This window comes from Pyrus communis, chromosome 4 (assembly GCF_963583255.1).
Source record: "Pyrus communis chromosome 4, drPyrComm1.1, whole genome shotgun sequence".
Classification (NCBI taxonomy): Eukaryota; Viridiplantae; Streptophyta; class Magnoliopsida; order Rosales; family Rosaceae; genus Pyrus; species Pyrus communis.
Genome location: NC_084806.1, coordinates 8,300,145 through 8,367,681, shown reverse-complemented (window position 1 = coordinate 8,367,681; position 67,537 = coordinate 8,300,145). Strand labels below are relative to the sequence as shown.

The following is a 67,537-nucleotide window of genomic DNA, read 5'->3' as shown; positions in this document are numbered from 1 at the left end:
TTCTTCTTCTATTGTGGTCTTTAAGGCAAACATTGATTTGCCTGCTTTAATTTTCCACTTCCGCAAGACGCCGTTAGCATCTTCCGCTGCCGGTTGTGTAACTTCACTACCACCGACAACCTCCCACAAGTCTTGACCTTGAAGGTAAGACTCTATACACGTTGCCCACGTGTTATAGTTTTGGTTGTTGAGCTTCTTGATTCCTCCAACAACTTGAAGATCACCCATCGTATCAGCAAGACTTTGACTACACCGAACAAGCTTGAGTGACTACCGTGCAGAGTAATACACTACTCTCGACACAAAGAAGCTCATTCTCAAGGTTTGTGATAACCCCAGCAATAATCTCAAGAAATCTTTTCTGATGTGGAAGATCAGTCAAAACTGCAACCACAGAGCATACTCGGAATTTCAAGAGACTTTACAACCAATGCTCTACCAAGAACGATCCCTGACTGACTTGGCTCTGATACCAATTGTTGAATAAGAAGAGTATCTAAGATAACTCTAATGATCTCAAGAAGAAGAAAATAGAGCACACTCTTAAAGAAAGCTCACAAAACAAACTAATTAGCAAAGCTTTTCTTATTTAGCTCTAGGCTTTGTTTTTCCTTGGATGATTTACAATGCTTGGGGACTTGGGTATTTATAGCAAACCAAATGAAAGCTACACTACACACTTAATTAAACTAAGTTTATTTGCTACCACACAAAACACATTAATTGCACCTAATTATGTTGTCTTCCACACAACCTTACCTAACTTTGCAATTGTAAGCAATTACATCATCAAACTAGATATGGACTTGGACTTTAGATTGCGTTGTGGATTACTTATTGTTTTGGGTTGACATTGATTCTCAACATTCTATGTGTCAGAGGTATCTTGCTGGATGATTACGGGTGAAAGACAAGCTGCACGAATAAGAAGTTTATACTTGAAAACGATATTGAGGCAAGAGGTCGGCTTCTTCGATACAGAAACGAACACTGGGGAAATTGTTGGGAGGATGTCGGGTGATACTGTGCTCATTCAAGACGCCATGGGCGAAAAGGTATTTACATGCCACACAAAACCCTCAAGTTATTGCCATTTTCTCTTGTAACCTATTAACTTTTATTTTTATTTTTCCTTTTCTTCTGTCAGGTAGGAACTGTTATTCAGTTAATTGCAACATTTATGGGAGGCTTTGTTATAGCATTTATTAAGGGATGGCTTCTCGCCCTTGTCATGCTATCTTCTATTCCCCTTCTTGTCCTCGCTGGTGCGGTCGTGAGCATCCTTACATCGAAGTTGGTAACCCGTGGACAAGCTGCTTATTCAGTGGCAGCAACTGTGGTGGAGCAGACAATTAGTTCAATTAGAACTGTACGCCTACTTGTCCCTAACATGAATAAAAATGTCTTCGATAAAACTAAAACTGATGGGAATTCGTAATGCAGGTTGCATCATTTTCAGGAGAAAAACAAGCTATAGACAATTACAACTCCTCCTTAACTGAAGCTTACAATTCTTCTGTGCAAGAAGGTTTGGCATCGGGTTTTGGATTTGGCTTGGTTATGCTTATTATGATGTCTAGTTATGCTTTGGCTATATGGTTTGGCGGAAAGATGATTCTTGAAAGAGGATATACAGGAGGAGAAGTAATAAATGTACTTTTCGCTGTATTGACTGGCTCCATGTAAGTTGCAGTTCAATAGAATTTGATGACTATCATTGGTAATATGTCCGTGTTTAATTTTACGTGCACTGCAAGAATGCAACTTTTATTTACTACTACCCCAAAATTAAATATTTGATGCTTGAGTATCAAGATATGAACATGTCTATGTATCTTCAGGGCTCTTGGGCACACATCTCCATGCGTGAGTGCATTTGCTGCTGGACAAGCTGCAGCTTATAAGATGTTTGAGACAATTAACAGAAAGCCGGAGATAGATTCTTATGACACTAATGGACAGCAGTGCCCAGACATCCATGGAGACATAGAACTGAGGGATGTATATTTTAGCTATCCTGCAAGACCTGAGGAAAAAATATTCCGTGGATTTTCTCTCTCAATACCTATAGGTGCAACTGCTGCTTTGGTTGGAGAGAGCGGAAGTGGAAAATCAACTGTAATCAGTTTGATTGAGAGATTTTATGATCCCCAATCTGGGGAAGTTGTTATTGATGGTATTAATCTCAAAGATTACCAGCTCAAATGGATCCGACAGAAAATAGGTCTTGTCAGCCAGGAACCCATTTTGTTTACTTGTAGCATAAGAGATAACATTGCCTATGGGAAGGATGGTGCAACTACAGAAGAAATAAGGGCCGCTGCAGAGCTCGCCAATGCTGCTAACTTCATAGACAAATTGCCTCAGGTTAAATTCTCTATTTTGCTTTGAAAGTTTTCAATGAATTTTTCCTAAACGATGAAAGCTTGTTGAGACATCGGTGATCTTACAGATTTTTATTTTCCTCTATTGGTTTTGTAACACGCTGTTAGGGACTAGACACGATGGTTGGTGAGCATGGGAGTCAGCTATCCGGGGGCCAAAAGCAGAGAGTAGCTATAGCTAGAGCAATCTTGAAAGACCCAAGAATTCTACTTTTAGATGAAGCCACGAGCGCTCTTGATGCAGAATCTGAGAGGGTTGTGCAGGAGGCATTAGACAGAATTATGATTAACCGCACTACGGTCATTGTAGCCCACCGTTTGAGCACAGTAAGGAATGCTGACACCATTGCTGTTATACAAAGAGGGACAATCGTTGAAAAAGGTAATGTATTTGTTCATTGGTATGACAGTTGTTACTCTTATCATATTCATTAATTACCTCACATACCCTTTTTTTATTTTAAACTGAGCAGGTCCACATTCTGAGCTAGTTAAGGACCCTGAAGGAGCATATAGCCAGCTTATAAGGTTGCAAGAAATGAGCAGTGCTTCAGAACAGACTGATGTGAATGATCACGAAAGGCGTAGTAGTGTGGAATTGGATTCCCAGAATAGCAGCCATCATTCCCTCTCAATCTCATTTGATGTGGCCCCTGCACTAGGTGTCCTTGAAGTAGCACCTAAAGAATCCGATATTCCTGCTTCAGAATCATCAATAGTACCTCCAGAAGTCTCACTTCGCCGCCTTGCTTACCTGAACAAGCCAGAGATCCCAGTTTTAATTTTTGCTACTATAGCTGCAATAGCCAATGGGTTAATCTTTCCTTTTTTTGGGCTATTGATTGCTAGTGTAGTCAAGACCTTCTTTGAGCCGCCGCATCTACTCCTCAACAATTCTAAGTTTTGGGCATTAATTGCCATTGTTCTTGGAGTGGGGTCTTGCATAACACTTCCATCAAGACAATACCTTTTTGCTGTGGTGGGTAGTAGGTTAATAAAACGAGTCCGATCAATGTGTTTTGAGAAGGTGGTTCACATGGAAGTAAGTTGGTTTGACGATCCTGAGCACTCAAGTGGTGCAATTGGTGCAAGGCTTTCTACAGATATCGCTTATCTCCGAGGGTTGGTTGGAGATGCTTTTGGTTTGCATGTTCAGAACTCATCAACCGCAATTGCTGGCTTGGTTATTGCTTTCGTGGCAAATTGGCCACTCGCTCTTATAACCCTTGTTCTGTTGCCTCTTCTAGCAGTAAATGGTTATTTTCAAGTGAAGTTCATGAAAGGATTTAGTGCCGATGCAAAGGTATATTTCCGAAATCCAAATTTGGAAAAATCTACAACATACAACTTTGTAGCATGTGCAGTTCAAAACATGATCCAATCTCACATGCGGAATATGTATAAGACTAATTTTTAATTAACAATGAAAATTCTAAATGTTTGCAGAAAATGTACGAGGAGGCAAGTCAAGTAGCGAATGATGCTGTAGGGAGTATTAGAACAATTGCTTCCTTTTGTGCTGAAGACAAGGTGATGCAATTATACCAGAGAAAATGTGAAGGCCCTATTAAGACAGGGATAAAACGAGGGTTAATTAGTGGGATCGGATTTGGTCTATCATTCTTTTTGCAATTTTCTGTTTTTGCCTGTATTTTTTATGCTGGATCGCGACTTGTTGCAGCAGGCAAGACAACATTCTCTGATGTTTTCCGGGTATGTTTTCTGCCTTGCACTACAAGTCTTTAAGAAGAAAATAGTACAGAAATCTTCGGCTTATATCCAAACTCTGCTAGATTAGTAGTTGTTACTAAAGATTTAAATCTTCATAGCCCATTCAATACGTTACTTAAATTTGCTCGTCTGGTTTGTAGGTTTTCTTTGCTCTCACTATGGCAACTGTTGGAGTGTCTCAATCGGGTTCCCTTGCCCCCGATTTAAGTAAAGGAAAGAGCTCTCTTGCGTCCATATTTGCAATCCTTGACCGGAAATCAAAAATAGATTCTAGTGACAACTTTGGAACAACTATAGAGAATGTGAAGGGAGAAATTGAGCTACACCATGTGAGTTTCAAGTATCCAACTAGGCCTGATGTACCAATCTTCCAGGACCTTTGCTTGACCATCCATCATGGCAAGGTAACTTACTATCGTGCATCGTTCATTTACTCATTTTCACTCAATAATAAGATTTGGACCTCATAATCAGATTTAAGCTACCGGAACTTACAACTTGATTTTATATTATTCAGACGGTTGCTCTGGTTGGAGAAAGTGGAAGTGGGAAATCGACAGTAGTCTCATTGTTGCAGAGATTTTATGACCCTGATTCGGGTCATATTACACTGGATGGAATCGAAATCCAAAAGCTACAGCTCAAGTGGTTGAGACAGCAAATGGGACTGGTGAGCCAGGAGCCTGTGTTGTTTAATGAAACTATCCGAGCCAACATTGCATATGGAAAGGAAGGGGATGCAACAGAAGCTGAAATTATAGCTGCAGCAGAATTGGCAAATGCTCACAAGTTCATTAGTAGTTTACAACAGGTAGGCACTAAATTACTTTGTCACTTTGTGCACAAATACGACCAGTTCAAACTTATAATAAAAAATAGAACTGGAAAGACATTAAAATTACAATGGAGGTGGACAAAAACAATTGTTTACATACGGCTTTTATCAAAGTTTTATTAAGAATATGCGTAAAACACAATTTTGGTCACTGTTTTAGACCTAATAACACATTCGGCACCAACGTTTTAATTTTACCATTCTGGTGATTGTGTTTAACTGTGTTCGCTATCAAGTCCAATATTTAACTACCGTTGTGTAGTTACCAGCATTGGTGACCAAAGCATATAACCGCTCTATTTGTTTATATTTCGCTTTTTGGTGTTGCATAAACGAGGATTAATTGATTAAAACTTGCAAAAATATTGAGAACGTTGAAGATTAATGCATGTTAAGTTTGGAAACAATGCAGGGTTATAACACAATCGTAGGAGAGCGGGGTATTCAATTGTCCGGCGGACAGAAGCAAAGGGTGGCAATTGCAAGAGCTATAATGAAGGCACCAAAGATTTTACTACTAGATGAAGCCACAAGTGCGCTTGACGCTGAATCAGAAAGAGTGGTTCAAGATGCGTTGGACCGAGTCATGGTGGATCGAACCACGGTGGTGGTTGCTCATCGGTTATCCACGATTAAGACTGCAGATTTAATCGCGGTGGTGAAAAATGGAGTGATTGCAGAGAAAGGAAAGCATGAAACGTTGCTCAATATCCAGGATGGCAGTTATGCTTCTTTGGTTGCAGTGCATGCAAGTGCCTCATCTTAGAGAGCCTTTCTATTCTTCTTCCGAACTACTGCAAGTAAAAAAATAAAATAAAAAACCCAAGGAAGAACAGTATGTAATATCTTTTATGCAGTAGAACAATGCAACCTCCTGTATGTAAAGTTTGTTTGATTTCCATAAATTTCCTGCTCTTATAACCCTTAAGTGTAAGAGAAATCTACCTGCACCTGGAATGCTACAACGACGGTGTTTGGACCCAATTGCGTATTGTATGGAAAAAAATTAATAAAATAAAGTTAAAAAGCAGTGCATGATTGACATAGTATACCATCAGCATTTCAACCCAAATGAGTTTTTCTCTTGAAGTGCCCCCTCAACAACCCAATATTTTCATTCACAAAACAGCAAAAGTGGCTCAAGCATTGCTCCAAAAATCATAGAAAACAAAGTCAAGCCCAGTTTCTTGCTTTGCAAGCTCATACAAAATCCATAATAGTAGGTATTTCATTTCTTATCAAATCCTTTCTTAAAATTTCTTTTTCCATCAATGAACTCATCATGCAAACATGATTAGCTTGGTGACTGAGACTTCCATTGACGTCACAAAACCCTTCCACCTACCTCTGATCTGACCCAGCACCTATTTCAAACTGCCATTTCCACTGAACAAAAATCTGAGCTTATCTTTTAGGAAAGAGACTTCTCTACATCTTTGGTAACATGACATCTCAGACCAATAATACGATACCTTATGAGAAAAGTAAAACACATAATATTACAGCATTTGTTCAGAAAGTCACGATGGCTTACCAAGGTGTAGATAAACCTTCACTTACATGGATCAGATTCACTGTTACAGTAGCCCCCGTTCTGATAAAATAATGACATGTGCAGTTTCTTAAAACATAACATTGTATTATTGAATCAAAATATTACGTGACGATAAACGTGTTCTAAATAAGTTGCTCTCCGCTTTTAGGCCACAAGTGGGGCCAATTCCTACTGTTTTTATAGACACTCTGCAGATGGAAAAGTTCAGCTAGGACAAGAAAAAAGAGAGAGGGATGAGGCAATCAAATTAGACCTTTTATTATTGCGATATATATCTAAAGTCCCACAACTACTACCTTCCACCACCTCTCAACTACTTTATGGATTCGTTTTAAAGATCCGACCGAGAGATTTTGTGTTTGGTATCATTGGATAAAAATCGAGTATAACTTGCTCTTTACACACCATCATGCAAGATTATGAATGGGGGTAATAATATTTGGTAGAGTCAAATGGCTTTCCATGTTTGACAAAAAAAAAAAAAAAAAGGGCTTTCCCATGAACATGACAAAACCCTTACCTTTTTCACAAATTTTATGATTTAAAACCCACGAGTACTGTTCGCTTAATGAACTTACGTCAGAAATAAGACTATAAATCTAGATCAGGCACTAAAATAAATACCCGCCTGTTGAGCAAACTTTTAGAAGAAAAAAATGGTCGGTTTTTGCTTGGTTCTCAAGCGACAAGCATGATATCATGATAAAGCACGTACTCTAGAAAACATCATAATGCAATATCTGAAGAAGAACCAATGTCTCTAACCACAAACATGAATTTGGTGAAACTATTAAGCACTAATCAATATGCTGCAAACTTACGTATTTTCTCGGGGAGTAATTAAATTAGAAAGGGATGTTTGTCAGTCAACCTCTCCAGTGTAAATGCAACGTTAAGCACTAATCAAGGATCGAATTTAATTAGTCACGTGGAATAGAGAAAGTCTTAATCAACTTAACTGAAACAATGCATCGATCAGCATCTCATCATATGTATGTCACATTCAAAAACAACAAATATGACACATCCTGTGATGTGAGGTTGCAACTGACCAACCACTTAATTATATATCTTATTAACTTTGCATATATTTTTCAAGTATTAATCCCTTCAAGGGGAATCCCATTCCCCAGTTCTCTCTCTGCTGAAATCTCCACCTAGCTCTCTATAATCTTAGTTCTTCAATTTCCATCAACTTAGCTCATATTATTCGTTTCCAACTTTAATGTTTAATTGGGACCTGCTTAATAATTTGCTGAAATGTGATTTTTATGGCGGTTTGGGTCCATGGATATGCGATCTTCAGCTTTCAGGTACACTGGTTATTCTGCAATCTGCAATTCATGTACTATCTCTATAGACTTGCTATTCACACTACTCCTTTGCATTATGTGAGCCCGTTTGTTTGGTAGTATTTTTGTGCTTCGTTTGGTGTCTAGAACTAGATCGGATTTCACACTAGAGACCAAGGTGGATGGGATACGTATCTTTCATAACTAATTCATCTTCTACCTTTAACTTGAACAAAATTTGAAAGTTGACATTCATTTCTTCTTTTGACATGCATTGAATGATTGAATCTAATTAATTATACATCAAATTCAATTCAATCTTGGACACCAAGCAAGCCCTTAGAATCACTAAAAGCGCTTTTTTAGATAATCAAAACTTTAACAACATTAGTTACCTCTACAAAATTAACAACATCAATCATGCTACTATAATTCGAATTGCTAAAACCACTTTCAGATAACTTTATCAGGTTCCTAATGCAAAATTGAAACCGAAGGTATAAGGGCCATCAGCCCGTTAATTAAGGTGGTCCATAATTTGTTCAAAAGGAGACAAAACATGAGCTCATTAAGGCAATTGAGCAATAAGTATAACGTCTTTGTAGTAAATGGAGGGCATGCAACATACATTTTCAATTTCTCTTAGCTTTGAGTCTCTTCGGTGGCTTTCAAATCAAGCGCATGCAGAAGCACAAGTCACATTCTTCACGGACTCACCAGTCACAATTACTCACTCTCACATGCACTGTTGCATGTATCGTTCCATTCCAAAAGGCTTCACGGGTCCGCTATGTATTTATTGCAGCATACAGGCGCTAGATATCTCTTGTAATTTTGTACGGGCATGTTTTGATGCACATCAATCTAATATGTATTAACAAAATTTCAAGCCTATATGTTCACTTTGATTACCATTAATATTCTTTTGATACCCTTTTTCGGTCGGAGCGTTAAGAGTATACCACATTAAATGATAGACGTCTAACTAGTATAACTGCTTAAAAGATGAGCTTTTTCATTCACCGTCAATTGGTCTTGAATTAGATACTTATTTTTTTAATAATATGATATGAGAATAAAGTATTCACGTATCCACATGCTCCCATTTCATCCGATAAGGATTGCAAAGTTTGGCCAAAAGACCTGATAAATCTTAGGTCTTGTAGCACGATCACATAATTTTACTTAGTTATGCATACGTGGTACTTGGTACATATGCAATCTTAAGAGCCAGCTAGCCAGACCTAGTTAGCATCACATGAATTCACATTGGAACTTGAAACCACTGTTTGTTATATATGCATACATGAATTGCAGTGATTCAGAAGAATCAGATGATGAACATATCAATATCATGCATGCTCCAAACTGAAAGTGCTTTTCATTTCATTCAGCTACAGGGCCGGCAGAAACAGAGAAACGTTTCGCAATTCATATGCAGATGAAGGCCACGTTTCGTCTATGCATGATGGAAAAGCACAAAGAGAAAGAGTAGAAGTTTGATTTCATTTGATTTGAGGGTTAAGTAAGGTACGGTGCTTATGGCTTTTGACTCCTGCAATCAACAAATGCTTTTGCTTTTTCTGTCTTTTCATGCACTATATATATTTAAATTAATCCATAGCTTGATCTTTAGCCTATAGCTATGGTGGGATTTAGTTGGAACATGGAACCATGCTTTTTTGGATTTGCATATTGCATTGAGAATAATTAACAATAATCTTTAGATCACTCATCACATATAAACGAAACAAAACCCCCACCCCCACCTCCTCATTCTCATATTTCTCTGTATCTCGTAGTTTTACGCTACGAAATAAAAAAATAAACAAACACATAATATTAGAGAAAAGCAAGGACAAAAATCAAATCAGATACGAACTTTTAGTCAGAAATCCATGAGGTTCGACATAAGTAACTTATATTGGTACTTCTAAATTGTTTGATAAATAATCCTTTGATCAAATCATAATGCTAGTGTAGTTTTGCCAATACCAAAATATCTACTTGATAATTCCAAGTTTAATTTCTACTCAAATCCTTGCCAAAAATATCTAAATCCCACTCATCTTTTCTTATCTTTTTTGTGAACGATTTTTTCTTATCTTTTCATCCTCAATGGTAGAGCAGGTTTTAGCGAGTCCATGTCCAAAATCTTAACATTTTGTCTGGTAATATATTCTGTGTTTTCCTTGGGAGATAAGACAGGGCATGTATTAATTTTAGCCGTCCCCAATATTGATTTGGACATTGAGGAATAAAAAGAAGGATATATGGACCCCCAACATTTCCTTTTCTTGCACAAACAAATGGAAATATGACTATACAAAGCCAATATTGGTTTCTTTTCAATTTCTTTGAGAGGACAAAACACAACTTCAATGGTACTACAAAAAGAGGTTAACACAACTCATTTGAAAAGCTATATGTTTGGAGGACAACACTTAACAAAATAGAAGTGTTTGTATATAATTTGCAGTTAAATTTCAATTTGACACGTTTGCACAATAAGTTGTTTCAATATAAGTGTCAGTTTGTAATTTGCAACAAGCAGCGACCATACGAAATTGTCTCTAGAAAACAAGTTTAGAAAGCCAAACATGCACCAAACCTAATATTATAATTATAATTAATCCAATGGGATTATTTTTTGTGTGAAAACTAATCCAATGGCCCATAATTGTGACATCGCAACCAACCATTTGGAGAGGGACCAGTTTGAGCTTTGAAGACAACATGAATGTTCATCAAAATCTTGTAGTTTGAGCTTAGGATGATTGGTCTTTAAGCATAAAGAATTCACCGTTGGATTATTATCCGGCAGTGATCCTCATCATCCAATCATTTTCTCATGAGCCATGAGTAAATTTAAGACTCCAGTACGACGACCTGAGCATGATGGGCACATCATTCTATTTAAAAGTACGATGGCAAATATTATATGATGCTAAATTCACGTTTCTCAGAGTTGTTTTCTGTATTTAAATGCAGATAAAATGAATGACAAATTAATTGCAAATAAATACACAATAAATAATAAAAACTAAGAGGGCCACTTTCAAAGACATTTTTCTTTGTTCGAATCTTGTGCAGCAGCACCACCTTTACTTGTTTGTTGTGCGAATTTTAGCTCTATAAGAATTTGTGGTTTCTATTGATAATCTTTGGTTTAAGCGGGAGTTCAGTATTGATTTTCTATGATTATTTATTAGGAGACTTTGTAAATTTGATTTCGACAAAATAAGACATGAATTTCAACATCACTATAAAAAATAGAGTTATAGAGCTCACTTGGATGTGCTTTTAAAATGGCTAAAAGCGCTTTTAAAGAAAATATTTTTGGGTTCCAAAAGCACTTTAAGTGTTTTCTGCAAGAAGCACCAGTTATGTGCTTCTTCTGATAAGCACTTTAAGTGATTTTCTAGGACTTAGTTACGTTTTTACTAAGGATTCGTTCCAAAAACATTTTCACCAAAAGTGTTTTCAGTCATTTTAAAAGCACATCCAAATAAGCTCATATACATTTTACGAGAGTTATACTAAAAGGGATAATGTGCACCTGAATTATGCATGAATTGATAAAAAGATTAATCTCTAATTTGTGCTATTGTCATTTAGTATTACGATATAATGGTATTCCTTTTCACTTGTAAGTGAGAGTTCTTAAGTTCGATTCTCACCAGTAGCGAGCTAGCCTATTGTGAGGCTAAGCCCACCCCTACCCTTAGTGTAGATAATATTGCTTGTTCAAAAAAATAAAAAAAATTGTAGCTATTATCATAGAAAATTAAAAGGTGAATATTATGAACAATTAAAGCCCTCATAATTAGATTTAATTCTCACCAAAGCGAATTTGAACCATATTACTGCTAGGTGCTAGCTTATTGTGAGGCTTAGCCAACCATCCCACCCTTTAGTATTGATAATATTGTTTGTTAAAAAATATATATATATATATTCCCTCATAAGTTCGTAACACCCCAAAGTAGTACGTTTGTTGCTCACCAAATTTAAGATTCTAAAATTAGAATTAAAATACGCATTAAACAGACAATTCTAACAGAAAATTCATTTATGCGCACAGAAACTGATAAAACACAATAACACCAAAGCAAACACATATGGAATGTTACATTCTCATCATCCCAAGATTCTCCACAGCCTCAACTCAAAGGTTGTCTGCAGATTTTCTTGACACTGAGAATTTGAGTAGTGGCCAAGAAAAAGTGGCTTGATTCGGTGCGGTGTGGTCCGCATGTCAGCAATCCACTGAGAATCTGAGATTCAGTCATGCGCAGCTTCGATTGTAATTCAGTTCCTCAGTGCGACTGATGAAAAGAAAAAGATGGATTTTAGTAGTTAAAAAAGTCAACTGCCCCGCATATGCATTCATGCACCAGCATTTCAGTACGGAAAATCCAACAGAAAAAAAGTAAAATCTCTGTTTGCACAATTGTTGTTGCAGTCGCAGGTTGCTTGAAACATGTCTAACCAGACGACCAAATCTTATCTCAGAGCTTCAGCTTCTTCCAGAGCAAAGGGGTCTCCGACTGCTGCGAGACCGGCAAGAGCAAAGTCGGTGTCCCCAGATGTGAATTCAGAGAGTTCGAGGAGTACGAGGAGGGCTCTTCTGCTCAGCAACAAGCCGAAATCTGGGGAGTTGGTGTTGGGATCTCAGAAAAGCAAGGAACTTGAGGAGATTAAGGTTGGGGGTCGGACCCGAAATCGCCAGGCCGCCGAGCAGTTCTCGAGACCGCGGCGGCTGAGGGCGGTGGAATCCAATTCCAAGAGAAATGTTCTGAATGAAGACGACCCACATGGGAAAAACAGAGAATTGCAGGAAAAGCTGGAGATGAGTGAGAGTTTGATCGCCGGGCTGCGGGCAGAGGTGGTGGCGCTGAAGGCGGAGCTGGATAAGACCCAGGGTTTTAACATGGAGCTGCAGTCGCAGAACGAAAGCCTCTCTCGGAATCTCGCTGCTGCTGAGGCAAAGATTTCAGCTTCTGCCTCTCCTGAACAGGTAAAGACTCTTTAACTTTCATGGTCTGTAATTGTTTTATTTACACAAGCGATATTCTACTTTAAACTAATCTAAATTGCACGCGTTGATTGGAACTCCGGTGCATAGAGAGCGCATCTGCTCTAGCCAACACGTCTGGTCTGTAATTATTTTCCATGAAATAGGCGAATCTTGATTGTGTTCTTCCGTGGTGTTAATATTTGATTGTGTATTTTCTCTTTTAAAACTAATATTGATTGTGTTCTTTGACAGAAAATTCGATTTCTTTGTTGGAAATTGTAGTTTTTTTTCTGTAATTTTAGTTTCGTGTTCTGTTTTTGTAGAGGGAGACAAATGGAGAGTACCAGAGCCCTAAGTTCAAAGACCTTCAGAAACTCATTGCCAACAAATTAGAACGCTCAGTAGTTCAGAAAGATGCAGTCAATGAAACAAGTCCTCCTGTTAAAGCACCACCTCCTCCGCCACCAAAATCTGCAATTCCTAGAGTTTCCGCCACCCAATGCGGACCACCACCACCACCCCCACCTCCACCATCACTTCGGCTCCGACCCCCGCCCCCACCCCCACTCCAGTCCACTGTGAGAGCAACTGGCGGTACCACTCAGAAGGCTCCAGCACTTGTAGAATTTTATCACTCGCTGAGGAAGCAAGAGGTGAAGAGGGATTCTCCGGAATCTCGAAACCATCTTAAACGGGCAGCTACTAGTGCACATAATAGCATTGTCGGAGAAATTCAAAACCGTTCAGCACATCTTTTAGCTGTAAGCATTAAAGATTTTGATTATCTTATTGCTTCTTTTGTCTCTGCTGAATTTCGCTCGAAGTTTGAATCATTGTCCAATGACATTTTTTGTTCCAGATAAAAGCAGACGTTCAAACAAAAGGAGAGTTCATCAATGACCTTATCCAGAAAGTGCTGGCTGCAGCATATACCGATATAGAAGATGTCCTAAAGTTTGTGGATTGGCTTGATGTTGAACTCTCATCTTTGGTAATTTCTAATTCCTAATTTCCTAACATCAGCGAAGAATCTTATTTAACGCACCATCCATGAGTAGAAGTCGAAATTTTCTAGATCAGTTGCAACTTATGTTAAGATGGTAGACTGGTTTCGTTGGGATTCAGCTCATCTTGCATTAGTTTTTTCCGTTTAGGAGGGGATAGCAGACATTAATTTTACATCACCAAGAGTTTGGAAAATTTTGAAACTTTGTACTCCTACTAGATTGTTTTGGCAGATGCTTAATTGGTCCAGAGATTCAGAGATACATAAATGGGTTGCTAAATCTAACATCTTCGTGCCTTCAACAGGCTGATGAACGGGCTGTCCTAAAGCATTTCAAGTGGCCTGAGAGGAAAGCTGATGCCATGCGAGAAGCTGCAATTGAATATCGTGACCTTAAACTGTTAGAAAGTGAGATTTCTTGTTATAAGGATGACACTGACATTCCATGTGCAGCTGCCTTGAAGAAGATGGCTGGCTTATTAGACAAGTAAGAACTATGTGAAATATCTTCTGTATTCATTAAAAATATACCACTTTCCAGGCTTAGAATGGTAACGTTGCTCTCTCTCATCTCATTGTTTAAGGTCCGAGCGAAGCATACAACGGTTAATTAAGTTAAGAAATTCAGTTATGCGTTCTTATCAGGAATTGAAAATCCCAACTGATTGGATGCTCGATTCAGGGATTGTGAGTAAGGTATGCCTTTTTTTTGTGTTTTATAATATATTGGAGTCTATAAGGAAATCGTGTAGTTACTTAAGAACTAAATAATTTCAGCATGGCGAAAACCTTTTAAGTATCTTCATTTCTTTGGTAGATTAAACTTGCTACAGAGCCATATCTGCACATCTCCACTGTTCTTAGTGACTAACTCTGATTTATCTCATCACCTGTCAGCCGATGCCATGAATAATTTTAAAGCCTTCTGCTCATCTTTATTTAGTCACTGGTTCAGAAATTGCTTGTATTTACATTTTATTTGAGGTGAACTGAAGTAATCCCAAATGGTGCAGATAAAGCGGGCTTCCATGAATCTGGCTAATATTTACATGAAGAGAGTGACGTTGGAGCTTGAATCCATTCGGAATTCAGATAGAGAGTCAAGTCAAGAATCTCTTCTGCTTCAGGGTGTGCATTTTGCATATAGGGCTCACCAGGTAATTCCTGAGTCAGCATTTTCTATGTTGTTAGTAGCTATGGTATGGAAAGTAACGGCAATTAAATCGGGTTGTTTTTCCCTCACAGTAGGTGTATGGAGACTGGACATATGATGAATTTCAGGACTATATTTTTATTGTGTGAGGCAGTATTCTGGTGGTTTGGACAATTTTAACGAACCAAAACTTCAACAGATCTTCAAGCATATTATAATTTTAGAAGTCGAATTCACATATGAATCACCATGGAATGATTTGTAGACTTTCTTCTTGATTTTTCAAGCATGCCCTTGATTAACATCCTCCCTTATTCACCCCTCTGATCTCCTATATCATGAAATTCTCTTCTCATTATGTTTCCTGGTACGCGTGTCTGCAGTTTGCCGGGGGTCTCGACTCTGAAACGTTATGTGCTTTCGAAGAAATAAGGCAGCGAGTACCGGGACACTTAGGAGGCTCCCGAGAGCTATTGGCAGGCATAGCATCTTCCTAACAAACTACAATGAGAGACTTGTTGCAGCCTCTACTACTGTAATTAAAGTTAAAGGATTAATTAACTACCTTTCTCTTCTGTTACCCTTGGATTTTTTAAAGTTTGCAGGAACCCCATCTCCCAGCTGCAAACAGAAACTGAATAATCCGACCCAAAAAGGTTTACGATCAATTTTTGTGAAGCGTTGAGAAGTGAGCGGTGACTCGGGATGCCCTTAAAACGGGCTTTTACTGTCAGGGTTCGATTCCCCCCGAAGCTCCTACTACTGTATCAACTGACTATGGTAACAGATACCGTAAAAGATACCTACGGATTATATACTTTCAGTCTGCTTTTTTGTGTATAAATATCAAACAATCTTGACTGCATATTTAATCGCCCTTTTGTTTCGTAATAAGATATCCATAGATTGTGATTAGTTTAATCTAAAGAAATTTATAAATTTAGCACGGGTGTGTTTGAAACATGGTTCTACCTGTAAGTTGCCAAAGTTGAACCATTGTTGCTGGTAAGAATGTTGGTTGGCTGGAACTTGGCATTGCCTTTTGTCCCACGTTGTTTGTCTTGCTGTCAGCCTTTAGGTATGAGTGTATAGCATACGTTTACTAACACATGAATCAAAAAATGATTTTATTTACACTCGTTACATATTTTATTTAATCAAGTCCGTTATTTTTATTTTATTTATTCAATCGGATCACAAAAAAAAAAAAAAAAATGGATTAAATAAAAAAAGCTGGTGTGCAAAAATTGACTCAATAGTCAAAGCATGCTAAACCTTCTAAATTCACTATAAGAAATGTTATCGACATTCTCTCAAAAGTGAAATTCTCAATATACTCTCTGTCACCGCATAGTTTAACATTAATTTATGGACCAATATTTTAAAACATTATGCAAAAAACCCATCAAGAGACCCGCTTTTGAGTAGCGTTTATTATTATGAATTATCTATGAGGTGACAAAGAATCTATAGAGAGTCTTAAATAATCTTGGTCATTTAGTATTTTGGGTTATTATATAAAATGTGGGTTTTTATAACTAAGTTAAAGATGGAATTTGTTATTGACGCTATAAAAATTTAACTGTGTATAACAAATTTTTTTAGGGTAAATTACTTTTTAACCCTCAGGTTTGGGGTCGATTTCAATTCTTTACAACATCTTTAAAACATTTCACTTTCATACCTTAAGTACTATTTTATTTCAATTTAATACATCTGTTAGAAAATCCGTTAAGTGATGACATTGCATGTCACATCCCCGCCCGGGGCGGATCACTTCCCGGGCCCGCTCCATCATCGTAGCATGATATTGTCCGCTAGTGATGACATTGCATGTCACATCCCCGCCCGGGGCGGATCACTTCCCGGGCCCGCTCCACCACCGTAGCACGATATTGTCCGCTTTGAGCTTACCATTCCCTCACGATTTTGTTTTTTGGGAACTCACGAGCAACTTCCCAGTGAGTCACCCATCATGGGATTGCTCTAGCCCCCTTCTCGCTTAACTTCGGAGTTCCAATGGAACCCGAAACCAGTGAGCTCCCAAAAGGCCTTGTGCTAGGTAGGAATGAGAATATACATATAAGAATCGCTCCCTAGACGATATGGGATGTCACATTGTAAATATGATATCCACATTTATACTGATGTGACTACCAAATTTATGTCACGTAGCAAAAAATAATTTTTTTATACATTTAAAAATAATTAATTAAACAAAAGTTATTATAAAAAATAAAAAAAAAAAGACACAAATTAACAAACCCAGAAACCCATCCCTTTCCCTTCCCCTTCCCCGCAACCCCCTCCTCCATCTCCCACCCTCGGATACATCGAAAGGTGAAGGCTGTACCCTATTCGTGTGGACAACAGAAAACTGCCGCAAGCTTCCAGATGCCCTACACCCGCCATTCCACGTCATCATCAGCCAATTACAAACGTCCGCGTGGCTCTAACATTAAAACCAAGCCTTCTTCTACGTTCCCTCCTCACTCTCTTCTCCCTTCAAGGAAAGCTACCCAGACGCAAGCTCTGATCTTTACGATTTAAAACGACGGTCTCTTAATCCGTTTCCTTTGCAATACTACAACTGTTTATTCTTCCATACGGTGCGTTTTGTGGGTTTACAGTTTCCAAATTTTCATCATCGTGTTTGAAGAGCCATGGAGGTCTCCGGCGCCGTTTCCCGCCAAGTTCCGTGCTTTTCCGCCGCTAAAATCGACACCACCGCCCGTTCTTGTACGACTTCGTTTAGCTGCGAGCTTCGCGCTCTGGGTCGCAGAGAATTTGGAGTTTCGTTGATAATCAGAAGGCCTCGCCGGCATTTGAATTCTGGGTTTAGCGACGACGGACGTTTACAGTATTATCAGGTGGGTCCCATGTGCGGTGGTATGAAAGAGAAGGAGAAGGAGATCAAGAAGAAGATGAAGTTGCTCAAGGGGTTGTCGAAGGACTTGGCGGCGTATTCTCAGATGGGTTTTGGACCTTTGGATTCTCAGGAGGGTTTGGCCCCTCAATTTCAGGGGAAGCTGATCTCGGTATGTTTCTGTTCGTTTGACTTTTATATCTGTAATTTTATTCATGTCTGTAATTATACTTGAATTGGGCTTTTTATGTGTTCCCCTTCGGATTTTCATGGTAAAAATCCAATCTTTGTACTGTGAATTTTGCAACTCTACATTTTGAAGGTAGGTTTTTTTTTTTTTTTTTTACTTAACATAGCTTAGATCGTATCTCAATTTATAAGAGTTCGAATCTTGTGGGAAGAATGAGTCAGATGTGTTTTAATTTACGCTAAATCGGGTTCTGGTACTCATGATTTACTGAGCTGAAGTGATTAAATGCGTAATTTTCTCTATGTGCAGGAAGGTGCAGAGGAATTATTGTTAAAACAATTGGAACAGCTGAGAGCAGAGGAGAAGGAATTGAAGAGGAAGAGGAAAGAAGAGAAGGCAAGGTTTAAAGCCGAGTGGATGAAAACCATGGTTGACAGTGAATCATCGTCATCTTTATCATCTGAATCGAGTGGCAGTGAGTGCGGGGATGCGGTAGACATGAAGCGCCTGCAAACTGAAGTCCCAGCGCAACCGATGGTGGATGTTTTGCAGCCATTCGCTCATCAAGAAGGGGCATCGTTGACCATACTGAGCTCGCTAACAACTCATCAAGAGAACACAACTGTCGATAATGGCATTGAACTTGGGATATTACAGATTGGTCAGAAAGCGGAATGCTGCAATGGAACTAGTACTAGTTGCAGTAGCAGTGGTAGTATTGGCATTGATGACGCAGTAAGTAGCTCAGTTGTCGGAGTATCTGCGAAGAGGATTGAGGTGTGCATGGGAAACAAGTGCAAGAAATCAGGAGGCGGAGCATTGTTGAAAGAATTTGAGAGGCAGATGGTTGTTGAAGGGACTGTTGTAGGGGTCAAGTGTATGGGAAAATGCAAAAATGGCCCTAATGTGAGGGTTTCGAGCACCATAGATGGGATTCAATCTGAAGGAATGGATGATTCGATTAGAACTCCGACAAATCCTTTGTACATTGGAGTTGGCATGGAAGATGTGAGCCTCATTGTGGCTAATTTAATTGGTGAAGACAGCAAGGAATTGTAGCTTGTTCCTGCAGCTTAGGTTTAGCTTTTTTATTGGTCTGCAAGGGATATGGCATTGGATTGGTTTGTTTTTTGGTGTAATGTGTGTCTTGTGACTTTTAAGTTTGCATTTTTACTGTCATGCCCACGGGCCCCAGTTCTTTTTAACTTTTTATCTTTTTGTTACTGTAAATGTAAATAGATAGGCAGTGTATCTGCAATTACTACGTACTAGTTAATCACACGTCTTTTTTCCTGCTTGCATTTTTCTTTATTTATGACCATCAGATTGAATGAATCAAGTGAAAACACAAAGGAGACCAAGCACGAGCAAATGGTGTGCTGGTTATAATTTTCATTTTAATCTGTTTTTCTGTGAGAACAAATAATAGATGGATGGTGCAAGTATTCAATAACTTCAATGAAAAACTAGTCGTACAACTAATTAACACGTGAAATACGCTCAGAAGTGTGATCGTATTTGATTAAATTTCTGATCTGGTTGGTATTGTTGAGCACGTAACTTTACTTGCAAGACACGGTGGGATTTGGTCTCACTTTGATGCGGATATTAGTTATTTGACAAGAAAAAATTTGGATCCACTTATTCGGCTTATATATATATATATATATATATATATATTCACTCTAATGAGGAATTTGAACTAGGAATCTTTTTTTTAATCGGGATTTAGCATGAGGTCAACTTTTAGAAAGAAAACTATAATATCATCCTTAGAATACTTTTTTCTTTTTCTTTTGTATAAAAAAAATTGTTATAAAGTCTAAAACTAGAAAGAAAAAAATCCTTGTTTAAAAAAAAAGAAAAAAAAAAAGATAATGATTCCCATGGACTAACTATAAAACAAAATATATGCTTAGTACAAAAGGAAAAACCTAACGACGGTCAATTGAGTTTCTTGGGTACCACGCTTCTCATTAAAAAAAGAATCTAAAACAAAAATAACAGACCTAAAACCTTAATGCCTATATAAAGTCCTAGCAGCCTCTCTGCCCACAGCAGTTGCCGAAAAAAAAAAAAGAGAGGAGGTAAGACACCGACGATGGTTTCGCTCAAGTTCCAGAAGAGGCTGGCCTCCAGCGTCCTCAAGTGCGGTAGCGGCAAGGTCTGGCTCGACCCCAATGAAGTCAGCGAGATCTCGATGGCCAACTCTCGCCAGAACATAAGGAAGGTGGTCAAGGATGGCTTCATCATCAGGAAGCCAACCAAGATCCACTCGCGCTCTCGTGCACGTCGCATTAATGAGGGTAAGAGAAAGGGACGTCACTCTGGATATGGTAAGCGCAAGGGTACCAGGGAGGCAAGGCTTCCTACCAAGATCCTTTGGATGAGAAGGATGCGGGTGCTCAGGCGGTTACTACGCAAGTACCGTGAGTCGAAGAAGATTGACAAGCACATGTATCATGACATGTATATGAAGGTTAAGGGTAATGTTTTTAAGAATAAGAGAGTGCTGATGGAGAGCATTCACAAGTCAAAGGCTGAGAAGGCCAGAGAGAAGAGTCTGTCTGATCAGTTCGAGGCTAAGCGGGCAAGGAACAAGGCTGGCAGAGAGAGGAAGCACGCCAGGAGAGAGGAACGCTTGGCTCGGGGACCTCAAGAGAAAGCACCAGCAACCGCTGCCCCAGCTGCAGCTCAACCACTTTCCTAAAAATTCCCTAAGCATTTGAAAATTAAGAAAAGACGCTTAAACTTGATTAGGCTCCCGTCCAAATCTGCTTAGAAATCCGCTTAGGTCGCGACTTTTATTTAGACAGAAAATAAATAACTTTCATTTTCCTTTGATTTTGTTTAGTAAATTGTAAGAGACTTGTTGAACTTAGATAACACACATTATTTGTTTGTTCTCCATATTTTCATTATGTTTTAATACTTTATAATTTATATGTCATCTATTTTGCAATTTATGTATCCAATGCAAATATGTATTTTTAAGTATAAGTAGACACTTGAGCTCAACCGACACAGGTATCCCAATATAATATATGTCATTCTATAGGCCCCGACTAGCGCATAACATCTTTTAGAACCCTGAGCTCAATCGACACAGGTATCCAAGAAATCAAAGAAGTGAGTGTTGTGTGAGGAGAGCTGATGGATTGACGACTTGTTATTGTCCATTCGTCTCGAGTTACTTTGGCAGATTAGTTTTGACGAGCAAGTTTCTTTGTCTGTTTTGTTCTTCGATATTTAATTTTCTAGTCAAAAAAGAGATTTCAAAACCGTTGTACTCTGTATGAAGTTTAATTTCTTTTTATCCAAAAAGAAAATATAAAGTCCTAGCGAAGAGCTATAAGGGTATAAAAAGAGTAGCTCGTCGTACGCGAAACAAGTAGCTTTGTCATATTATTAATCAAACTAGAAAATTTAGACGAGCGAATTGTGGAAATTTTGAATCACTTGAACATTTCAAGAAAGAAGATTTGGCAAGGTACACATTATATTTCATATTTTCTTATTTAAAGGCCTAATTTAGAGTTATAATTTCATTTTTTTTTAATCATATTACAACTCAAATTGACGCTAATTAATCCTCCTCTCTCATTCTTCCACCGAGTCAACCTTGGTCCGTAGGGTTTGGTCCATAAGGGAGCTTTGGGGCCAAGCTTAGTGTTTGTTTGGGCCGCAGGCCCAAAATTATCTCAGACAAAGGAATTTCTAGGCAGTAAATTAGGGCAAAAGCCTAATGCGGTACAGTGAGAGCAAAAAAAGTCTTCCGAGTCTGCTGTCTTCTCTCTCTTTCTTTTTTCTCAGAAGTGGAAGACCACAACTGCGGAGCCGCAAACGCTACGAACCAGATTCAATTGGGTAAAAACTCAACTTTCCCAGATTGTTTTTTCTCTCATTTTTTTGGGTTAATTTTGCTCTCATTCCGTTTTTCTAGTATTTTTTTCCTGCATTTTTCTTCGTTTCAATCTCGAGTTGTTCAAAAATGGAATCTGGGTTGTTCCTGTTGGATTACATTTGGATTTTTTGTATTATTTAGCAAAAAGAACTGAGCTTTGAGCATAATTCTGCTATCCAGATGTATGAAATTGTCCAAGTTTGTAGATTTATGGTTTTTTTAGCACTGCCCATTGTTGTAATAGTCTTGTATCTGGTGTGTGTGGTCTGATATAGGTTAGAGATATCGAAACATGGCGGACCAGGGTGCTAAGAAGTCCAATGCCAAGGGTGGTGAGCTTCGCTATTCCACTTCTCAATTTTCGGGTTCTTGGTGTTTCTGTTGGCTTAGCTTTGATATTAATTTTTCCTGATTTTTAGGAGGGAAAAAGAAGGAGGTGAAGAAAGAAACTGGTCTTGGCCTTTCCAAGAAGAAGGATGAGAATTTCGGAGAGTGGTATTCTGAGGTACCTGTCTTTATCTTTTCTGGGGTTTATTAACTTTATTCAACAATTAAGTAATGAATATGTTTTCTTGTGCTTAGGTCGTTGTTAATAGTGAGATGATCGAATACTATGATATCTCTGGTTGTTATATATTGAGGCCATGGACGATTGCGATATGGGAGACGATGCAAGTAAGCATGCTTTTTCTTGTTTAATCCATTTCATGTTGTTAATGAGTTTTATTTGCTATTAGAACCAGTAAACAATCATCTGGTTCTCAGGATTTTGATAACACGTTCCCAGTCTAGTTCTGAAGTACTCAATTTAAATTTGACTTTGAAGCATGGCGTCAACTGATGTCATCTCATCCCTGTTAATTGATTATTTTGCCTGAATTCGTTTCGACACCTGATACTACTTTTTCATTTCCCACCTCTTGTCTTGAGTTTACTTTACATAATCTCATTTTGCACTTATCTAATTAAGTACTGGTGGCTATACATTCATCTCTAATGTCAAAGTTATGAACTTTATCTACCAGTTTTTATGTTCGCAAATTTCTCTAATTCTTTAGAAAATTTATATGTAACTCCATCACAGTTACTCACTTCACACACTGTTACTTTTCAGACATTCTTTGATGCAGAAATAAAGAAAATGAAGATAAAGAATTGCTATTTCCCTTTATTTGTGTCCCCTGGTGTTCTAGAACGAGAGAAGGATCATATTGAGGGTTTTGCTCCAGAGGTGAGATATATGTCATTTGTGTGACATAATTTACTGTGTTACACGTAAATAAGCATATACACATGCTCAGTTGGTGTTGATTATGATTTCTCATTCTAGTTTTCTTTCCCTGTTTTTCTCCTTTGCATGCCCCCTATTTTAGTGTTTAGCGTGCAACCTCACCTTCTATGTGTTTGCCTTGGTTTTTTTGAAATCATATGATTGTGTAATGATAGATTTGTAATTTTCTTGTCACTTTGTGAAAATTTAAGCCTGTCTTGTTATTCCCCAATCACTGCCACTGTGTTACTCCATGTGTATATTGTTTTTTTTTATTTTGGGAATATCTTAATTGTTTTAGACTACCTCTCTTTTCATGCTTTTATTTTCATAAATAGGTTGCGTGGGTCACAAAGTCTGGAAAGTCTGACTTGGAAGTGCCAATAGCAATTCGTCCAACAAGTGAGACTGTTATGTATCCTTATTTTGCTAAGTGGATCAGAGGACACCGTGATTTGCCATTGAAGCTAAATCAGTGGTGCAATGTTGTCCGGTGGGAGTTCAGCAATCCTACACCATTTATCAGGTATTAGCATGTCTCACGGTTTTGGTGTTCTTATAATACTTTCTGTGGTGTTTCGGTAGTATTGACAATAGCATGATGAGTAAAAAACCTTTTTATTTGTTCCGTTTTGTTCTCATAGATATTGAGTTCAGTTCTTGCTTAGTGTTTACCGCATATTTAGTCACTGTTTCTAATTGTTCTCTATGTCCGAGGACCTGTCACGGTTTCTAATTGTTCTTTATGTCCGAGGACCATTTTCTTTGAACTCTCTTTTTTTGTACAAGTTTGTTGAATTTGGTTTTTCTTCGTATGGTCTCAGGAGTCGGGAGTTTCTTTGGCAAGAAGGCCATACAGCTTTTGCAACAAAGGCAGAGGCAGATGAAGAGGTAAGGAGCCACTTAGATTACTGTTTCCCCTTTCAGTGCCCTATTATGTTGCCAATCACACTTTTAGGACAGAATTGCCTTTTTGCTATACCTAGTCTGATTCTCACCCATTGTTACCTTTCCTTGAAGATTGCTTTTTGATTATACATCCTGGTTTTAGGTCCTTGAGATATTGGAACTGTACCGGAGGATATACGAGGACTATTTGGCAGTTCCAGTTGTGAAGGGAAAAAAGAGTGAGAATGAGAAATTTGCTGGTGGTCTTTATACTACTAGTGTGGAGGTACTTCATATGTTCTTTATATATATATATATATATATATATATATATATATATATATATATATATATAATTTGATCTTCCTTCTTATGCCTCTACTATGGTAAGCTTGAGTGTATTAATTAATGCATGCAGGCTTTTATTCCAAATACTGGCCGTGGTGTACAAGGTGCCACCTCACATTGTTTGGGTCAAAATTTTGCTAAAATGTTTGAGATTAATTTTGAAAATGAAAACAGAGAAAAGGGCATGGTTTGGCAAAACTCTTGGGCATACAGCACTCGAACGGTAACTTTGCTCTCTTCTCTTTTCTGTGTTAAAGTTTGATTCAAAGTCTATTCTATACAAGAACACTTTTTCTTTTCTCTGGAAATTAATTACTCTTGCCATGCATCAAGCACGTTTTTGGTCATCATGCATCAACACAGTACCAATATCTATCTTTTATGCAATTTATTTTTATGTTGACGCAAGTCTGAAACTATTGAACATTCTACATGGGTAGGTGCATTGTCCATGTTAAGCAACATAATCCTCAGTACCTTAGGCCAATTATTCTCTTTTTGGTGAATAGGATAATATGTTTTTGCTAGTGCACAAAGTTTAACTTAGAGACAATGATGTGTCTGTCATGTAAAGTTTAACTTAGAGACAATGCATAATGTTTACTATTTCCACCACCAAATGCCAATTTTTTTCTATAATGTCACGCCACTGTTGCTATTACCATCCACATAATGTTGTTATCATTTTTGGTATTTTGTTTAGATTGGAGTGATGGTGATGGTGCACGGAGATGACAAAGGCTTGGTATTGCCACCTAAAGTGGCAGCAATTCAGGCTATTGTGGTTCCAGTGCCTTACAAGGATACTCCTATGGAAGAAATATATGATGCCTGCTTGAAAACTGTGGATACCTTGACGAAAGCTGGTATTCGTGCTGAGGCAGATTTAAGTGACAACCAAACTCCTGGTTGGAAGTATTCACATTGGGAGATGAAAGGTGTTCCTCTAAGGATTGAAATTGGACCAAAGGATCTGCAAAAGAATCAAGTGAGGCCGTTCTTCCATTTAATTCGTTATTTTCTATCTAGTTGCTCATATTTGCTTCTGGTTTTTTGTCCTGTTGAGTTAGTTTGTCATTAGGCCTAGGGGCCTGATTTGCACAGATCTCATGGTTTTATTTCTGGGCCTTATCATGAATGTGAGCTGCTAAAAGCCTAAAGGGCAGGTCCGGTAAAATATTTGGCATATCAGGTTTTTGGCGAGTCTTGTATATTCGAGTATGACATGTTAAGATTTATCTTTATCCTCTTAATATTAGGGTCAGGAGCTGTATGGTGTGTGGACAAGCTAACATTAGTTAAGCTTGTTCCTTACCGTTCTTGGATTAACCCTTGGAGATCGAGGTGTCCAAGACATGGCAAACAATGACATAATTCTTGATTTTAGGTTCGCGTTGTCCGCCGTGACAATTCAGCAAAAGAGGACATTCCTGTGAGCATGTTGGTTGAGCAAGTACAAGACATCTTGGCTAAAATTCACGAAAATCTGTTCAATGTTGCAAAGGAAAAACGAGATGCTTCTATCAAGGTTGCAAAGACATGGGAAGAATTCATGGAAGCTCTAAACCAAAAGAAAATGATCTTGGCTCCTTGGTGTGATGAACAGGTATTGTTATCACTGTCACTTATATTACAATCTATCATGATATTTCTCTGTTCTGTTGTAATCTTACGGTTGTGTCTTTATTACACAATGGGATTGTCAATGTCACGTTAATTTTTTTACTGGTTAGGTTCTTATATCAGCACTCTTTTTGCTGTCATCGTCTTTCCTTTTACTGTTTATTTCATATTTATCAGGAAGTAGAAGAGGACGTGAAAAAACGGACAAAGGGTGAAATCGGAGCAGCCAAGTCACTTTGTACTCCATTTGAGCAGCCCGAGCTTCCTGAAGGTACACTTTTAAAATTACTTCGAAACTTCATAACATTTTTGCAATTTATGATCGGCAGTTATCTCTTTAGCGTTGTGCATTCGTTGCAAAGTAGTGCCGTAGTGTTCAGAAATTGAAAATGGACTTCTGTGCAGGGACACTTTGCTTTGCCTCTGGAAAACCAGCCAAGAAATGGACCTACTGGGGCAGGAGTTACTAGACAACTTTTCAAATTACGTTGGTTGGGCTAATATTTTACATCCCTATCTGCCTTGAGGGGTGAATTTTTAAATCACTCAAAAATTGTTTTTTCCATGGCATACGGTCTGTAGTTAATACGACACTTGCAGTATACAGTTAGTACGTGAACGTTATTTTCTCGTCTTCTTTTTCGAACAACGGTGTTTGTTTTAGACACTCAGTTGTAGCCATTGTTAAACCGAGCAAGTGCTGAATACTTTCTTTTCTGAAAAGGCCACCCTTCATTATCCTCTTCCCTTGGGTGCACATGCTTCGATTTTTTTTTAAGTTCATTTCCTTAAAAATACTAGTTTGCTACGGTGTATGCCATGTACCGAATAAATCGAGGCTTAATGCGACGCCAATGGCCTAACAAATAAGGATCCAATTGGTCTCGATGGCCGAAACAAGTTATGCTACCAAAAATCGCGCAAATCTGGATTGTAAACATGTAGAAACAGGCTTGTAGACATTGGGTGTAAACAGAACTACTACACAATTACATTAACTGAAACAAGCCCAGAACCAGTCAGAATCTTCGATACAGTAGCGCGTGCAAACAATAAGTGAACATAGGAAAATCCTTGTTGTAACTTTCGATATAATTCTTCAACACTCTGTTGCAGTTGCAGACAACTTGGTAAAACCTCTTTCCAGTCATCTTCCAGACATCCTACACAGGTGAGTTGAAGGATGAACCTCGAACGGGAAGAGAACCCTTCACATTACTAGTTTGGCTTCAATGTTGTGCTTTCAACGCATTTCAAACAGGCAAAATTACCATTTTTGTACAGCATAGCCTTCATTCAGGGCCTTGGGGTTTTGAACTTGGGCTGACTTTTGGGGTCTTCCCTGCTGTTGCAACGCTTCATGTAAGAGTCGAGTGTTTTCTGCTTTGATGGACTGCTTCCCGGTTGGCTGAATGCAAGTTGTTGCTTTGCAGGGCTGCTTCGCGGCTGGCTTGCAGGGGTGATTCGGGTCTGGCCGGCTGCAACTTCCATGGTATTTTCCTGGCCATCGAGCATCTGATTGTCCAAAAACCAGAGTTCATTTTACTGTTAAACAAAAATGGTTTTTCCCCCTTTTTCCCCTAAGAAGGAATGCCAAGGGGTTTGAACTTTACCTGTCCCAGATTGTCCAACTTGCTCTGAACAACATCCCTGAAGATAGAGAGAAAGTGTTGGAAGTACAAAAATCATCAAACTAATTAGAAAGTAGACAATTGCGTAAAATCATACCATATGATGTCATCAACTGTATCGTTTGCTAGAAGGTAGTATACATTGACCGAAGACACCTAAAAACATGAACAGAAAGTTAGAAACATATCAAGGAATGAAGGAATGCATCAATTTTTGCTGGTTGAACATAAACAAATATAAATGTAGCTTATAATTAATGCAAAGAATGCTTCAGGACTTTTACCTGGCCAATTCTATGAGCACGATCTTCAGCTTGAATTAGGTCGCCAGGAGTCCATGACAATTCCGCAAAAATAACAGTGCTTGCAGCTGTCAAAGTTAATCCAACGCCTCCAGCTTTAATAGATAGCTGCATGATGACATTCAAAGGTTGAATTAGACTTAAATCACAGAACAACACCTGAGATATAGCACTCAAAATTTTCAGTATTTCGTTTTTTGACAATTCCAATTACACAGAACTCAATTAGGTTGGTTACACAGAAAACAAAGTATACTGCCATACCACTGCTGCCTTGACAGAATCTTTTTCTTGAAATTCTGTAACATAAGCTTGCCTTGCCACAGTAGGGATACTTCCATCAATTCGAATGCAACCCACTTTCTTTTTCTGGAAATAGGCAGTTCTTATAAGAAATTGGTCAATCTTAGAGGAAATTATGAATTCATGTGGCCTTACCAGAAGAAACTGATATATCGAATCAATCATGGACTGATGGTGTGCAAATACTAGAAACTTGCAGCCTGCCTGCAAGAACCATTATATAACAACACTCAAAACTCTGAGAAGTAAAACGTGCAGACTAAACTAATGATAAGGAAACAAAAGCACCTTAGAGAAATAGAACTAAAGACAGAGAGAAGGATATAACATAGGGTGAAGTACCTCAATGACAGTTCCCAGGTAATCCAAAACTGCGGGGATCTTAGCCTCAGCAGAATCAGTATATATCTGGAGCACAAATGAGGTAGTTAAAGGGTTCAAAGTTAGCTATCCAGTTGTAAAAGAACAACTGCAAGAAGAAATGGTGTGACCATTTCAGCATTTTCGGTATAAGAAAGGAACTATGTTGGCCCCATGTGCCCTACACTGTGAGCGAATGCATGAATACCTTATTAATAAGATTCTTCTCAGTAAACTTGAGTGAATCAACCTCTTCTTTGGATTGGCAGGCCTTAATTTTCCCTTTTACCACTTCCAACTACAAAAAAAGGAGATAAAAAGCAGCTATGCTCTATTATAATTTTCCTTACATTTGAGAACATATATATCAATTAAACTTTACAAGGCACATAAATAATGTGAATAAACATGGTGCCACAGCCAAGAAATCGTACAACTAATAAAAGATAGGGGAAAAGAAAATTAAAAGGGTTCATATAAGATAACAGCACATGAATAGACTTCAGCTAGTTGGAACTCCAAGAGGGCAATAGCTAAAGAGACTTAGATTACCTCCCTGAATAAAGCATTGATTTGTTTCATGTCCTTTTCAGCCAAATCCAAAAAGACCTGAGATCAGAAGGGAGGGGGGAAGGAAAGATAAAGATCATTGATTGTAACAGGACTACTAAGGCCATCCTACAGGTCAAAATGCAGATTGGACAAAGTACACAGACACTGACCTGTTGCCTACGCTTCACAGGAAGCTCAGAAAGAACATCATTTTTTAGTCTGCGAATCATCACTGTTGCCTTCATCAAATTATGCAATTCTTCATGGTTACATGCACCTTGATACAATCCAAACGTTCCCTGAAATTCCAAACGAGTAAGGAACAGAATCTCTTATAGCGTGATACACCATCTTCAAAGTAAAGAAATAGTGACTTACACCCTTGCAATATCGATTACCATATTCGTGAACACTTTTGTATACATCAGGATACAAGGCTTCAAGCTGTTAAATTCAAAGAAATTAATAAACAAATGATTACATTCTAGATAAATATACTTGTATATTTTCAGCTTCTTAACTAGAGTTGATAAATACCTGCTTAAATAGTTCAATCGGTCGGGACAAAGCAGGAGTACCACTCAGCAATATTGCGTATTGAGCCCTCTGAAATTGTTGAAAACGTTAGAGAGAGGTTGAGATCAATATGACTTAATACTTTGAACAAACAGTTCTCTGAGCTTTTACTCCTTGCTAATACTTTGATAAATGTTGAAACTATTTCCAATATTTTCATGAACTTCATTCACCGAACCAGACTATGAGGTTCACTACTTTTATCATCAATTACATAGTTAAAGAAGAAATGACCATGATACATTAGTGTTACTAGTTAAGGTAGGAAGCACCACAAAAATATCTAACTGTTAGTGCACCTCAAAATACATACATACAAATGGTCCCTCTGAAGCAGGTGTTAGAAAAATGGACTCAGAAAAAAGTTAGCAGTTGCAAGCTAGTAATCGGTTCACAAGAGAGAAAGACCTTTATGACAGGAAGGCAAGCACTTGTCCTTTTTGCTTGAGCATTTTTCAAAAAGTGTGACTCATCTGCAATCACAACCTGAACAAGAAGTTAATAACATATCAATGGAAACAGCATATGCAAGGTACTGGAAGTGATAATAAAAGTAGGAATGCTGATTGGAATTCTCTTGTTAAGACCCTATGAATTTATTAAAACTTCAACCAAAGAAAGTACGTTAAGGTTACGAAGTCACTTAGTGAAACCTCAGAAACAGAAGAAAGGGGGGAAAGTGAGGAAGAAACAGATGTAGAAATCGGGGAATTTCCCATCTTAGGCGATCCGAAAAAAAAAAAAAAAAAAAAAATCTTTCAAGCAGGAAAAAGAGAAAAAAAAACTGGCAGGATTTCCTAATGTCAATTTGGACACTATTTGTCAATGTAAAAGAGGCTCGAACTGTTTCTAAATAAAATGTTATGCAATATTAAAGTTCCAACATGAAAACTAAAGAACATCCCTTGATCCTAACATAGTTTTCTTAATTCCTTCTAAAAAAGTATCCAAGGAAAACACCATACTCTTCTATCCTTAGGTTGTTAGAAATGTGAAGGACAATCATTGCACAGAAAAAAGTAGTTAAAGATTTTCATTCACATTCTACCTTTACAAGTGTAGCACATGGTTCCATGTAATCAAGGCAACTAGTGTACCACCAAATTACCATTCTCATTCCGTGTACCACAAAGACACGTGATTTAGGTAACATTGAGTTGAACGGTAAATAACAAGCATCTCTAAAAACAAAACAACCTATAATTGTGAACTCTTTGAAAATAACTAAAGAAATGAAAGACATACAGAGTTCTCATTATTCTTTCACATGTTCTCCAGCTTAGAACTTTTCACACCAAATCATATTTTGGCCTAATAGATCATTATTTCAAATATTTAGGTGCTTTAAAAGCCAGAAAAAGGTGGAGGAAGCGTAGGCCAAACATACTCTGTATTCTGACATAGATGATGAAAGATATAAGATTGTGTTATTTAATTAAAGTAAAAAGAACATTACACTGACTGTTTTAGTCCTCACCTTAAACTCTGATGCCATTAGTAGATTCTGTATTTTAGGGACTACATCATAGGAGATGATGTTAAATAGGCCATCAAGGTGAATCGTCCCTTTGACGTTTGGGGATACAGTTGTAAACCCACTTTTGTTTGACCCACTGCATTGAGACAAAACAACCTAGTGGAAAAAGAATTCAAAAACAAAGTTTATAATAACTAAAAAGGCATCAGACCACTGAGAATGTGTTCAATATTCAAGCTGCATAAACAAAAAGTGATCAGAATATTTAGACAGGAATAGCGAATAACAGACAAGTATATCTGATGAAGGGATGTTCATCCATTGTTGAATCATCTGCAAGAAAGAAAAAGAGGACGTTATTTTTGGCAAGATCAACCTTCTTACTAACAGAATTTAATACAGCACTTACAGAGGCCCATTGTAAACGCAAGGAAGATGGTGTGATTATAAGAACTGGCCAAGAGTCACAAACACAAGATGCAACAGCAATAGCCTGAAAAAAAAATGTATAAGGTTTCAATCTAAGGCTGAAGTTGGGAATGGTTTTGCACATAAACTCCAATCCAATGGAAGCATCTATATTATATTGTTACAAATCACCCTATAGCTATGCAAGAGGGAACTCCACCATATTCGCATCATAATTTAATATATCAATTCAACCCAACGTTCTTCTAGCTACTAAAAAATCTGGCATCTGCAACCCAGACGGCACACAATTTGCAATGTCCTCCAAAGAGCCCACTGATATTTCTCTGTATACTTTCTCCCCTATCTTCAACACACTTTTTTTCTTCTATCTCTCTCTAGTTTCCTTGAACCTATAGTAAACCTAAATATTCTTCATTTTCCTCCAAACTTCTGATTAAGTTTCTGACATTTGCAGACTATAACCCATATAATCATATGAAGCGCCCAATTATGTTGTCCTATTTTAGCATTCTTACTGTACCGTAATTAACAAAGTTCTACAGCGTTATAGGAGCTTCTTGTCAAAGGAACACAACCAGGAAAAGTTGTATAAAAGTAGAAAGTACTTCAAATGCAGGATTGGTTGTATGGGACTGTTTATCACTGCAGGTACATAAAGAGTATGCATGAAGAATTTCTTGCCTGTATAGTCTTTCCCAATCCCATTTCATCTGCAAGGAGAGCACGCCCCCCGTGCTGCAAGATAAACCTGTAGAAAACAATACTGATAAAGCTATAACTAAGCAAAAAATAATATTTTATGGGGGCAAAGTAATATAAATATCCACAACACTATAGAGATTCAGAAGAATGTAAATATATGCAAGTTGCATATAACATTCCACAAATAAGTAGAAGCTTAAGATTTACAATATACCTAACACCTTCTCGCTGAAATGGCAAGAGCTTCGATTCTATACAACTAGGTATCCTATCATATTGGTCTGGACAGTGAAGACACCAAAGAATAAAAAAGAACAATTAAAAAATAGCATGCAAAAGTTAGAAGAAAAAAATGAAAGATACATAGAAAACTGTCTGGAAAAGACAAAGACAACTCAATAAACCAGAGAATTATGTAGAAAACTGTCTGGAAAAGAAAAAGACAATTCATACCAACATATCAATTATGCACAAACTGAACTTCAGTGATACTAGCATAATCACCCTTTACCTCGAAGGTCTGGAACAACAGAGGCAGCAGCAATAGCACGGTGAACTAAGGGATCTAAGTTCTCTACCTGAAACAATTTGTAACAAAGTATCAAATGATGAAACAAAGTGAAAAAGCAATCCAGTTTTGGTGAACTTCAAACACAAACGGTAAGAATGTATACGCCAAAAATCAAAGTGAGCAAATTTAAACTAAACCATAACGTAACACCTCAGTAAAAACTAGAAAAAGGGCAACAGTTATTACCTCAACATTAACACCAGATGTCTCATGAAGAACTTTCTCTGCAGATGACAAAGAAGGTATAGGAAACATCCATAACCTGCAGTTTCAACACTATTACATCTGGCTGGGGCTCCATCCCACAACATGTCCACGTTTTTCAAAAGTCCATACAAGATATAAAGGGAAAGCATAATGCATTTTCCAAGTGGTTTTGGGCAGGAAGGGGAATCAAGTAAGGATACCTTTCTTTTGCATACCATGTGGCTTTGGGGATTTTGCGGACAGCACCTACTACCGCCTGGTGCAACATGGAATATAATTGATAAGGAAACGAAGAGTTTGACAAGTGTTGTGAATGAACATTTTTTACCCAATAAAGTACCTGGTCATAAGGAAATTTTGCAGCAATGTTTCCGCTAGCATGAAGAAAAAATTTAACAATGATCTTAGGTAGCTCTTTTAGACGTTCATCTTCTTGTAAAACGGCAACGAGATAGAGATAGGAGCCCAAAGTTAGCTAGAAACTACATAAGATCAGCAGGTAGAACAATGCAACCAGCCCGTAATAAAATTGAATGAAAAAGGTTCAAACTGGTACAAATTGGAAGACTAACCATTGGTGATTGTCAAGGTGGGACATTTAATTCCTGATTCGTTTTCGATATTCAAAGTGAAGAACTATTAAATATGAAAAGACATAAGTCCTTTTAAGACCACTATTCATGCTTGATACAAGTAGCATACGTGACGAAGCAGTCAAAATAAGGTTTCATAAGCTACTTTTCTTGGAAAGAGTTGATTTTCAACACTTCAGTAAAAGAAAAAAGTTCAAAACTTCAAAGTAAAAGTGTAAAAGAAATGGGTAAGGGGGAAATTACCCAGGTTTACTTTACATGGGACTGATGGACGTAATACTCTAGTTCCGGTTGGCAAAGCTGCTACCTGCATTGTTACAAAACAAACATGTAAACAGATAAAGGTTTTAAATTTTCAATTTTTATTAAAAAAAAATCCAAGAAAAACATAGTAATAATTCGAATTCAGAAATAAAGAACACTTCAATTAATTAGGCATCCTAAACCCTAGAGACCGTTGATGGGAAAATGACGAATTTCACCTTGTTCGGAAGAGAATTCGAAACGGGTTTCGCAGGGGAACTCTGGAAGCTGCTGTTGCTGTTGTAATTGTTCGTGGCAAGGAAAGATCGATGCACCTGGCGGTGATCGTATGAAGGATACGATGAGGAGGAGGAAGAACAAGTGGAAGCGGAGTTGACGCGTTGCTGAGCGAGTTTCTGAAACGCGTCTCTTTCGAGAGAGTCGAATTCTTCGGCGCTCAAATCCCAGTCGTCGTCCTCCAACGCCATTGTTGGACAGGAAACTCCGAGAGTTGCAGAGTGCCGAGTCACAGAGTCAGTGAGTTAGCACTCTCGCATTTGCAGAGTATTTGAATTTTGGGGTTTTGGATTTTTATTTTTTGCCCTTTTTGCGACATGAACGTCTCTCAAGCGCCAAAAACGAAGAAAGTATTGATGAAAAACCTGCCGCCGTTACACGCGTGATTTGGGCGCTAAACTCCGTACTTTATGACATTTATGTAACCTGGCCCAACCATCAGCCTTTGGGCTTCCTATTTAGGCCCATAATCAGGATGGCCCACCAGGCCCAAGCTATTTTTCTTTCAATATTCTTTAGGAATTTTCTTTTAATCAGAATTTTCAATCCGATTTAAAGAAAAAGAATACCACACAACAATAAATACAAACGAAACGATCAAAGTGCATACCAATCCTCTAGTGGAACATCAATATTCAAGTCAGGTAGTTCTTCAAACTACCCACAAGTATCTTCTGTACCAGGGCAAATCGAGCAAGGCGATGAGAAACTCCATTAGCAGACTATGGAGATGGTTTCTAGTGACACTTAACAACGTTTTTGCATCCTTTACAAAATGACTTATGTTAGACATGTCTGAGGACAAATATATTGACATAGTTGAGAACTTGACATGATTTAAAGAGAATCTTTCAAAAATTACCCGTTCTTCAGCAGCTAGGGCCTGAACGAGTTGGGGGAGAATATATTTCAAACCGGCAAAGGTAAACATGCAACATATCACCCGAAAACTTAAGAAATGAATAGTGAAGTGTCATATATCATTCACTAAAGAGGTGGGAAGAGTTTACTTATCACATTGTTGATGGTCATCTTAAAAAGCTCAGTTCTACATAATTAGCATCCATAGAAGTGAGGTTAGGTAGTCAACAATGTGATCTTATCAGAGTACAAAGAGTAGTGTTACACTTACCACCTAGTTGTATCATTACTTGTATCATCTCTTTAATAAAGATAGGGTCCACCAACGCATGTGGATCCCATTTTTATTATAGAGATGATACAAGTGATAATACAAATACATAGTAAGAATAGCATTTTTGTAGTTATAATACAAAATAGCATTAAGAAATACATACACAAAAAAAAATTACAAACTTTAATAAAAAAAATAGAATTGAAAGAGTATTGACACGTGTATATTCGCCAAAAAATAAAAATAAAAATAAATAAAAAACACGAAAAACATGAAACATTTTAGTGATCTTCAATTTAGTTTTTATTAAAAGTGTGTAACCGATTCGTTTATTACTATATGAGTACATGCCAATTAGCACTTGTGGTCATTCAATCATTCATGAAGAAATTTCCCAACTCAACTCAAGCATCATGGTAACAAATCCTTAGCAGTTGGCAGCTGAGCATTCTCTACAAGCAAGCAAGATACGTTCTCGACAAGCAAGCAAGCAAGATATGTGTCTATGTCCGTATATTATTTTGGTCAATTCCTAAACCCGTACTGACCTAGAAACTGCCTCGTGGTTTCCCAAACTCTCTCTCGTCTCCCCCGACCTCCTCCTATAAATAGCGGAAGCCATGCCACTCCTTCCCACCTGAAACTGCTGCCAGGTATGAACACTACATCTTCATGATTATTACCATGTGAGTTAATATTGTCGGGCAAATTCTTATGTTATCAGATAAGAAGATTGAGCTTGATCGATGTAAAATTCCACTCTTATAGGATATAGTCACTTGATACTGAGGCTTAACTGAAAATTTTCATTCATACCACAATTTATTAGGTTAAGTTCAAATCTTTGAAATATGATGATTCTATAAGAAGTTATTCAGAGTTGCAAATCAGCGTATAGCTAAGTTGGTTAGGACAATGTGTTTACTTTATGCATTCAAGTTTAAATTTTTCTTCCCGCAGTTTAGATTAGTTTACAATATCTCTCGAATCAAAGAAAAAATAGAAATTTTGAAGTTGATAAAGTGAAAATTTGTCACACGCACATAATGAAATGAATAGTTATGAGGTTGGGGTCCAACTGCACAGCTACGGTGAAATTCAGTCTACTAAAATTGTATTTTATTATATTCCATGGCAGCCACAGAAGTCTGAAAAATGAGGTTTAAGGGACTTGTGGTTGCAATTTGTATGTGGGTTTGGTCAGGCTCCTTGGCTGCTGATACAAAATCCAGTGATGGGTTACTGAGAATTGGTCTAAAGAAGCAGCCTTTGGACCTCACCAGATTGAATGCTGCAAGAATCACCAGGTCACAAGTTTCCCAACCCAGTGATCTCAAATCCAACATTGTGGATCTGAAAAATTATGGGGACACCCAGTTTTATGGGGACATTGCTATTGGCACCCCACCGCAGCGCTTCGCTGTTGTCTTTGACACCGGCAGCTCCAATCTGTGGGTCCCATCTTCAAGATGCATCCTTTCTGTAAGTGTAATTTGCAGTGAGATTTTATATTTTCTTTTGTTGTTCCTGGAGTTTTTGAGTAGTTTGTAAAGTATGAATGTCTGCAGATTTCTTGCTATTTTCATTCTAAATACAGGGCAAGCCTTTCGAGCACTCATACCAAAATTGGTAATTTTTTCCTATCCCTTACATTTTGAGCAATTTTTATAGAATTTAACTGCAAGTTGATGTTGTGTGTTGTTAATTATTTAGGAATACCCTCCAAAATTCCTTATGGGTCTGGTTCGATTTCCGGCTACTTTAGTGAAGATAATTTGAAAATTGGGGATGTTATCGTCAGAGATCAAGTGCGTCTCTCGCACTTTGTCTTTCCTTATTCGGTTTTCTGAAGTTTTTGTTTAAATGTGTTCTTTTTTCCAAGTTGCTGATGCTATTGCAATATCTGTTCCCATCTTGTAGGAATTTGTTGAGATTACAAGGGAAGGATTCCTAACATTCTTAACGGCACGGTTTGATGGAGTCCTTGGACTTGGATTTCAGGATATTTCTGTTGGTGAAGCCACACCAGTGTGGTATGGTTCTGGCATAAACTTTTTAGCACTGATATAGCATAAACTAGCTTTTGGTTTAGCGGTATTTCTCTTCCTGTTGGAATTCGATGCTTTTAGAAAGAAAAGAAAGAGTTTTGATGCTTAAAAGGATACATTAGTTTTCCGGGTGCAGGTTTAACATGGCGCAACAAGGTCATATGAGCCAGCAAATTTTCTCCATCTGGCTAAATCATGATCCAACATCGAAGGTGGGAGGTGAGATCGTCTTTGGTGGATTTGATTGGAGGCACTTTACTGGTGATCACACCTACATCCCAATTTCACGAAAGGGTTACTGGCAGGTTTTTTGTAGTGATAAGAAGTTGGTATTCCGCAGTTATATATTTTTTCTTGCCTAATGAGATGACATTTGTTTCGGTTTCATTGATCTCTCCAGATTGAGGTTGGAGATGTTATTGTTGCAGACAAATCTACAGGTTCCATTACACTTCCACTCCTATGTTGTTTAACTATCTTTATTCCATCTTAAAGATTAAATTTGCTAATTAGAATCTCAACAAGTCTAGGAATTCATGGCATAACATCAAAATTTGAAATTATCAGGACTGTGCAAGGGCGGTTGTGGTGCCATTGTAGACTCAGGGACATCCTTCCTTGCTGGTCCAACTGTATCAACTCGTGCCTAATACTTCCCTCAAATTAATTTTTCCTCTTTCGTGCTTTCATTCTGCAGTAACAACTTGTATTCCGTCATTGATTAGCTCTTCTTTTGCAGACTATTGTGGCTCAGATCAACCATGCCATTGGAGCAGACGGATTTGTGAGCTTGGAATGTAAAAATGTCATTTCCACTTATGGAAATTTGATATGGGAATATTTAGTATCTGGGGTTTGTATTTTCTTTTCCTTTCCACCTGCTCAAAACTTCCTTTGAAATTCCTCTTAAGAAATGAACTAGTGCATTATAATTTACCTCACATTGTCTGCAGGCGCGGCCTGATATAGTGTGTGTGGACATCGGTCTATGTTCATATGGTGGTTCTCGGAATATAAAGTTGAGACTTTCTTTTTCTTACAACTGTTATCAGGTTTTGATATCTGCATCAAAATATCCGTAACAAAAGGAAAACCTTTACTTCTGCAGCAATTATATTGAGTCAGTGACTGAGAACAAAATCGGGAAGGAATCATCAGTCGATGAAACTCCTTCATGCACCTTGTGTGAAATGATAGTCTACTGGGTTCAACTACAGCTTAAAAAACAAATAGAAAAGGAAAAAATATTTAGCTATGTGAATGAGGTAATTCTTCTCAAAGTCTCAGGCTGCCTGGTTGATGAATATGCATATAGACCAATCTAAAAGTTCTTTTGATTCTTTTATTTTGTTGCGAATTTTTGGTGAATTATAAAGCTGTGCGAGAAGCTTCCAAATCCGCTAAAAAGGTCATTCGTCAACTGTGATAACATTGCATTCATGCCGGATATTACATTTACGATCAGAAACAAATCCTTCACCCTCTCTCCAGAACAGGTATACTTAATGCTTCACAGTCGCACTCTATTCCTTGAGATTTTTTCCTTTATATTTTCTAAAACCTTTCGGACTTGATGTTCAGTACATACTTAAAGTAGAAGAAAAATGCTCCACTGTCTGCCTTAGTGGATTTACTGCTTTGGATGTGCCTCCTCCACAAGGTCCTCTATGGTAAGCCACTACGAACCCTCTATGTCAGACTTAACAGATTTCTGTCTTTATGCTAAACCTCTTGTGTGGAGATATTGTGCCTCAAGTATGCACAAAACATGACATGTCCCGCCCTAGTCACTCGTTCATAATATTTTAATTTTAAAGTTGATGTAAGACTGGTTCATTCTGCAGGGTTCTCGGAGCTCTGTTCTTGGGAGCATACCACACAGTGTTTGATTTCGGTAATCTCAGGGTAGGATTCGCAAAAGCTACGTAGTGCATAGACTTGATTTCCCCCTTTATCCGTAAAAGATTTATGCTAATACTAAACGATTATCGTAGAATATTAGATATTATGGATCAGTAAATGTCCCATTGGATTATGTATTTCAAGTATCCAATGCGATGCATTAGGGCCTCCTGTAACTGTTTATAAATAAAAGACGTGCTGTTTGCTTGGTATGAATTGCAATAAGATGCAAAAACTGCAAATATTTGATTCTGTTGTAATTATCTGCTGCCATCTAAGGCTAGAAGTATTTGCTTGACTGGATTCGGCATTAAAATCTTAGCATAACGATCAAAATGCTTCATATTTCGCTACAGAAGATCAAATAAGCACGGCTCCTACCGTTGTAATAATTTATTTGACATGTCATGCTTGATGGAGTAGAAGCCATTTGGAAGCACAGCAGCAAAGTTCAGTACATTTGGAACTTTCGTCTTTGTTTTCCTCAAAGACCTGTTCTGCAATGAAGGCCTCATTGCCATGTGCTCTTCTGATCTCCAGGTGAGCATTATGGTAGAAGCAGGTACCTCTCAATGCATTGGCAGTAAAATCATCAAAACCGACGGCAATGGCTGCTTCGGCCTTGGCTCCATAGACCAGCCTCTGTTAGACGTTAACGGACAAATTACCCAAAATCAATGAAAACATGACTGAATTGGTCCTAGTTACTCTCAGAATGGAGTGGAAGAAGAGAAGAGGTTCTCGAATGAGGAAAAGGATCCAATGACTTCAAAAGAATTGAACGAGGAGCCGTATGAGGTGAAAATCTCATGTACGGTTCTATAGAGTGCGTTATAGATTAAACCAGAACGGAAGAAATATGGGAAGATTTTCGAGCCAGTTCAACCTTGATCCTTGAAAGATTGATGGCACCAAAGCGCATAGGCTTATATGTATAGTAAAGGAGGACTTACGAGCTAATAGCAAGTATTTTTCAAAAAGAGAATACTACTGGAGCAAAATGATATTTTGAAGTATTTGTCGGTTTCGCCTCTAAACTTGTAGAGAGGTGCTAAATTCCCTTTAAACATTAATTTTAGTCAATTATCTCTTGAAATTTTATGATTAGCCAATTTTTTCTATGAACTTTAATTTTAGCCGATTATACCTAAAATTTTATTAGCATTAGATTTTAAATTTTTCTTCCAATTTTTATCCATCTAATTTTCCATGTCATGTGTTGTCCGTGTGATCAAAATGGATAAAAAATTAAATGATTTTTTTTTAAATCAGCGTCATGGGAGAAATTGGCTATTTATAAAAGTTCAAAGCTAATTGGCTAAAATTAAAGTTCAAGGAGAAAGTGGCTAATTACAAAAGTTCAAGCAGGTAATCGACGAAAATTAAAGTTTATGAAAGAAATTGACAGCTCTATACAAATTTAAGGAGTAAATCAACAAATATGTTTGATATATTATATATTTACATTAAGGGGTGAGCGGACAAATTAACTCCAAACTCATCATTTTTGAAATTTAAACTTAATATCTTTTAATTACAAGTGAAAATGTATTCGAGTAAACCATAGTACTAAGCTGGAAGAAAAATAATACTTAAAAGTTGAACTATTTTCCAAAAATCGATTTAGTACAACGGCATGACGTTTGGAGACAGACATAGAGCAAACAGATTAAAGAAGCACGACGTCGTTCTATTTTTGACAAAAGCACGCAGAGAGTTGTCGAGAGATGTGGGTTCAGCCGCTTGCAGTGGTCATGGCGGTCAAGCCGCGGAGCTCTCCTCACGGCGGCAGCCGCAGAGCCGCCTCTGTAGTTGCCCAGAAATCCAATATTCCATCTGTAGATTCTGTGACGCAGCAACGGCTGATACTCCCAAACTCCACTTCCAAATCAACGACTCCATCCTCCCAAACGCAACCGCTGCTATTTTCTTCTTCCTCTGCTATTACTCCGTCCGTACGCACCGTCAATGCTCTGCGGATTCGACCCACCGCCGAGTTGGGCCTCCTCTCTGTCCTCTTAGTCCTCTCCGCGGTAAAACCCATTTGCCCTTTTTATTAATTAACCAGTAACCACTGCTTATTGTGTTAATGGCGCTCTGAACCTGCAGGCTTTTGCGGCAGTTTTCTCCGTCGCCATACTTTGCATTCCTACGATAAACGTAAGCCACTCACTTGCTCACTCAATTGCGCTGCATATTTTTCAGCTTTGAATTTTGAGCAATGCAATCATTTTATCAATTTACGAGCTAATCAAGCTTATTGGGATTTCAGGCTATGAGAAGATTGGCAGTTGCAGTGGGAAAACTATCCAATGTGGTGTCCCGGGAGGTGCCCGGAACGTTATATTCTCTCAAACTCTCCAGCGTTGAGATCAACGACTTGGCCAAGCAGCTTGCTGCTCTCAGGTAACTATTTGCATTTTCTTGCTTCCCCAATTCTCTTACATTGCAAAAAACACATGCTGTTGCTCATACTGGTTTGAATTTTTTGGGTTTTCAAGGGAACAGATTTCCACAACTGGGTTTGGCAAGAATTCAGAGTGACAATTTGTTGTTTAATCTCAAGTTGGTGTGTGTATGTACGTGTGCTCTTGTATTGAGTATTTGCAAATTTAATAAAAGTTTCAATTTTTTAAGTTGCATGCTTTATTAAAAAGCTACAAATTTGGGGTCTGTTTTAATAATCATTACGGTTATAACTTTTTGCTTTCATCTATTTTAGTATTGAAGTTTTGATAATTATTACGTTTTTAGCTTTTTGCTTTCATTTTTTTTTGTCAATCATTACGAAGAAGAGTAAAGGAAGGACGGTGGAAGAAATGAGCGATGAGTGTGGATGGATTGACACACAATATGAAAACTAAAAACCTTGTGTGAAATGATAGTCTACTGGGTTCAACTACAGCTTAAAAAACAAATAGAAAAAGGAGAGCATCATACTAGGCAGGTTCCTATTCGTCCTTGTGTTTGTCGGTGAAGGAGAAAAAGGAGAGGTCGGGGAAAGAGAAGAAAGGGGAAAGAGAGGAGGGAGAGACAGAGAACTGGAGTGCGACAGTGAGAATTGAGAAGAAATAACAAAGGGAAGAGAAAGGAAACGTCTACAGATAAATTAATTATTTGTTTAATGAATATTTAATAAAAAATACTAAAGAGATAAATGATGATTACGTGAAGAAATAACCAAGGAAAATAATTAGTCTTTGGTATCCGAGTCATGATAAGTAATATTATAAAATATAATTATAAATGTATGATTATCAATATTTTTATATACAAATTAATTTATATTCTTTAACCAATTTAAAACGAATCGAACTAAAAATCGTACTGTCTATGCTTACTCTTTGGCGAACGATACTTTATGTTACTACCGAATCTTGTATTCGAACCAAACTGCGAACTCGAATCGTACCCGTATCTGGCAACTATGGCCTCACTCTATTCCTTGAGATTTTTTCCTTACAATTTTGAAGATTTTTTCCTTTATATTTTCTAAAACCTTTCGGTCTTGATGTTCAGTACATACTTAAAGTAGAAGAAAAATGCTCCACTGTCTGCCTTAGTGGATTTACTGCTTTGGATGTGCCTCCTCCACAAGGTCCTCTATGGTAAGCCACTACGAACCCTCTATGTCCGACTTAACAGATTTCTGTGATTATGCTAAACGTAAGCCACTCCCTTGCTCACTCACTTCCGCTGCATATTTTTCAGCTTTGAATTTTGAGCAATGCAATCATTTAATCAATTTATGAGCTAATCAAGCTTATTGGGATTTCAGGCTATGAGAAGATTGGCAGTTGCAGTGGGAAAACTATCCAATGTGGTGTCCCGGGAGGTGCCCAGAACGTTGTATTCTCTCAAACTCTCCAGCGTTGAGATCAACGACTTGGCCTAGCAGCTTGCTGCTCTCAGGTAACTATTTGCATTTTCTTGCTTCCCCAATTCTCTTACATTGCTAAAAACACATCCTTTTGCTCATACTGGTTTGAATTTTTTGGGTTTTCAAAGGGAACAGATTTCCACAACTGGGTTTGGCAAGAATTCAGAGTGACAATTTGTTGTTTAATCTCAACTTGGTATGTGTTTGTACGTGTGCTCTTGTATTGAGTATTTGCTAATTTAATAAAAGTTTCAATTTTTTAAGTTGCATGATTTATAAAAAAGCTACAAACTTGGGGCCCGCTTTAATAATCATTGCGTTTTTAGCTTTTAGATTTCATCTTTTTTGGTATTGACGTTTTTTATCTTTTATCTTTTTGGGTATTGATGTTTTGATAATCATTGCATTTTTAACCTTTAGCTTCCATCTGTCTGGGTATTGACGGAGGAAAAGTACAAGGAAGAGGAGGAAAAGTAGCAAGGAAGAAGAGGAATGAAGAGTTGTCAAGGAAGGACGGTGGAAGAAATGAGCGATGAGTGTGGATTGATTGACACACAATATGAAAATTAAAAACCAAAATTCGAAGACAATTTTAAGTTGTCTTTGCTTTCATACAGTTACCCTCCATTTCTCCCTCCTCCCTCCCACCAGCTCTCTTCATCCTTCTCCACTCCTCATTTTGCCCCTCTATCTCCATCACAAAAAATGGGTAGTAAATATTAAAACCAAAATGGCCGTCAAACGGGTGCTTTATATGCAGGTCAGGTCGAATCATGATTTTTCGGTCTAACTCATTTGTGTGATCGACCTGCCTAATTTGGACTGCGATAATTTGTTTGGAATATAATGCTAACTCAAAGCGTCTTTAATTTCTTTGTTGGTTTCATAACAAGCAGAGTTGAACATGAATAGGGTACATCAAAATTTATAGTTTGGCATACTTCTTGAGCATTTCACCGGCGTCTTTCGCGTGCTCCGGCACGGGCATGTTGCTTAAAAGAGTAACTCTTGATGAGGATACTATGGTTTTGATGTTTGAGTTTGAAGGATCAATCTTCCATAGTGTCGCCTCCCAAACCTGCCCAAAAATAGCCAAACCCCAAGAACAATCCTTGAATAATGTAATCCGTCGATCAAAAATCGTTACAGAAAAGGAAATGATAAACTGATGAGACCAACTCCAATGGTGGGCTAAAAGTCAAATTACTCCCCAAAATTTCTCCCCAAACTCACTCCAACCCAAGGAGAAATTTTGAGCTAAATGCTAAATGCTAAACCAATGCCAAATTTCCCCCGAAATTTAGCCCAGAAATCGGGGTGGACACTATCCAATATTTATCGGAATTTAAATTTTTTTAGATTAAAATGTTCATAAAATTAATTTACGATAGTCTACATATTTATTTTTAAAAAAAAAATTAATTTAACAAAAAAAAAATAGCCTAAGTTCATTCTTTAATAATTCTGGGCTAAAATTTTAGGGTAGAATGGTTGGATTAGAAAAACTATTTTTGGGCTAAAAGCTAAATTTTTCGGGCTAAAAAATTTGACTTTTAGCCCAACCATTAGAGATGGTCTGAAAGATGAAAACCTATTTCAGTAGGAAGTTACGTTGAAATAGAATGTTATAACTGTTGTGTTTGCAGCATCATTTACCAGTTATTAATTGGAAATGATAGTTGATGATGAAGACTTGAGAGGATTACCTGAATGGTTTTGCCGACGTTGACCGGGGAGGCTTCGGCAAAGATATGGTCGCCGAGCTCCGCGCGCTTCAAATGGTTGATGCTGAGGTGAATCCCGGCCACCCTTCGGAAACCAGAGGCCATGTGAGCTCCGATGCTAGCCAGGGCCTCAGAGATGAGCGCTGATACCCCTCCATGTAGCACCTTGAATGGCTGGTCTCAGCAGAAAAGAACGGTAACAAGTTAATTACGTGTTTTGCTTCTGTAGATAACAACATATTTCAGAAAGTTGAGCCGGGTAAGATTCGTGATATGAAAAGAGAAAGAGAGAAGAAGATGATGATGATGACCTGGACGCAATTTTCAGTGACATGGAGGCGACCAGAGACCTTTTTGGGGGTTATCTCTTCAAGCTCGAACCCTAATGCACTTAGCGGAGCTGCCAGAGCCGATGTCTTCGATGGCGGCGCTGGTGGCTGAGATTGGGACTGAGAAGCCATATCTGCACCAAATATGAATCTCAGAACATATGAAACCAAAGCAATTCAATTCTCCTTGGACTCTTTTGAGTGGATGGTAACAATTTGCTGTTATTTAGAGGTTAGAATTATCATAAATAAATAGAAGTGTACACACCAGCGACGCGTCCTTTGATTGGTTTATCATTTTCTGGTGTTTGGTTGGTAGTGGTGGCCAGAGGTCCACAGGGAAGGAAGGAAGGAAGGGTAGTTTGGCTATTCACACATCACCGTTCACACATCACATTGGGTAGGCGGGGTGGGTGAGGTGGGGACGTTCGGTGGGTGGGGCAGGGGAAGGAGGAGGTGGCGATTAGGTGGGGAAGTTAGCGTTATAATTTGCCAAAAAATAAAAAATAAAAAATCTTATCATTATAAGTAATTTTTATTTAATGGTACGAAACATTGAGTGCTACAAAAAGTAATAAATTGTGAGGATTTAATGTAGAAGATATAATAGTTGTGATAATCAAATTTAACGGTTAAAAGGCATGTAGCACCTAACCCACACCTCATTATTAGATCTAGATTTTATTCAACTTTTGTATTATCCAAAGTGTCAGATTTTAAATACAAAATTCAAATTTGACAACTTATGTGACATTTTGGCATTTAATAATAATAATAATAATAATAATAATAGTAATTAAAAGAATTTAATAATAAAATTAATAATAATTTTTTAAAGAAGAAAAAAAAAACCAATTAAAATAACTTTAATACTTTAAATTTTAACAAAAAAATCATGAGTCAACCTTGGACGCTTTCCTGGCTGGTTGTATTGGTTTTGCAGACAAGCACAGCAGCAGGGTCACATTTTCTGAGACTAGGAAACAACCGACTTGATTGAATGCCGTCGATGATTTGTAATCGAGTCAGCAGAGGTGGAATACTATTAAAAAAGACGTTCTCACAACAAATACAAATCAAGATTCTAAAAGACCCTAGACGTTAGTTGGACAGTGGTCTGAAGCCTAATGCCTAGGCAGATTAAGTGAATTTAAGTAAATCTATTATATTTCATGTAAATAAGAGTGTTTATACTTAAAAAAATATATAATTTCATCATAAACTATAAATAGAATGACATATATATTATTGTGTGTTCATAATGAAAATATGGGGAACAAGCATATAATGTGTGTTTATTTAACTATTCAGCAAGTCTCTTACAATTTATTAAAAAAATAAAACACAAAATAAAAGTTATCTATTTCTGTCTAAATTAGTCGCAACCTAAGCAGATGCTTAGACGTGTCTGGACGGGCTAAGCAGGTGTTTCATCAGGTCTAGATGCATTTTCTTAATTTTTAAACGTTTAATCATTAATCGAGATGATGATCAACCGTCTAACGTGAGGATTTTTTGAACAATGATACAAATACAATGAAATTGTATCCACAAAAATGGGTGGTTCGATTTGTGGTTGGGAAGGCTCCCACTGTTCCACCTAATTGGAAGAATCTCTCTGCAATTGCATGCCTCGATTTATGAGTTGAAGGGATAGCATATGCAGACATGGTACAAGGAAAATCATTTGACGGGGCATAGTTCCATTATATAAGTAGGAAGAATCTGTGTCTGCAATTGCATGCCTCGATTTATGAGTTGAAGGGATAGCATATGCAGACATGGTACAAGGAAAATCATTTGATGGGGCATAGTTCCATTATATAAGTAGGAAGAATCTGTGTCTGCAATTGCATGCCTCGATTTATGAGTTGCAGGGATAGCATGTGCAGACATGGTACAAGGAATATCATTTGACGGGGCATAGTTCCATTATATAAGTAGGAAGAATTTGTGTCTGCAATTCCATGCCTCGATTTATGAGTTGAAGGGATAGCATATGCAGACATGGTACAAGGAAAATCATTTGATGGGGCATAGTTCCATTATATAAGTAGGAAGAATCTGTGTCTGCAATTGCATGCCTCGATTTATGAGTTGCAGGGATAGCATGTGCAGACATGGTACAAGGAATATCATTTCATTAGTACAAGGAATATATGTAGGCCCAAAGCAAAGTGTTTAATGTCAAGATTTATGGGCACAAATGATGTCGATGTTGATAATTAGATTATTAAGTGTTGATTAATGTTTTTATTCTTATTTGTGACACATCATTTGGTTAATAAATTTGATTTAAAATTTTGATCTCCCTAACATTATCGTTGGAATAAAAAAAAGAAAAGTATACAAGAGAAAAAGACCTTATAGTTTTCAACTTTCCCATCCCAAATTTTCTATGGATAGACGTATTTAATTATTAATCCATAATACAGTTTGACGTTCTTACATGTAAGGTTTTTTTTTTTTTTTTTTTTTTTTTGGGTGGGAAATTGAGATTTTGTGTGGAAATTTTGTTCCTGTTTGCATTAGAATCGAGTGGCGAGAATTTACTGTCATGAATTTGGCATTACTCATTACTGGATTTGGATGGTTGGGAGTTGGAATTAGGGGTGGGCATGGGCGGGCCAAGCCCAAATTTGGAGGAACCGGACTGGGCTCATTTTAAAATGCAAGAGGACAGTCCAGGCTAGGCCAGATATAAAAATTTTGAAACTTAGAACTGAACCTAACCCGACCCATTTCAAATAGGTTGGTTTGGGACGGGTCCACATGTCCATTTACATTTTTTTTTGTTAGAACATGTGAAATGTTCAGTTTTCCAAGTTTTAGGGTGATTACCACCACCAAATCAAGTCAATCAAGAAAAACATTTATGGAAATTTACTAATCTTATGAACAATATGCCAACAAAATCAAAGAAACAACACCCCAAAACCAATTTAAAGAAAGAATCTAAACAAAATCGGCAACTCATCCAAATGAAAAGGATTGAGAGGAAATCACAGAAGATGAAAGTATTTTAAAAAAAAACGGGGAAACTAAGCAACCATCAAAATTCGATGAACACATACCAAAAAAAAAAAAACAAAAAAAAACCTAGAAAACCCAAAATCTCAATCCATCTCATAAACCCAAAAAACCCCATAATCCACAAATAAAGAAAAAAAAAAAAAAAAAAAAGAAGGCCACTACTGATATACTTATAATATGATACAAACCAATATTAGAGCTTTTCAATTGGAGGGAAAAAAAAATACTGTAAGCAAAATTTAAAAACCCAATTAATTGTTGCACATAGCTTGAATCCAAATCAGGTCCATAGGGGTCAAGATTGCCCTTCCTGGTACAAACCCATGCCGACCTTGGGATCTAGCTTACCCACATGGACGCACCGCGTGCCAAGGAGATTGCGGACATGGATGTGGCACTTTTCTCCGCCAAACGCACATGCTTTCTTTCCACGTACTATGGCTTCGAGATGGGTCCGCTCGCGCCAGCCGCTGTGCCGTGGGATGAGATGGTATCGAGGCTTGGTTTTGGGGATTATCGGCAGATCTGAGCTGGCTCTGTCTCTACCTACAAGGAAACCCCAAATCTAACAAAGCCAAAGAAAAAGAGGAAAGAGACGATGGTGGTAATGGTGGTCGCAACTCGCAAGTCGCCAGAAAGAGGGAAACGAAGACAGAGTAGAGTTAAGGGCTGGAGTCGGTGAATTGGTGGTGATGTGCTGAGGCGTGAATGAATGGGATAGAGAGATGACAGAGGAGAATAGTGAGTTTGATATCCAATAGTGGACTTAAATCCAATCCAATCCAACGTTAGCCACGGTTCGAATCGAGCCCCTTTGCCACAGTTTCTGGGAACTGCCCCGCCCCACCTCGCCCCATTTTGTGTATATAAATTTTGGCCACCCCGTACCTACCTTGAATCGCTCGGACTCGTCTCGATCCGCTTTAGGACCCGTTTGCCCAGCCGTAGTTGGAATGGGAAGTTGGTTTGGGATTTCTTGTACATGATGATGGCTAAAAAAGCCCCCACAAAGCAAAAGGAAGTGCTAAAAATTGGAGGCCCAAACCAGAGAGTTGCTTCCTACCCATGGGGCTAGGGTGCTCGCTAATAAATAGTGATAGTACAAATATTCAGTTTAAGAATAGTCAATGTTTAGTTTAAGAAATAGTGATTGTACCAGTCTTCAGTTTAAGAAAATAGCCAGTGTTCAGTTTTAGAAATAGTCAGTGTTCAGTTTAAGAAATAATGACAGTATTGATTCAGTTATAGAAAGAGTCAGTGTTTAGTTAAAAAAATTGTGCTAGTACTAGTGTTCATTTTAGAAAATAATGATAGTACTCATGTTCAGTTCTAGAAATAATTAGTGTTTAAGAAATAATGATACTATCAATGTTTAGTTTAAGAAATACTCAGTATTCAATTTAAGAAATAATGATAGTAGCAATGTTCAGTTTAAGAAATAGTGATAATACCATTGTTCAGTTCTAGAAATAGTGATAGTACTCGTGTTTAGTTTAAGAAATAGTGGTAATATCAGTGCTAAGTTCTAGAAATAGTGATAATACCCGTGTTCAGTTTAAGAAATAGTAGTACTATTGTTCAGTTTAAGAAATAGTCAAGTCAATTTTCAGTTCTACAGATAGCCAGTGTTCAATTAAGAAATATTGATAGTATTTGTGTTGGGTTATAGAAATAGTTAGTGTTCAGTATAAAAATAATCAATGTTCAATTATAGAAATAATCGTGTTCAATTCTAAAAAGAATCAGTTTTCAGGTCTAGACATAGTGGTAATGCTAGTGCTTAGTTCTAGAAATAGTTAGTGTTCAGTTATAGAATAGTGGACTGTTAGTTCTAGAAATAGTGTTCAGTTCGAAGATTTTAAATTTTGGAAACTTTATGTGTTTATAATTGATAATTTTGTTTTCTTTTGGAAATATTTTAGCTATTTGAACTTTTTTTTACTTGAAGAATCACAAAGTATCAAATTTGTAGTACGATATCAATGCTTTTTTGTTGATTTGTATTTGGGTTGTTGCTAGGAATAACAAAGCGACTTATAAATCTATAATCCAAGACAATTGATTTGCTGATGTAAAAGATAATTCGATGGAATATTACTACATAATTTTAATTTGATGTGTAATTTTTGTTTTGTTTACGAAACTACCAGCCACATTTTTTACTATGGACATTAGATGTCTATGAGCAAAATTACATTACAATTATTTATAAAGTAAATTGTAGCAATAGTCCCTTAACTTAAAATTCATTATTGTTGGTCTCTCAACTCATCAAAACGTGCAACTATGGTCTCTCAACTCAAAATTTATTACCATTATTCCCCCAACTTGAATCCAACTGGAGAAATGGTCCCTAAACTTTAACCCAATTGTTGCAATGGTCCCTCAACTTTAACCTAATTGTAGCAATGGTCATTCCAACATAACTCATTTTGACAAAATTCTGATGAAGTTGACAAAAAAGATCATAGCTAAATGTTTTGATGAGTTGAGGGATCATAATTGTAGTAATGGTCTTTCCAACATAACTTATTTTGACAAAATGTTGATGAAGTTGACGAAAAAGACCATAACTACACATTTTGATGAGTTGAGGGACCAATGGTAATGGATTTTTAGTTGAGGGACCATTGCTCCAATTTGATTAAAGTTGAAGGACCATTGCTACAATTTACTTTTATTTATATAAAGACATGAATTAATAGTAACAAAAAAAAATTACGGTGCAATTTGAAAGTAGAAGATTTAGGGAGAGATAAGGTGGTAGTGCATTCAGAAAGATTCAATGAATAATCATCACCTCACCTCCCCCACTTGCCTCTCATAGAATTTATTTGCACAAAAGAATAATAATAAAAATTTGAAAGAGAAATAAAAAGAAATATGAATAAAAAATAGAGTTAATCTCTAGCAAGCATCAACTTTGCTGATGCGGGTAAGATTGGGTCAACAAAGCTTCTCAACACTTCCTTCTTAATTCTAAATTAAACATAATCCATCAGATGCTATTTTATTGTTCTATCATTCAACTTAAGGACCTGGATTGTCTGCCCTCCCCATCCTATACCCTTCTCATCCTCTCCTATATTTTGTGGTCATGGTTAAGCCACGTCAACATTTTATATTGATTTTTTATAGAAATAATAAGACAAAAAGTAATGGGAATATAAAATGTTGACGTGACTTAATCGTGACCACAAAAATATGAGGGGATGAGAAGGTATGGGATGGGAAGGGCAGACAATCCAGGTCCTCAACTTAATTGCCAACACAAAAAAACTCAGAGACAAACACCGACGAGAAGATGGGGAAGCATGAGCAAGAGGCCTTGTTTTTTATTAGCTGACGGAATGGTGCTTTCATCAAGGGCATTGGTTGAAAAAAAATTGGTTTTGCACGTGGGCTTGTTTCCTACTCATCAGATTTTAGTTTTTGTCTTTATTATATATATATATATATATATTTGTCATTTTCATTAAATATCAAGCTCTGTTATAAATAGGCAAAAGTTAGAGAAATAACCTTTGCTAAGGACAGAAGCGAAGCGGGTGCAAAATATCACACTATAACTTTAGTAGCTATAACAAAAAAGGATGGCAGATAAAAAGAGAGAGGGATACTGATATTATTTCTTTGATTCTTTCTTTCGCAGTGCGTTTTGATAGCACACAGAGTGTTCTATTTATAAAACAACTTTCGTAATAACAACCATCCAAATACAATGATGACACTTTTGAAAGTATCAAATACTATTCCCAAGTCTTTATTCTTTTGAGTGGGCATTCACCCACTAATTCTACAACACTCCCCCTTGGATGCCCACATACCCAGTGGGACAAAACCATAGCGAAGGAAAAAAAGTACAACTTTACCTAGATTGTTGATATAATGTTATGTATGCTTATGTTGCCTCGTTACAACCTTGATAGGAAAAACCTAGTGGGAAAAATCATAATCGAAGGAAAAAAAAAGTACAACATGCATTTATCATGGACGCTCCCCTAATATGTATCTCTCTCTGATTCCGCATTCTTCAAATTTAGTTGATTGGTAAGCCGATGTAATCCAATGCTCTGCACTAGCTTCTGAAATGTGCACTTTGGTGTAGATTTGGTGAATAGGTCTGGCATATTTTCATTGGAACAAATTTGTCTAACTTCAATAACTTTAGTTTTCTGAAGCTCATGTGCATTGAAAAACTTTGGAGATATGTGTTTAGTCTTATCGCCCTTGATGAATCATTCCTTCATTTGGGCAACACATGCTACATTATCTTCATGGCTGATAGTTATATTGTTTGTCTTCGAAGTTAGACCACATGAAATCCGGATATAATGGATCATTGATCTTAACCAAGAACATTCACGATTTGCTTCATGTAAAGCAAGTATATCAGAGTGATTGGAAGATGTAGCAACTAGTGTTTGCTTTATTGAGCGTCATGAGATTGCTGTATTTCCATTAGTGAACACATATCCAGTTTGTGAGCGGGCTTTATGCGGATCAGAAAGAAAACTAGAATATGCATATCCAACAAGGATTTGGTCATTTGTGGATTTGTCTGAGTAGAAGAGACCCATATCTATTATCCCACGAAGGTATTGCAAAACATCTTTGACTCATTTCCAATGACAAATTGTTGGAGCAGAGTTATATGTTGCTAATAAGTTAACTGAAAAAGCTATATCTGGTCTAGCATTGTGCTAAATACAATAAAGCACTTATTGCACTCTGATATGGTACTTCTGGACCAAGGACCATTTCATCATCTTCTTTTGGACGAAATGTATCTTTCTTAATGTCCAAAGAACGAACGACCATTGGCGTGCTGAGTGGATAAGCCTTATCTATGCCAAATTGTTTCAGGATTTTTTCAATGTAAGTTGATTGGTGGACCAAAGTTCTACTAGCACAATGCTCGATTTGTAGGTCGAGACAATATTTTGTTTTCCCAAGGTCTTTCATTTCAAATTTGTATTTTAGATATTCAACAGTTTTATTGAGCTTTTCAGGAGTTCCAACTGGGTTCATATCATCGACATATACTACCACTATATTAAATCCAGAATTGGATTTCTTAATGAACACACAAGGGTAAATGACATAGTTGGTATACCCTTCTTTGATCAAATACTTACTGAGACGATTATACCACATTTGTCCAGATTGTTTCAGCCCATACGATGATTACTTTAATTTGATTAAGAGCATACCTCGTGTTTTGTTAGTTGTTTCAAGCAACTTAAGTCCTTCTGGGACCTTCATATATATGTTAGTCTCTAATTCTCCATACAGATACGCAGTGATGACATCCATAAGTCGCATGTCAAGTTTTTTCTGAAATCACTAAACTTATTAAGTAACGAAACATAATTACGTCCATTACAGGGGAGTATGTCTCCTCATAATCAATTCCAGATCTTTGTGAAAAGCCTTGTGCAACGAGTCGTGCTTTATATCTTGCAATCTCGTTTTTCTCATTTCACTTTCTTGTGAATACCCATTTGTAACCCGCGGGATTTACATCAGGTGGAGTTTGGACTACTGGTCCAAAAACACTTCGCCTTTCCAAGGAATTTAATTCTGCCTAGATTGCATCTTTCCACTTAGGCCAATTTTGTCTCTATTTGCATTCATCAACAGAGCAGCGCTCAATATCATCACTTAATACGATTTCAGTGGCTACTGCAAATGCGAACATATCGTCGATGATTATTTTATTCCGATCCCACAATTCATTAGTACATGCATAATTTATAGAGATTTCTTTGCTTTCATGTACCTTTGTCTCTTTAGCGACATGTGTCTCATCAAGGACATTTTATTTTTCTGAAAGTACACAATCATAAGTTGTGGATTTGTCATTCATTCTCTCTTCCTGAATGATTTCATTTGGATTCAGTTGTGCCCTCGTCTTTCTCTTTCGAGGGACTAAATCTTTTGAACCTGGGGGTCCACCACGTTTCAGGCATGCACCAGATGATTCATTCATTGCCACTTTATTTTGTCCAACAGGGACATCAATTCTTGCAGGTGCATTTGTAGCTGATATATGTGATTTTGTCACTTTCATAGAATCATTAAATGCATCTGGTATTTGATTAACAATACTTTTAAGATGAACGATCATTTTCACTTTATTTTCACATTGAGTGCTACGTGGATCAAAATGAGACAAGGTAGGTACAACCCATGTCAGCTTTTGCCATTCTTCTGGAACGGTATTTTCTCCCTTAATGACGGGAAAACTGTCTCATTAAAGTGACAATCAACAAAATGAGCTGTAAACATATCACCTGTCAAAGGTTCCAAATATCTAATGATAGATGGTGAATCAAAACCCACATAAATTCCCAGCCTACGCTGAGGTCCTATTTTAGTGTGTTGCAGCGGTGCAATAGGCACATAAACGGCACAACCAAAAACTTGTAAATGTGAAATGTTTGGCTGATGCCCAAACACGAGTTGTATTGAAGAGTATTGATGGTTGGCTATAGGTTTCGTTCAAACCAATGATGCAACATGCAAGATGACATGTCCGCATGCAGAAACTGGCAATTTTGTTTTCATGAGCAGAGTGTGAACTATTAATTGAAGCTGCTTGATAAATGATTCTACTAGACCATTTTGAGTATGGACATGAGGAACATGGTGTTCAACATCAATGCCCAATGTCATGCAGTAATCATAAAAGGTTTGAGACGTAAATTCATTAGCGTTATCAAGTTGGATTGACTTAATGGGGTAATTTGGGAATTGTGCTCACAACTTAATTATCTGAGCAAGAAGTCTTGCAAAAGCTACATTCCGAGTAGGCAAGAGATAAACATGTGAACATCGGGTAGATGCATCAACCAAAACTATAAAATATCGAAATGGTCCACAAGATGGTTAAATAGGCCCATAAATATCCCCGTGAATTCTTTGCAAACATGATGAGGATTCAGCATCAACCTTTAATTGTGATGGTCTAATTACCAATATTCCTTGAGAACAAGCCTTACAAGGGTTATCATTTAAGATAGCAATGTGTCTGCTCAATAATGGATGTCCATTTAGTAATGATCATATGCATCTGGGTATCATTGGAGGTAATGCATAGATACTCCACATTTTCTGCACTTTTCGTTTCAATGTGGTATCCATTTAAACATATGTCTTTAAAACTCAACAAATTTCGAGTAGATCAAGTAGCGTAGAACGCATTTTGTATCGACAATATTGTTCCATTTGATAACATGATCTGAGCTTTTCCTGAGCCTTCAATTACATTTGATTGACCTGATATTGTTGTTACCCTTACTTTTGTAAACATCAAGCTTGAGAAATACTTTCGATCTCGAAGTATTGTATACGTGGTTGCATTGTCTGTAAGACAAATATCTCCACCATTTCTCTTGTTTTGAGAATAACCATAATTTTTATCCATGCTTTCTGAGTAAAGGGGATCACGGTTAAAAACAACTTATTCATAATAAAAGGAAATTTAAATGCCATTTTTATTGAATTGAAATGCAAGTTTTAAACTACAAGTTCAGAATACATCAAACATAAATGATTCAATCGGACCGATACACTTTTCATTCCTTCTTTCCACAATGAAATCATTCATTCTTTCCACAATGAAGTCCGAGACATCTAGGTGGGTTGTGTTTAACTGTCCTGATAAGTCACACACTGGATCAAGTATATCCATTGGTCTAGCCTGGTCAAGGAAGTTGGTCTTGACACCTTTCTCCTTGAGGGAGGCTTAATATAGATCCATTAGATGTTTTGGGATACAACAGGTACACGCCCAATGCCCATTGCCACCACACCTATGGCAGGCTCTTTCAGAGTTTATAAGAGTATTGTTCATATGAGCTTTGCCTTTGTGGCGATTTATATTTTTGAAGCTCGAGTCTGAATTATGCCTTGGAACCTGGTTGTGAAACTGGACACTATGATTCTTGCCTTTCTCGTTCCACCAACCTTACTTGTGGCCACGTCCTCTTTTATGATTATTGCCACAAGAGGATATGGCGTTCACTTCGAGGGAATCAGCATTCACTTCTAGGAATGATGTAGATCCAGTATGTCAGGATTGATAATTTTTCATCAGGAGCTCATTGTTTTGTTCAGCTACCAGGAGCATAGATATCAGCTGTTTGTATTCAGTGAATCCTTGCTCTCTATAATGTTGTTGCAGGAGCACGTTTGAGGCATGAAAGGTGCTGAAAATCTTTTCTAACATATCCTCCTCAGTGATGGTTTCCCCACAAAGCTTCATTTGGGAGCTAATTCTGAACATCACAGAATTGTACTCAGCCACTGACTTGAAATCCTGGATCTTTAGGTGAGTCCACTCATAATGAGCCGTTGGAAGAATCACAGTTCTCTGGTGATTGTATCTATTTCTCAATGCCTTCTAGAGAGCTAACGGATTTTCAACCGTTAGGTACTCGCTTTTTAGTCCTTCATCAAGGTGGCGACGAATAAAGATCATGACATTCGCCCAATCTTGAGAAGATGAACTGTTTTCCCCCCTAATGATTTCTCTAAGATTCCTTGCCTCCAGATGGATCTTGGTATCCATTACCCAGGTAAGGTAGTTCTTCCCAGTAATGTCCAGGGCAACAAAATCAAGCTTTGCCAAGTTCGCTATTTTCTTTTCTGAAAGAAAAATGAGATGTATAAGAATTTGCAATAATATGTATTCCTGGAGGAATATAACGTTAAAATTTCTGGTTCTTACAAATTTTTCATTTTAATCTTCAGGCCAAAATGATAAGCACTCGAAACTTTAGTAGCTATAACGTGTTATAAATAGGCAAAAGTTAGAGAAATAACCTTTGCTAGGGACAAGAGCGAATCGGATGCAAAATATCACGCTATAACTTTAGTAGCTATAACACAAAAGGATGACAGATAAAGAGAGGGAGGGATACTGATATTATTTTTTTTATTCTTTCTTTTGCAGTGTGTTTTGATAGCACATGGAGTGTTTTATTTATAGAGCAACTCCCATAATAACAATCATCCAAATATAATGATGACACTTTTCAAAGTATCAAATACTATTCCCAAGTCTTTATTCATTTGAGTGGGCATTCACCCACTAATCCTACAAGCTCTTTAAATTAAATAAAATTATTAGATATTTTTTGTTAAAATAAATTTAATCCAAACACTTTTCTTTAAAATTTCTTTTATTTAATTGTATTGGCGGAAAATAAAAGTTATAAAATGAAAAGGAAATAAAAAATTCTGCAGCCCGGGAGTCGAATGCGATATTTTAGTTTGGAATAGTCCAAAATGAGTTGCTTCATGAGATTTTTTTTTATCAAAACTAAAGTTCAAATCCATTAAAATCGTGGGTCATTTCTCTTTTGAGTGACTTGGCCATAATCCAAGTGGAAGCCTAGCCCAAGCCAAGTCCTACTTCAAAGTCCAACAAACCAAATATTCAAGGCTAGGGTAATGTTAAACTACTTGGAAAACTTTGCCGCATGTGCCGGTACAACTAGTTGACACCTTAGCCCCATCCCTTTTCTATTTGTTTTTGTTTTTGACTCTATTTGCAGGGATGTGATGGTGGTTTAGATTTGGTGAATCTCCTCACGTGTGGTGGTTTTAGTGGCGAATTTTGGTTAGAGATAGTTCTTTGTTACAGGTTGATCATTTTTGTGTTGCAATTTCGTCTAATTCAACGTGGAGTTGATTTGCTTAGGACGGCTACCCTTGTGGCAGCTGGCAAGGTGGTAGTGGCAGCAACGGCAAATGGTTCTACCTTTGTGGGCAAGAGATTAGGTTTTCTTATTCTTTATCTTTTTGCTCAATGGGCTTCTGGCTATTTCAATTTTTATTGAGCTTACTTTATGTAACATGTAATGGATATTTTCTCATCTAATGAAATCTTATGCTCTTTCGACTGAAAAAAGTTGACACGCGTCACAGTAAATGTTTATGTTTCTAAAATCATCTTTGACAAGTGACTTCTCTAGTATGTCACAACATGTGCCAGTTTGAGCTTTGAGGTTAATCCTTAGTTAATTTTCTTTGCAAGTAGTAACTGATATTGTGACAATGGCATATATGGTCTTAATCTACCACAGTTGTTCATACCTTGGTTAAGACCATATATGTTAGAAAGATCATGAGTTTAGATTTCACAAATCTTGAGTAAAATTTTGATGTAATTGCAGTCGTGTGAAAAATGTCTTTTAGATTATATATATATGCAGAAATGATCATTCTGCCAATTTGGATATGATCGTACAAGTATATCATCCCCTTGTTCCTAATCATATATTATATACACAAGGGGGCCATACAGTTTAAGACATAAACATAACAGATGTGATTACAACAAGAAAAACATATAGTACTGAATTAGTGACTAATGAAACAAACTAAAGGCAAAGGGAAGTGATCTTATGCCCTAAATTTTAAATAGAAAAGCCTGAAAAGAAGATATGCATACCAAACTGGTTCCAGAGCAGGGTTTCTTCGAGATGCTTCAAAGCTATAGACAGCTTGAATGCACTGTTTGTAGCTGTGAAGGGGTTTGTGGGGGCTTTCCTAAACTCTTACCAGCCATCGCTCATCCCAAAAGTTAACCTAGAAATAATTAATTAAAGAGAAGGCACTGTACATTCAAAAGCTGCTTTTGAACTTTTTCTTCTATATATCTTTGATCTCAACTTCCTAAACTCTTTCCTCTGGGAGTTTTCTTAGCTAGGTACAAAGTATTTGGTGCAACTTTATCTAGCTACCAAATATTTAATGGCAACCAATTATTCTCTATAAGCAATTTGATTAGCAACATGGTGTAGTCATTTCAACTTATAAGTTGCACATAATTCTAATGTCTCAGTAAAGTTCAAAATAATTTTTGAAAATACTGGTCTTAGCTCTCAGTTTTTATGCTTGACTTGAAAAATAACTGATAAGATAACACGAGATAAAATTAGAGTTTTTTTTGGTTTCTTAAGGCTATCATCTATTGCATGTTCTTCTGATGTCCTTTTTTACTTCAGTAAAAGCATATCATTAGTTTAAATTCCATGCATCCGCTTTCTAAGAGATCCATTAAAATGAGAGAAGAGAAATACCCTCCAAATCTTGGTTTTCCGTAGGCATTATTTTACAATAGTTAGAGGGCATCTTTGGGGAGGGCAAAAAGAAAAGAGAACTGGCAAGAAGAATATAAAAAGTTGGGTAGTGTACCGCCAAGGAGAACTGTTTAGGTCAATTCAAAAGGAGAGGACAATAACACTTAACCTTTTCTTTCATGCTAAATCTTATCATTCAATCGCGACCGTCCATTTTAATTTTAAAATCAGAACTTAGCTGGACTCCCTACGTCCTACATTACTAGGGTTTTCTTCCTCTATAAAAAGCCATATATATTTTCATGCCATTGCAACAACAGATACAAAACCTTGCTTGTCAAGAAAACAAGAGAGAGAAAAAAACCAAGCAGAAGATGGGAAAGCAATCTTCACTCTTCTCTTTCTGCAACATGTTCAAGGCCTGCTTTTCGAGCGGCAGCAGAGATGATACATATTACTCCGATGATGGCGGTGTTTATGTTAGACAGAGAATATGTCCCAGTGATGAGGACAGAGGAGGCTGGACTGCCGAGCCTGGCATCGATGGCAAGGCCACTGCTTTCATTTCCAGGTTCTACGCGAGTCGTGTTTCGGATCCTGAATGCCAAACTTTCGCAAATTGATCGATCCGTTATCATGTTTTTGTTGAGCTAGAAATTTACAGAAAGTGGTTGATCAGACTAGCTGATTGTACTTTCAATTCTATTGTCATGCTTCCCTCCTTCTTCTTCTCTTGTAATTTTTTCTTGGACGTGTGCATGTAATCTGGGTGTTAGTTACAAATAATGCAGAAAATAAAATTGTAACATAGTTTCCTCTTTTAAGATATTTTTCTTCTTTCTTCCTTTTCCTTGGGCAGTTGCTTATAATTACATTAAAGTAATATTTAGATTTAACTGTTGAAAGTATCAGCAACTTTAATGTGCATGCACTGAGCTAGTGCGGGTAACAAAGATGCAAGTTAATGTACTATGCGCAGCGCGGGCACTCCGCCATAAGAGAAATCAAAGGACAAAAACAAGGGGAGTTGTGTAAAAGGAGAAAATAAGAGAGTAAAAATAGCTATTTTTTTCCTGTTAATTTTTGTTTGTTTGTTTGTGATTTGATCTTAAACAGCAAAAAGGTGATCGAAGGACCAAACATATTGCCAGTTTTGCATGCATCTTCACCTTGAATTAGTACATAGTGAATTGCAGATTCACCTTCAAATGTTACTGGATTATAAGAGGTTTTTTTTTCTACGTATAAGCGATTCCAGCACAAGATCGGGTGAAAGAATAAACTTTGACAACCACCTAAACTGCAAGCTCCTTAATTATGATAACAAAATGTATATCATAATTTACATATAAATAAATTATTCCTGTACTTTTTGGTTGGATCCCATGCTATTGATCTCTTTTTATCCTTTTTGGTTCTATACTCCATTTCCCTGAAATTTATTCAACAATTTGGACCTAAAAATGTGTAAATATCAACATGACAAAATCTTGCACTGTCTATATCGACGAAATGAAATATATTAAACTGTAAAAGCATCCTACCCTTAACTCAGTCTGTAAGTAGTAACTTATGCGACGAAGAAGATTTCGTTGCATAAGTGTAACCTGCACGACGGAAACACACTTAGGTCGCGCAAACATAGGAAGAATTCAAAAAAAAACTTTGCGTGACGAACAATTTCGTCGCACAAGAGGACTTCACGCGACGACTACTATTGTTTGTCGAGCAAGAAAAGGCGGGTAAATAAAATTTGGCGCCAAAAGTTTGCGCAATGAGTTTTTCTACATATTCATCGCGCAAAGTGTTACTAAAAATGGTTAGCCGCACATTAAACGCTCCCATTTATAGTGGGCATTTATAACACACTTTGCACGACCAAGGATTGGTTGCGCAAAATGTGTCGGGTTTAAAATTTTTGTGGTAGGAAAAAAAAAAAGGAAAACTGTGTTGACAATAGAGAGGTACCGACGTAAGTGTTTGCCCTTGTTTGATGACAAAAGTTTGGCTAAAGTGTCCACCGAACTTAGGTTCGATATAGAGGGATTGGTGCGGAAGTAGTGTTCTACCGAGTTTAAGTCTTGGAAAACGGTGCCTGTGGACTTGAAGAACTCCAAGATACAGGAGTTATCGGTAAGTTTTATTAAAGAATGTGTAATTGTTTTTGTTTAAAAATAATATTTTTGCGATAACTAATTTAATTTTATTGCCATTATAGGTTGTTTGGAATGTTGATGAAACCGATGAGAAGCAGCGAAATTATGTGGACGACCTTTTCAAGATGCAGTTCCGGCAATGGAAGTTCAATATATAGCGGGCTGCTGTTGTTGCCGATGCCCCTGTTGATGACCCAAAGGAAGAGTGAACTTAATTTGGTTTTTTTTCTTTTTTCTTTTTTGTTTATGAAATAAGATTTATTTGAACGCTATGTTGGACTTTATTTTTAAAATTTATGTTACATGGACGGCTTAAAGTTTACATTAGTTATAATATATATTTTTGTTAACAAATATTTTGGTAATATATAGTTTGGTTTGATAATTTTAATTGGATAAAAAAAAATTTACATTAGTTAGAAAGAAAAGGGAAAAAAAAAAGAAAAAAAAATAATGCAACTTGCAAGACGAATATAATGTTTGTTGTGCAAATAGTTTACACTATTAAATTATAAAGAAAATGAAAAAGAGAATTTTGCAAAAAAAAAAAAAGACACTTGCACGACGAAGTTATATTTCATCGCGCAAAAGTAACTTGCGTGATGAATTCTAACTTCGTCGCACAAAGTGATTCTTCCAAAAGTAATCTTGCAGAGGTAGAAAACTACAGATTTCGCCTTTGCACCTTCTTTCCCTTCGTTTTTCTTCAATTCAGGATCCGTTGTTCCCATTTTCTCTCAATTTCTTCCTCTAATACTTTGTCCATCTAAATCTCTATCTTCTATGATCGAGCTATTTCGGTGTGTTTGGTAAGAGTTTTTGTTATTTTCATTTAAAAGTATCAAAGTCAATTCATACTAACACTGTAAAATTCATTGTGTATAGGGATATTGTGTGTGACTAGCGCTTGGTGGATAACGATTTAGAAGGTATTTTCTTCGTTTTATTTTTCAAAAATATAAATTAGTTAAACTATATTGAAATTATGTCGTTATGTTTATATTAAGTTGTTAAATTATATTTATTACAAATTTTTTATGTTATAATTATGTACAATGTTGAATTGTAAATGTACAAATTTGTATGTGACGCACAAATTTGTGTTGTGATGTAAGGAGTTAATAGTAATTAACTTCGTATTTATTTTTTTTTATAGTAAAACTTAGTTTCCTATTTAAGGATTAGTTGGATGTCGTGCATGAGAAAGCATGACTGCGGTCTAATTGATTCTTGAATTGTCCCATTATTTGGACAGTTTGGGAATGCAAAGTTATGATGCATAGTTTACGGTTAAAGGATTAGGTTTCGGTCGTGGGGATTTCGGTGTCATCTTTGTACGTTCTTCGGGTGGCATATAGGTATTTCATATTTATGTCGTGCATTTGAAGAATTGTACAAAGATGCTGCCGAAATTTCTACACATCGAAATCTAATTTGAAGTAGCCGTAAATTACATGACATAATTTTGCATTCCCAAATGGGATAGGGCCCTTATCGGAGGCATAAATTGACAAGATCATGTTGAAGTTGTTGTGATTGTTGTATTGCTATTGTGGTTGCAGGAATGATGAACATAATGTGGATGCAGAACCCAAACATATGCGCCAACAAATAGTTGAACGGAATCGAGGATTTTATTGACTTTGCACATACACACAACCCGGGTACAACTAGAATTCGGTGTCCTTGTAGGAGGTGTAACAACACGTTAAGGGAAACTATTAAAAATGTTCGATTTCATTTAGTAAGTAATGGAATGGTAGAGACTTATAATATTTGGAACCATCATAGGGAACAATTAGACAATACTTCATCTTCAAATGTGACAAGAGTGGGCAATGTTGAACCTAATATGGATGCTAATGAACAAGTCATGGAAATCTTAAATGACTTTTTTCCATTTACGTCGACAAATACCAATCAAAAAGTGGAAGATGATGTGCCTACACCAATGGATAGTGGAGAATTCGAGCAATATGAAAAACTATTAAAAAATGCCAACCAAGAGTTATACCCAGGGTGTGGGGGATTTTCGGTTCTCACAACTATTGTGGAACTAATGCACAGGAAAATAAAGTATCGTATGTCGAATTAGTGTTTTGATTACTTTTTGAGGGTTTTCAAGAGAATGCTACCAAAGGACAATTGTTTATCGAAAGGCCATAGAAACGCTCAGAAGGTGTTGTATGGTCTGGGATTGGGTTATGAAAAAATTTACGCTTGCAAAAACAATTTGTATTGTTCTATAAGGAGAATAAAGCGTTGGATAAATGCCCTGTATGCAATGAATCGAGGTTCAAAATGATATCTCAAAATAGATCGACGAAGATCCCACAAAAAGTCATGTGTTATTTGCCTTTGAAGCCTAGGTTGTAGCGGTTGTATATGTCAACGCATACTGTCACCGACATGAGATGGCATAAGGAAAATGGGGTAGATAATGATGTCTTGAGGCATCCTGCAGATGGGGATGCATAGAAAGAGTTCGATCGAACGTTCCTTGATTTTGTTGCTAATCCTCAGAAAATTAGATTGGGACTTGCCACTGACGGATTCAATCCGTTCGGGGTTCTAAACCAACACCACAGTACTTGACTGATTTTTGGATTTTCGTATAATTTGCCGCCATGGAAATGTATGAAAAAAGAATACATGATGATGACTCTATTGATAACTGAGGATCCTGGTAGATCAATTGATGTATACTTACGGTCGTTGGTGGATGAGCTAAAGGATTTATGGACACATGATGTGCGCACATACGATAAGTGTACTGGAAACATGTTCACTTTGCAGGCAGCAGTGATGTGGACTGTGAACGATTTCCCCGCATATGCAATGGTTTTCAGGTAGAGCACTAGGGGTTAGATGGCATGCCCTGTATGCAAGGAAGACGTAACATCTAGTTGGCACGTCGGAAAAGTTTGTTACCTTGGTCATCGGATATGGTTGCCATGGGACCACGAGTGGCGAGAGAAGGATAAAGAGTTTGACGGGAAAAAAAAGCCTCGCATCAAACCCAGAGAATGGTTCGGTGATTATATTTTGGAACAGTTTAACCGTTTTGATTTTGCTCCGTTCGGGAAAAATGTTAGTAGGACCAGACCTTCTACACATATGAACTGGACATACAAGTCTATGTTTTTTGAGCTCCCGTATTGGTCGAAACTAAAACTGAGACATAACCTTGATGTTATGCATGTTGAGAAAAATGTATTTGACACATTGGTAAGCACAATTCTAGATATCGAGGGCAAGACGCACAATTCTAGATATCGAGGGCAAGACAAATGACACAATCAAAGCTCGTCTTGATTTGGAACGAATGGGAATACGACGGGGTTTATGGATGAATAGGGATAGTGATAAAGCCAGAAGGGATCTTGTGTTTTTTTTTCATGAAACTGAATGACAAAAAAGAATTTTTAAAGTTTTTATTGTTTGTAAAGTTTCCCGATGGGTCTGCTTCAAATATCACGCGTTGCATGAACGTTGACATGGGTAAATTAGCTGGACTAAAGAGTCATGACTGCCATGTAGTTCTACAACGTCTACTTCCTATTGGTATTCAACATCTCTTGCCAGCCGATGTACTGAAACCAATCATGTTGTTGTCCAATTTTTTTTTCTTTTCGCAATTGACGTCAAGATCGTTGTGAAAGACAAATGTTAATCAATTGCCCCATGACATTGTGCAAGTTCTATGCAAGTTTGAGATGATATTTCCTCCAGCTTTCTTCACAAGTATGATCTACGTGATGGTTCACTTACTGGAGGAGGCATTGCTTGCTAGACCAGTCAACTTTCGATGCATGTATTTAATAGAAAGGTATATAATCAACGTCATTTTTATGAATCAATATCTTACGATTAGTAAAATTGGTATCGTATCGTTTTATTTTGGTAGGCTTCTCGGAGACTTGAAGAAAAGTGTACACAACAAAGCAAAGCTTGAAGGAATTAATTATACAATCTTGGGTATATGAGGTGATTACATTTTGTGGAATGTATTTAAAGGATGTGGAGACAACTTTCAATTGTCCTCCTCACAATAATGACAGGGGTGTGAGAAAGGAGAAACTTTCAGTTTTTGCCCAAATTGCTCGACCTTTCGGAGATCCGATACAAGGTGAGTTATTTTCCAAAAAAGACATGGAGGTAGCACATTGGTTCGTACTTAACAATTGTGATGAGACATTGTCATACCTAGACGAGCATGAAGATATGATGAAGCAGGCACATCTTTCACATTTGTATGCCAAGAAACATAGTAATTATTTCCGTGGTGGTTTCTCGAATATGTAAGTTTGAAGTGTTTTGTATTGGACATATATATTGTACCAATTATTTTGCTGGAACTAAGAAATTTAAGTGTTTGTGTAATATTAGGTGAATCAATTGAAACCATCGAATTCCCCAGCATATAGTGAAAAGCTATATAACTTGGCGTTCGGACCGATTCGCGTTGAATTGTTCTCAGGTTGCCATGTTAATGGCGTCAAGTTCTTAAGGGCTGCACGAGATGACAAGTTGTGTACACAAAATATCGGTGTTCATATCCCAGGTAGAGGCGAAAGTACATACATTGAATTCTATGGCAAACTAACAAGTGTCATGCAATTGCTTTACAAAAATCAATACATTAAATCCTATGGCAAACTAACAAGTGTCGTGCAATTTCTTTACAAAAATCGATGCCAAGTGATCTTATTTAAGTGTCGATGGTTTGATACAAACCCAAATTGGCAGGGAAGTGTTAAAAGAGATGGATTACTATCAGTGAACACTACCAAAACTTCGTACAATGATGACCTTTACATCTTAGCAAACATGGCAAAATAAATTTTGTATCTAGATGACCCTAAAGCCAGGAGGGGTTGGAAAATTGTTTACAAGATGGATCATAGGAACGTGTATGCTATACTAGAACAAGACCTTACTGACGACGACATCGATAATGTCGCTGACCAACGTCAAGAATCTTCGATGGAAATTGGTGCGGAAACACTCCTAGATACTAATCTTATCCAAGAACCATTTCAAATAGAAGGAGTATCTTCAATCGAAATACTGATTCAATCAATCACAATTAACCTTGGTAGTCTTCCACGATATGATGGTCCAGTGTGCACAAACGACGATGGTGACGTACCTATCGATGATGAGGAATAGGACATTGAAAATGATGATAGCGACGAAAGTGAAAGTTATTATAGTTCGGCTGAAGATTAATGCAATTTATTTGTAATTTTTGTTGTAAAACACATTAAATGGTTAATACATTTTATTTTATATGTGAATTACTTTGTAAATAAATTTGTTTTATTAGTATTTTATAATAAATTTTAATCAAAATTCTACAAAAAAAAAAAAAAAAAGCCATTTTTAAACATAATTGCGCGAGTCACAACACTTTTTCGTCGCGCAAGTGTTATAATATATAGGTATTCGTGGCGCAAGTGTCTGAAACTTAAGGCGTTTTTTTTTTTTCGCAAAATTTTTTAAAAACATCACGATAAAGTTTTTAACCTTAAGTGACAAAGCCTCCGTCGCACAAGCTTCTATGTATTTATTCCTGTGTATCGTCTTCCTCTCCTCACTTCTTTATTCTTCCTTTTTTTTTCCCAATACCCTTTCTCTCATTCCTCTTTCTCTCCCGACGCCATTGTATCCCCTCTCTCACCCTTAGTTTTTCTTCCCTAGCACCCTTTTTCACCCTTAAACCCTCTCATTACCAGTCTCCGTCGCTCACCTTGTCTCTCTATCGCTCACCTAGTCCCTCTGTCCCTCTTTCTGGCTGTAGCGTCTTCATCTCCAAGTGGTGATTTCCCTTCTTTTTTTTTCTTTTTTTTTTAATTTTAATTTTTTAAATTTTCTTTATTTACCATGTTAATTAGGGTTTATAGATTAACCCTTTTTTTTTTTA

The 67,537-nt window shown here is 37.2% G+C and overlaps 9 protein-coding genes across 14 annotated transcripts in view; 7 read left to right on the top strand and 2 right to left on the bottom strand.

Moving 5' to 3' along the window:
- The window catches only part of LOC137731878 (ABC transporter B family member 11-like), a 10,662-nt gene extending 4,940 nt beyond the window's left edge, over positions 1-5,722 (top strand). The window contains exons 3-12 of the mRNA XM_068471123.1: positions 880-1,055; positions 1,148-1,369; positions 1,444-1,682; positions 1,842-2,367; positions 2,493-2,766; positions 2,858-3,687; positions 3,831-4,097; positions 4,256-4,519; positions 4,633-4,926; positions 5,363-5,722. Of these exons, the coding sequence (XP_068327224.1) occupies positions 880-1,055; positions 1,148-1,369; positions 1,444-1,682; positions 1,842-2,367; positions 2,493-2,766; positions 2,858-3,687; positions 3,831-4,097; positions 4,256-4,519; positions 4,633-4,926; positions 5,363-5,716 (3,446 nt within the window). The 3' untranslated portion in view covers positions 5,717-5,722. The remainder of the gene's footprint in view (positions 1-879; positions 1,056-1,147; positions 1,370-1,443; positions 1,683-1,841; positions 2,368-2,492; positions 2,767-2,857; positions 3,688-3,830; positions 4,098-4,255; positions 4,520-4,632; positions 4,927-5,362) is intronic.
- A 6,153-nt stretch (positions 5,723-11,875) lies between these two features.
- Positions 11,876-16,021, top strand: LOC137731965 (INCREASED PETAL GROWTH ANISOTROPY 1-like protein 2). Its single transcript, XM_068471236.1, has 7 exons — positions 11,876-12,817; positions 13,141-13,578; positions 13,677-13,808; positions 14,129-14,310; positions 14,408-14,519; positions 14,837-14,980; positions 15,360-16,021. The coding sequence occupies exons 1-7, from the start codon at positions 12,281-12,283 to the stop codon at positions 15,471-15,473; spliced, it is 1,659 nt and encodes a 552-aa protein (XP_068327337.1). The 5' UTR covers positions 11,876-12,280; the 3' UTR covers positions 15,474-16,021.
- A 1,469-nt stretch (positions 16,022-17,490) lies between these two features.
- Positions 17,491-19,533, top strand: LOC137733012 (diacylglycerol O-acyltransferase 3-like). The gene is made up of 2 exons (XM_068472238.1): positions 17,491-18,014; positions 18,342-19,533. Exons 1-2 carry the CDS (start codon positions 17,640-17,642, stop codon positions 19,089-19,091), a joined length of 1,125 nt encoding a protein of 374 aa, XP_068328339.1. The 5' UTR covers positions 17,491-17,639; the 3' UTR covers positions 19,092-19,533.
- A 578-nt stretch (positions 19,534-20,111) lies between these two features.
- On the top strand, positions 20,112-20,816 carry LOC137733013 (large ribosomal subunit protein eL19y). Its single transcript, XM_068472239.1, has one exon. The coding sequence runs from the start codon at positions 20,134-20,136 to the stop codon at positions 20,740-20,742; it is 609 nt and encodes a 202-aa protein (XP_068328340.1). The 5' UTR covers positions 20,112-20,133; the 3' UTR covers positions 20,743-20,816.
- Positions 20,817-21,779: 963 nt separating this feature from the next.
- On the top strand, positions 21,780-26,810 carry LOC137733011 (proline--tRNA ligase, cytoplasmic-like). The gene is made up of 13 exons (XM_068472237.1): positions 21,780-21,899; positions 22,212-22,268; positions 22,356-22,441; positions 22,519-22,611; positions 23,051-23,167; positions 23,545-23,732; positions 24,031-24,097; positions 24,258-24,380; positions 24,513-24,665; positions 25,146-25,430; positions 25,830-26,048; positions 26,243-26,336; positions 26,471-26,810. The coding sequence occupies exons 2-13, from the start codon at positions 22,229-22,231 to the stop codon at positions 26,533-26,535; spliced, it is 1,530 nt and encodes a 509-aa protein (XP_068328338.1). The 5' UTR covers positions 21,780-21,899; positions 22,212-22,228; the 3' UTR covers positions 26,536-26,810.
- A 222-nt stretch (positions 26,811-27,032) lies between these two features.
- Positions 27,033-34,671, bottom strand: LOC137733009 (uncharacterized). Its single transcript, XM_068472236.1, has 24 exons — positions 34,254-34,671; positions 34,015-34,078; positions 33,519-33,607; positions 33,379-33,434; positions 33,158-33,233; positions 32,912-32,978; positions 32,615-32,681; positions 32,380-32,446; positions 31,676-31,759; positions 31,558-31,599; positions 31,267-31,422; positions 30,198-30,275; positions 29,751-29,819; positions 29,592-29,657; positions 29,384-29,512; positions 29,214-29,270; positions 28,870-28,959; positions 28,644-28,709; positions 28,437-28,505; positions 28,263-28,367; positions 27,981-28,106; positions 27,794-27,852; positions 27,679-27,715; positions 27,033-27,580 (listed from the first exon to the last, which is right to left on the bottom strand). The coding sequence occupies exons 1-24, from the start codon at positions 34,500-34,502 to the stop codon at positions 27,362-27,364; spliced, it is 2,187 nt and encodes a 728-aa protein (XP_068328337.1). The 5' UTR covers positions 34,503-34,671; the 3' UTR covers positions 27,033-27,361.
- Positions 34,672-35,956: 1,285 nt separating this feature from the next.
- On the top strand, positions 35,957-39,640 carry LOC137730910 (aspartic proteinase oryzasin-1-like). 3 transcript variants are annotated; one of them, XM_068469910.1, is made up of 14 exons: positions 35,957-36,099; positions 36,585-36,928; positions 37,015-37,075; positions 37,160-37,254; positions 37,367-37,479; positions 37,631-37,799; positions 37,895-37,934; positions 38,062-38,126; positions 38,234-38,347; positions 38,448-38,512; positions 38,603-38,759; positions 38,871-38,990; positions 39,076-39,164; positions 39,339-39,640. In XM_068469910.1, the coding sequence occupies exons 2-14, from the start codon at positions 36,602-36,604 to the stop codon at positions 39,421-39,423; spliced, it is 1,500 nt and encodes a 499-aa protein (XP_068326011.1). In that variant the 5' UTR covers positions 35,957-36,099; positions 36,585-36,601; the 3' UTR covers positions 39,424-39,640. The 3 variants fall into 3 exon arrangements, with proteins under 3 accessions (XP_068326011.1, XP_068326009.1, XP_068326010.1); XM_068469908.1 differs by having other exon boundaries at positions 37,000-37,075; XM_068469909.1 differs by having other exon boundaries at positions 36,095-36,132; positions 37,000-37,075.
- Positions 39,641-41,065: 1,425 nt separating this feature from the next.
- Positions 41,066-43,967, top strand: LOC137730911 (uncharacterized). Of its 3 annotated transcripts, none has more exons than XR_011068231.1 (6): positions 41,066-41,429; positions 41,506-41,556; positions 41,669-41,802; positions 42,916-43,004; positions 43,175-43,308; positions 43,405-43,967. XR_011068231.1 is itself a non-coding variant. In XM_068469911.1 (4 exons), the coding sequence occupies exons 1-4, from the start codon at positions 41,124-41,126 to the stop codon at positions 41,938-41,940; spliced, it is 534 nt and encodes a 177-aa protein (XP_068326012.1). In that variant the 5' UTR covers positions 41,066-41,123; the 3' UTR covers positions 41,941-42,030. The 3 variants fall into 3 exon arrangements, 1 of the variants encoding a protein (XP_068326012.1); XR_011068232.1 differs by having other exon boundaries at positions 42,916-43,062; XM_068469911.1 differs by lacking the exons at positions 42,916-43,004; positions 43,175-43,308; positions 43,405-43,967 and adding an exon at positions 41,898-42,030.
- Positions 43,968-44,111: 144 nt separating this feature from the next.
- On the bottom strand, positions 44,112-45,625 carry LOC137730912 (1,4-dihydroxy-2-naphthoyl-CoA thioesterase 1-like). Of its 2 annotated transcripts, none has more exons than XM_068469913.1 (3): positions 45,312-45,625; positions 44,983-45,174; positions 44,112-44,387 (listed from the first exon to the last, which is right to left on the bottom strand). In XM_068469913.1, the coding sequence occupies exons 1-3, from the start codon at positions 45,459-45,461 to the stop codon at positions 44,202-44,204; spliced, it is 528 nt and encodes a 175-aa protein (XP_068326014.1). In that variant the 5' UTR covers positions 45,462-45,625; the 3' UTR covers positions 44,112-44,201. The 2 variants fall into 2 exon arrangements, with proteins under 2 accessions (XP_068326014.1, XP_068326015.1); XM_068469914.1 differs by having other exon boundaries at positions 44,112-44,354; positions 45,312-45,599.
- Between the last annotated feature and the right edge of the window lie 21,912 nt (positions 45,626-67,537).

Coding starts and splice junctions, on each gene's coding strand:
- LOC137731965 (XM_068471236.1), top strand. CDS start 12,281: ATGTCTAACCAGACGACCAAATCTTATCTCAGAGCTTCAGCTTCTTCC. Junction 13,809..14,128: donor ATGTTGAACTCTCATCTTTG/GTAATTTCTAAT, acceptor TGCCTTCAACAG/GCTGATGAACGGGCTGTCCT. Junction 14,520..14,836: donor ATTCAGGGATTGTGAGTAAG/GTATGCCTTTTT, acceptor CAAATGGTGCAG/ATAAAGCGGGCTTCCATGAA.
- LOC137733012 (XM_068472238.1), top strand. CDS start 17,640: ATGGAGGTCTCCGGCGCCGTTTCCCGCCAAGTTCCGTGCTTTTCCGCC. Junction 18,015..18,341: donor TTCAGGGGAAGCTGATCTCG/GTATGTTTCTGT, acceptor CTCTATGTGCAG/GAAGGTGCAGAGGAATTATT.
- LOC137733013 (XM_068472239.1), top strand. CDS start 20,134: ATGGTTTCGCTCAAGTTCCAGAAGAGGCTGGCCTCCAGCGTCCTCAAG.
- LOC137733011 (XM_068472237.1), top strand. CDS start 22,229: ATGGCGGACCAGGGTGCTAAGAAGTCCAATGCCAAGGGTG. Junction 22,269..22,355: donor GAAGTCCAATGCCAAGGGTG/GTGAGCTTCGCT, acceptor CCTGATTTTTAG/GAGGGAAAAAGAAGGAGGTG. Junction 26,049..26,242: donor CTCCTTGGTGTGATGAACAG/GTATTGTTATCA, acceptor CATATTTATCAG/GAAGTAGAAGAGGACGTGAA.
- LOC137733009 (XM_068472236.1), bottom strand. CDS start 34,502: ATGGCGTTGGAGGACGACGACTGGGATTTGAGCGCCGAAGAATTCGAC. Junction 33,608..34,014: donor CCCATGTAAAGTAAACCTGG/GTAATTTCCCCC, acceptor TTTTACAAGAAG/ATGAACGTCTAAAAGAGCTA. Junction 27,581..27,678: donor AGTTGGACAATCTGGGACAG/GTAAAGTTCAAA, acceptor TTGGACAATCAG/ATGCTCGATGGCCAGGAAAA.
- LOC137730910 (XM_068469908.1), top strand. CDS start 36,602: ATGAGGTTTAAGGGACTTGTGGTTGCAATTTGTATGTGGGTTTGGTCA. Junction 37,255..37,366: donor ATGTTATCGTCAGAGATCAA/GTGCGTCTCTCG, acceptor CCCATCTTGTAG/GAATTTGTTGAGATTACAAG. Junction 38,991..39,075: donor TCACCCTCTCTCCAGAACAG/GTATACTTAATG, acceptor CTTGATGTTCAG/TACATACTTAAAGTAGAAGA.
- LOC137730911 (XM_068469911.1), top strand. CDS start 41,124: ATGTGGGTTCAGCCGCTTGCAGTGGTCATGGCGGTCAAGCCGCGGAGC. Junction 41,430..41,505: donor TCCTCTTAGTCCTCTCCGCG/GTAAAACCCATT, acceptor CTGAACCTGCAG/GCTTTTGCGGCAGTTTTCTC. Junction 41,803..41,897: donor AAGCAGCTTGCTGCTCTCAG/GTAACTATTTGC, acceptor TGGGTTTTCAAG/GGAACAGATTTCCACAACTG.
- LOC137730912 (XM_068469913.1), bottom strand. CDS start 45,461: ATGGCTTCTCAGTCCCAATCTCAGCCACCAGCGCCGCCATCGAAGACA. Junction 45,175..45,311: donor TCACTGAAAATTGCGTCCAG/GTCATCATCATC, acceptor TGCTGAGACCAG/CCATTCAAGGTGCTACATGG. Junction 44,388..44,982: donor ACGTCGGCAAAACCATTCAG/GTAATCCTCTCA, acceptor ACATTATTCAAG/GATTGTTCTTGGGGTTTGGC.